This window comes from Phodopus roborovskii, unplaced genomic scaffold (genome assembly GCF_943737965.1).
Source record: "Phodopus roborovskii unplaced genomic scaffold, PHOROB, whole genome shotgun sequence".
Taxonomy (NCBI): domain Eukaryota; kingdom Metazoa; phylum Chordata; class Mammalia; order Rodentia; family Cricetidae; genus Phodopus; species Phodopus roborovskii.
Genome location: NW_026126511.1, coordinates 46,912,922 through 46,983,683, shown reverse-complemented (window position 1 = coordinate 46,983,683; position 70,762 = coordinate 46,912,922). Strand labels below are relative to the sequence as shown.

Genomic DNA, 70,762 nt, shown 5'->3' with positions numbered 1-70,762 from the left:
AAAGCCTCTTGTCAAGGGTCTGCCTGTCCCTTCAGGATAGCGGCTTCCCTTGTAGGCATACATGAAGAAAAGTTCACAGAGAGAACCACACTGTACATCGAGCCTGCTTCCTTCAAGGTTGCTTGGCTGGTAGAACTTCAGGGACTGTGGAGGGGTTAGGATGCATGCACTCAAAGAAACATTAGCTCCCACCACACAAAAGGCCAAGCGTGTTATGAGCTAGCACATGAGGCTGACAGCTGAGAGTTCCAAGCAGTGTTTTAACCCCTCTACCTGATGCTCCCACCAACATATTTGAAAAGTGCTACGACTTATGACTATTGTTGTTTTGTTTTTCTGCTAGTACAAAAAATTGCACAAAACTGTTTCTATGGTAAATTTGGACCAATCCGTATCTGTGTTCCTGGGCTGTGGTCACTGGTATTTGGCTCCAAAAGGAACTAACTCTTCTTCTTTTTGAGGTGAGAGTTATATGTTTGCATAGATACATATGAGAAGCTGTTCCCGGACATGCTGAGTTTTGTGGATTTGGCAAGTTCCCATTTGTTCCAGAGTCCCCAGTTTGTATTTCCCTGAGGTGGCTGACAGACAATCCAGGAAGTCTCCTGCAGCTGGCTGGAGAGTGGAGGAAGCACACAGCACCAAGACTTGCACTGGGAGTCCAGGGTCAGCACTTCCTGAACAGGATCTGCAACAAACTCACAGGAGCAAAAAGGAGCAGAACCCAGGTGTTCTGTGGACCAGTGCAAACCACCAGGCAACTTTGGAGTCTGAGCTACTCACTGACCATAACACAACTGTCTGTCTCCATCACTGTCTTCAGGTAACCAGCATCTCACTACAGAGCCACTAGCCACCATGCCCTTCACAGCTGGCGGTCACCTGCCACCTGGACTTCTCAGTCCTCTCAGTCCATGTCAGACTCTCCCCCTCTTCCCCATTCACAACTGTTTCACACAGTCACTGGTCACTCAGAGACGGGTGGCCCCAGGCTCCACGGCTTGTGACTGTTTCTTATTTTCACATGTGCAGAGTTGCTTGGTCTTCAACAAAAGACTCCTTTCAAAATGGCACTGGCTTTGCTCTCAGAAATAGGGAGTGTGGCCAAACGGATTCCCTGTCTAATGCTAGCCTGTCCTGAGTGTCATCCTCCAGACAAATCCCCCATGTATTGAAAGCTGTGAGACTGTGGGATGGTTCTGTCGCTGGGATTGCCAACCTCTGGTCACCGATGCTGCCAGCTTAGGTGGCTCCCATGCTGGGGACCTGGGACGGTTTTTCTCTGCACCTCTTTGCTTCTCTGTGCTTTTTTAGCTGTGTCCTCGCCTCTCTTGAGATTTCGGGATGCCCTTCCTCTTTTCAGAGCAGAGCTTCTCCTTTGGTATTCTGATTAGTGTCCTTCAAGGCTGTCACAGAGGTAGCTTCTCACCCACAGATGTCCTCTGAAGTCTCTAAGCAGTCTCTGTGGCCTTCAACACAGAGCAGCTGGTGTAGGCTAAGCACCCCCAGCTGGAAGCAGGTGGTGGTGTTCCCACTAAATAGCTCCTACGTCCTCTGCTTACCCTCACTCATGCTTCTCCCGCATCCCTGTCTCCCCTTTTAAGTAGTGGGTCCTACAAGAGCCCTACGTCTTCCTGGTATCTTTCTTAGTTGCCTTTTTTTCCGATTCTATCATCTCCACCCCTGCCCTAACATGCTGGGACTGGATGTTATGGAAAAAGTCCAGCAGGTGATAAACTTTGGTGTGGTATTTGAAACCATGGGGATGGCTGAGGTGGTGTGGTTCTCAGCTTCTTAAGCTGTGGGTTATGACTCTACGTAATGCTATTTAATGAACTATGGGGTCATGAAAAAATTTGGTAGTAATAACCAGTGACCAAGAACCTCAGCTTCCACATGCAAGGAATCAGGCATGTTTCTAGTGGCACTTGACGGTTTTCCATCCCATGACTTCACTGCAACCTTGGTTCTGAACCCACAAAATGTGCACTTTGCACCAGGCATGCTGTCTGTCTATACAGCACCTCAGCTCAAGGTCAAATTTATTGGAGGTCATTGTCTCTAGGGTTTCTATTGCTGGGGAGAGACACCATGACAGCATGGTGGCCACTCGGAAATATAAGAGGCAATGTATATGAGCTAGCAATTCCACTCCAGGGCATGTCCTCAAAGGAGTGCAAAACAGTGTCTGGGAGACGTCTCTGTGCATTCATTTTCACAGTAGCATTAATAGGAGCAGCCAGGAAGCAGGGAACAAAAACACAGTTTCCAGTGATGGACAAGAGGATAAACAGAGTGTGGTTCATACATGCAAGAGACTTTATATTTAAAAAGGGGGATTATGAAATGGACCACAGTAGGGATAAACCTTGGGGCTGCTCTTCCTGGTGCCCTGCTTTGTTATCACCATCTCTGTGTGTGAGATGGTTCATGCTAGCTGAAAAAGGGCCAGTCACAAATAGGCAAACACAGTGTGCATCCGCCTACTTGCAAAAGGTATCTGTAGTGGTCAAGTACATAGAGACAAAAGTACAGTGGTGGTTTCCAGGGAGCCCCCCCCCAGGGAATGAGGGACTTGGTTAATGTGTAGAGGAAAAGCTTTACAGGTAATGGACTCTGCACAGTGCTTGCACAGCAACGAAAAATACTAAACACTGCCCAGCTGGACCCTCAAGAATCATTAATGCATTTTTCCATTATGTATATTACACTACAATTACAAATTTTTAATGCAAAAGGCAGAGATAGGAATGTAAATTTTTGTGTGAAATCTCTAAGTTTGCAAGTGGTGACAGTTGTCCAGAGTCCATACTTAACTGTCCAGTGGTGTGATTTCACCTCTTTTGTAGGAAAAGCAGAGGTTGAAATGTACCTGGGTGACAACTCACCACTATGTGACTCAGGTCGGTTTTGATTGGCTCAATTCCAATAAGGGTTTTGTTTTGTTTTTTGAGATCAGGTCTCATTATATAGTCCTGGCTGGCCTCAAACTCACAGAGATCTGCCTATCTTTGCCTTCTGAGTGTTGGGATTAAAGGCCTAGGCTACTACCATGCCCCACAGATCAATATGCTTTGAGGGAGTCTGCTGGAGGGTTTTAAGAAAGGGCTTTTAAGCTCGTGCTTGGACCCTTTCTACCTTGCAAGAAGAGAGGTTCTGGTACAGCTATGGGAAAGACTAAAAAGATAGTATGAGGTCAACTTCATTAGTAATCTTAGGGTCTTATCTGTGTTTATAGTTTAAAAGATCACAGTGATATACATATCAGGTTGAATCAAAGATGTTTGGGGCCCAGTTGATCCAAAGGCAGGTGGCTTACTACCCTAGGCACACCCCTAATCACTTGTTAGGGACAATTTCCCTGCATTACCCAGAACAAGTAAACACCCTTCTTCTTCCCACCCCACCCCCAGGCTTCTAGGCTTTAGAGAAGGTCTAAGCAATAGTGTCTTTGCTGAGAGCATCAGACCACTGTGCCTTCCTTACAGGTTGCCCTGGCAACTAATGAACAAGCTCTTCTGGGTCTGCAGCTCTGGCTGCTTGTCTCTAAAGATGCTATCAGTGACTCCTGCTGAATTGACCTCTTTCTGCTGTAATACTTTCTATCCTCTGATAGGGATAGAATCACACCAGCGATTAACATTAGCCCTTTCTCTTTGTTTACTTGAGCTACTTAAACAGTTGTATGTAAAGAGGATTACTTGCAGACAGCACATAGTTAAGTCTTGCTTTTTTTTTTTTTTTTCCAATAAAGTAATCCTTGCCTTTATTTCTTGCTCACAGCAAGGGTTTCAGCAGATACCCAGAAGTTCATGCCTTGGAAACTCAGACCCTAAATTCATGCTGCTATTTTGAAATGAGGCTTTCAGGGGGTTCTTAGGATGAGGTCATGAGGGTGGAGCCCTGTCCTTGTTTACTTTCTATTCCTGTGATAAAGACATGAGCAAAAGCAACCTGGTGAGGAAAGTATTTATTTGGCTTACATATCCCGGGTCACTGTTGAGGGAAGCCAGACAGGAAAACTCCGGACAGGAACTGAAGCAAACTCCATGGAGGAGTGCTGCTTACGAGTTTTTCCCTCACAGCTTGCTCAGATTGCTTCCTTATACAATCCAGGTGACACAGCCACAGTGAACAAGGCCCTCCCACATCAGCCACTAATCAATAAGGTGCCCCCACAGACTTGCCCACAGAACAATCACATGGAGACCTTTTCTCCACTCAGGTCCCCTCTTTCCCAATGACTCCAGCTTGTGTCAAGTTGACGAATATTAACCAGCACAAGCTCCCATAACAGCATCAGTGGCTTTAGAAGAGGAGGCGATACCTGAGTTGGCACACTTGCCTGTCTGGCTCCGTGATGTTACGTCCGTGATGTTCTGTCTCATGGTGATGCAGCAAGAAGGCTGCCACTCCTCTCTTGACTCCCCTGTCTCTGTTCTTTATAAACCATCTCGTCTGGGGGTCTAGCAGTAGGAATAGGAGAGAGACCCAAACACTTGTCTCAGCTCCTACTAATTGTTTATCTAGTGTAACATTTTAAAAAGTATATACTTTACATGATGCCAAGAAGTTTGAAAAGCCACAGGGCCTGGCTTGATGTGTGTACTGGGAGAAGACAGAAGACAGGGGGGACTATGTTGGTAGCTTAGCTGGAATGAGGGACATGAAACTCAGTAAACGTCTCTGAATAATACCCTCTCTAACAAAAGCAATGGGCAAAATGGGTGCCAGATTGGTTTATGGTTAGCAAGACTTATTTTTCTTGATCTCAGGATTACTATGAACCAGTCTGTTCCTGAAATTATGCAAAGAATAAGACAATTCCAGAGTGTCTGACCTGGTAGGAACTTGAAGCAATCAGTTCCATCTCTCCTAATACAGTGGAGAAAAAGGAAGGCAGGAAAGTAAACCAGTATGCTCCAGATCACACCCCATCTCATCCATAGCTTGGACCAGGTCCCTTTATAGTTCCCAAAAGCCTACACTGTTCACTTTTGTGTTGCAGCCGAGTCACCTCCGTTAGCTTGATGTGGCGGTGCATGCTTTTAACCCCAGCTCTTGGCGGGTAGAGACAGGTGGGTATCTGTTAGTTCCAGGCCAGCCTGGTCTACAGTGAATTCAGGCCTGTATCACAAGACACAATTTTTACTCTCTAGTCTATGTTTTGATTTGTGGAACTCCTGAGAGATCTAGAAAACTAGATAAGGGCAAATGGAAGTCATAGAGAGTAATACAAATGGTCCACATGTTGGCACTCATAGAGAGGATAACTTTATGGATGACAATGAGGTTCTTCCCCAGTGGCCTAATGGTTAAAGCACTAGCTTCCTAAGCCAGGGGTTGTGGATTTAAGTCTCACCTAGGGTAATGAGAGGTCACTACTTTTGGTTCCAGGTAATGTTTTGGGGGCTGAGAAGATTGCTTACTGGCTGAGAACACTAAGTGCTCTTCCAGATGACCTGAGTTTGATTCTCAGCACCCACGTGACACCTCACAATCATCTGTAACTCTAGTTCCAGGGGATCTGATGCTGTCTTCTGGGCACGAGGCACGCGTGCAGTGCGCAGATATACAGGAAGCAAAACACCAATACGCACGAAGTAAAATAATGAAGAAACTTTTTTAATTGTTTGATGTTATTAAGATTTAAAAAAAACTTCCCATTACATTATTCCACAAATCATCATGAGCCATAAGAAAATAAATGAATAAATGAAAATCTGTATCTTTAGGGACATAAATTGAAAAAGAAAACGAGGGCTGGTGAGTTTGATTCTTGAAGCCTTTGTAGTGGAAGGAGAGAACCATCTCCCATAAGTTGTCCTCTGAACTACACAAATGCTTGGCACATGTGTGACCCCTGGCCCCAAAATAATAAAATAATTGAAAGAAAATGAGACAAGATTTCCCAGGGAGTTGCTTGTTGAGCAGGGCTTTCTATCAGCTGCATTTCTGGTGTTCTCAAGTATTGCTTCTACAGTTAATTTTGAACCTCTGACAACTTGGTAGGTGAGTGGCTATCGAACAGTGGCTCTCAAACTTCGGTGTGCTTGAGAACCACCCCATTCTGTGAATATAAAAGTGTAGGTCCCTGTCACCCCCCCCCCAAGCAGGGGTGGGTGGTGGTGGGTGGTGGAGGAGGAGGTTGAGATGGACTACCTGGGAAACAAAAGTCATATATAATCTTAGCACTCAGAGGCTAAGGTGGAAGGATGACAAATTCCATAGGAAGTGATAACTTGTTTAGCATTGAGACAGAACAGGCCTGGAACAAACTGAAACTAGCTCGTAGGTGAGTGGCTGACTACAGAACATTATGGGTTCACATCAGATACCCTCTGAAGACAATACAGATTAATGGTGTCAACCCCGGCAGGTAAGGACTATTGCAGTGTGTGAAAAGATATGAGTAAGGGCTGTAAAGGACCTGACACTTTACCCTACTTGTATGTGAGTCTAGGGCCCCAGCAAGGACCATAATCACTAGCAGAGATAATTAACGCTATCGACATTTCTCACTTGGTCTGTTTCCTGTGTGAAACGCGCTACAGGAGAGAAACCGTTGAGAGAACAGGAAAGAATAAGTCAGCCAGACCTTGGTCTGGGACGACATGTTTCTCCCTCTCACAGCTACTCAAGGATGTTTAGAAACGCCCTCGAAAAGACTGTCAGAAAAAGGCAGTGGGTCTCTCTTCTCAAAACAAGCGGCGGGACACTACTACACACAGGAGTCATCTTTCAACAGAGGCCGGGAATGGCAGCTCATCCCGCGAAAAGATAGTCCATAGCGGAAGGCTACTAAAGAATCACGCTGAAACAGGAACGGCGTTAGGCCGTTCAGCTGCCATTCTTGGCAAGAATCCAGCATGGATTAAAAAAAAAAAAAAAAAAAAAATGTCCCTTTGTAACCCAGACTGGCCTCGAGCTCCTTGTCCTGCTCCAGCCTCCCAAGTGCTGAGATTCCAAGCATGTTCAGCACGACTTTCTCATCCTGGCTTTAATGGAGATCTGCCTAGTGCCAGGAGCGAGCAAGCTTCCATGTTTATCCCTCTCACTCGCTCTTTTCACCGAGATCACCATTTTGCTTACGCAACTCATTTATCCAACTACAAGCCTGGGATCGCAATTTGTCAGGTCTTAGCGCCACCTTGAGACTGCAGTAAGCCCGACCAAAGTCAGTGAACGACCTATGTGAGGGTTTTGAGAAACCATCCCCAGTACTCCAGGACCCAGCCAGGAGGTAAAACACGAACGTCCACTTCCATTTATACTGGGAGTCTGAGACTCTGGGAATTATTTAAGGATGGCTGCCCTCGGCTTCATTTTCCATTCCACAACGAAAGCGTCGCAGTGCGGTTAGGAACAAGATCCTTCCGCGCAGCACCTACGTGGATTGCCCGGGAGCGAGCCCAGACCGCGGGCCACACCTCTTCCGGGAGACCCGCACAGACAGGAAGTGGGTGGGTCCGTTCCCTCAAAACGCATTCGCTATAGGTTGGAGCTGCAGTTGTTGTCTGCTTTGTGGCTCAGGGACAACGCCCGCGGCTAAGCATGAAGGCGGCTTCGGTGGTGACCACAACGGCGGCTGCTGCTGCTGCGGCGGCGGCTGCTGCTGCTGCGATGGAGCCGGGCCCTTCTGTGTCTCCGGGGCCTTCGCGCTCCTTCAAAGAGGAGCTGCTGTGCGCTGTATGCTACGATCCGTTCCATGACGCGGTGACGCTGCGCTGCGGCCACAACTTCTGCCGCCGGTGTGTGAGCAGCTGCTGGGAGGTGCAGACGACGCCCTCATGCCCGGTGTGCAAGGAACGAGCGGCTCCCGGGGAGCTGCGCACCAACCACACGCTCAACAACCTGGTGGAGACCCTGCTGCGGGAGGAGGCCGAGGGCGCGCGCTGGACCGGTCGCCGATCCCCGCGCCCCTGCCGAGCGCACCGCGCCCCTCTTACGCTCTTCTGCCTGGAGGACAAAGAGCTGCTGTGCTGCGCCTGCCAGGCCGACCCCCGACACCAGGAGCACCGCGTGCAGCCCATTAAGGACACTGCTCAGGACTTCCGGGTGAGCATCTCGCCACCCCCATCCAGGGCCTCCCCCTCCCCCGGGCCCAGCCACCTTCTTGTCCTCGGTCCAGGCCCCTCCGGACAATGCCGGAATGCTTCCACCCTCAGACATTCGGGCTTGGTATGACCAGTTTAGAAGTGGAGGCCAGGCCCTAGCTCGCTCGAGTTCTGAGGCCTTGAGATTTCCCCAGGCAAGTGGGCCCCCACGGGTTTCAGAGCCATAGGACAGGCCTGTGGCGCTGGCCCGCTCGCTGCCTTACTCCGATTACTCTTTTAGCGTCCAAATATCTGGAGTTCCAGGTGGCTATAATTAGACCAAGAGCAGTTGACATAGCAAAACTAGCATGGGGAAGGGTGGGTGTCGGTGCTGCGGGAGATCAAGCTCGGGCCTCATACATTCCAGGCAAGTACTTTCCTCCACGCAGCTGCACCCCCAGCCTAGTTTTGGTTTTGAGCCAAGCTCTTAAATTAGCCAGGCTGGCCTTGAACTTGCTCTCTGCTTGCCTCAGCCTTGTGAGTGGCTGAGATTACAGGCCTGTGACTGGGCTTTGTTCTAAAACAGAAAAGAAAAAAACAAATAAGGTCAGCCATTTTCGAAAACATTTGACCTAATCGCTGAGAAATGCATGCTCCATTGCTTGCCAAAGCATTTATACTGACTTAACAACTTTTTAGAGGAGTTTCTGAGATGTCCATATTACTCTAGCAGTGTCTTGTAACTTCTATGTTTTATAGCTACTAATGGACTGAAACCAGTAAATTTGTTTCCCCAGCTACTAGTACATGGGTCAGACCTGCAGTTGGGAGGGCCCAGGTTAGCTGCCAGGAAGCCTAACTAGTGAAGGGGAGGCATTGCAAGAGCCCAGGGTGCTTGATCTTCAGACACCCTTGCCACCCTTGTGAGATATCTTTATTGAGAATCAGCACGGCTGGTTGCAGTTCCTTACTGACCCCTACTGGAGGGGGTCAGACAGACTCCAGCTACATGTGTGTTGCTCCAGGCATTTGTTCAGCTGAGGCCCATACCACTCCTGTTCCCACTTCCACCAGTAGAAATACTCGCTCTCTATTTGGCATAGCTGAAGTGGGCAGTCTGGAGACTTGGGTCCTGATTTGCATTCCCTGGGGCTGGCAGAGTTACAGTTTCCAATGGGTGGTGTCCCCAGAACGAGTGGGGGTGAAGCCTCAACCAAAGCCAGGGGACAGGGAATGAGGGCCTGGAGGCAGCCTTTTGTTCTTGTACAGGGAGGTCTCAGGGACACTGAGGAGACAAGATCAGTGTAAATATTCCCACTCTCGGAGCTTATCGCAAATATCTGAAGGATGTAGAGGCATTAACCAGGTGAAGGGGTCTAGGGGAAATATTTGTAAGCAGATGTTATAGCATGTAGAAGGTCCTAAGAGAGAGCATTAGACGCCAGGTGAAGCCAGGAGGCCCAAGTCTTGTCCTTCGTGTTAGAATGTGATGAGGGGCCAGTGAGTTCAGCCTGAGTCTAAGGGCAGGAGTGGGCTAGTCTGAAAGATCCCGGAGGAGAGTACAAGCTGTGTGCTACACAGCCCTTTCATGTATTCATTTGTGAAGTAAACACCGTGAACCCTGTATATGCCACACTCTGTTCCAGGTGTTATGGCTGCTTAGGTCTGTAAGACAGCTTCTCTGTCCTAGTTAATTTCATGATATAGCATAGGGTTGTTCGAGGGAATTTCAGTTGAGGGATTGTCCAGAAGGGATTGATGATTAGTGTGGGAGAGCCTAGGTGGAGTGACTTGGAAAGCAACATACCTCCATGACTTCCACAATTTCTGCGTTAGTTCTTGATTTCCTGTCCTGACATCTCTGGGTGATGGAGTGTGATCTGAAGTATAAACCGGAATAAACTCTTCCCTGTTACTTTTGGTCGTCATGGTAACAGAAAGCAAACTAGAACACTCTGTTTCTGGAAGTTGACATTTCAGAGGAGTGGGTGAGGCAGTTGGTAGATGAGCATGGTTCTGTGTGGTTGGGTATGGGTGTGGGGTGAGGGAGCAAGTAGCATGGGAAGACCTACCACAAGGTAAGAGTGGAGAGATTGCCAGACTAAGCATGGCCCGTGGCCTTAGGGACCCCCAGAGGTGGGTGTTTAGAAAGATCCCTTTGGCTACCATGTGCTAATCCAGCAGCAATAATCTTTGAGGACTTACTTTACTCTGTGTTAGATCCTCTTAAGTATTAACAGAACTTAATGTCCACAGAAACCCTGAAGCTGTGTGATGGTTAATCCGCCTGTGACAGTAAAGTACAACTCCTTGAGTATCTGAATGTGTTCCAAGAACGAGACCCTGGCCCTATCAGTGAGGGAGTTCTTTCACAGTTTGATGGCCTCATTAGTAGGTGGTAAGTTAGGAGGTGGGGCCCAGTTGGAGGAAGGCAGTTTGTGGAGTGTGTCCTTGGGGGCTGTATCTTGTACCCACTTTTTCTGTTTGTTGGCCACCTCTGCTCTGCCACCCCCAACACCTGTGATGGACCTAACTGACACTCCTGAAACTGAGCAAAATGAAGGGTTCTTCTCTTTTGTTGTTCTGTTAGTTTTGTGGGCCATAGCCCTAGAGAAGTAATAAAGGCCCTGTGTGATGGTGTTTTTTATTACTGCTGCTGAGCAGATCAATTCATAAGACACCGAGGGGGATGTTAACAAGCCTGGACTCTGTCCTATACACAGTGGGACCTGATGGAAGGGCTAACAAGATTTAGAACATGTCATAGCTGATCAACCAGGGCTCAAGAAAGAACCTGAGTGCTCAAGGGACCTTAGAAAGTCCTCAGGTTTGGATAGAGTACACTTCTCTTTTGTGTGTAAATGGGGGGTGGAGGGTAGGTGACAACCTTTCCTAGATCTCTCTCTACCTTTACATTTTAAGACCAGGCCTCTCATGGTTCTGTAACTCCTTGATTCAGCTACATTTATAGGCCCTTGAACTCCAGGGATCTAGTGCTGGCCTTACAAGTGTGAGCCACAGCCCTGTGGAAGTAATGAAGGCCATGTGTGTTAGCTTTTTTATTACTGCTGCCGGGCAGATCCAGTCTTTAAATCCCAGTTCCTCTGCTCTTGCAGAGGGCCTGAATTCTGGTTTCCAGTACCTACATGGTATCTCACAGCAGTCTGTAACTGGTTCCAAGGGATCTGACCTTCTCTCTGATCTATGGGTACCAGGCATACATGCAGGCAAAGCACTCACACATGTAAAATAAAAATCTTTAAAAAGAAAGCATTGGCACTAGACAGGTGTTTAAGTGCCTTCCTTAAATGTGTGTGTGTGTAAAGTGGTTTTATTTTTAAATATTAAACAGGATGCTAGAGAGATGGGTTAGTGGGTACTTGTTGAGTGCTTGTTGAGTAATGCGATTATTCCCAGAATAATCACATTACCTGGACTTTAGCCTGGAGGGGGGGGGTTGTGGATGGATGGGAACACTGGGCATTGAGGAAGAGCCAGATGGTCAGGGAGTTTCATGTGTCTCCTGGTAATAAAATCTCACCAACATGACTGCCTAAACATGGGCCGAACAGGCACATGTGTTCACACCAATGGATGCTCCAAAATGGATAGGGGAAGGACCACTAAGCCTCAACCCTACACAGAGAACTACAGGCAACATAGTCTTCTCCAGGGAAGAGCACACTGTACCCAATGTTCTGCAATGAAAAACACATACACAAGTAACACTACAGACTGAGCAGTTAGTATTTAGGAATATGTGTATATAAATATATTCATGTGATGAAAATTTTTAAAAAGCTATGAAATTGAAAGCAAATGAAGGTTTAGAGAGAGGAAAAGGTAGGAAAATGTTAATTTTACTATCTCAAAAATAAAGAAAAATGACAGATAATAGTGGGGAGTGATTGAGTGAGATACCTACCTAGCATACCTCTCCAGGCTTCAAGTGCATGTGGACACACATGTACCATTTTTTTTTTTTTAAGATTTTTTTTAAAAAAAATTTATGCGTACAGTGTTCTGCCTGCATGTAAGCCTGTACACCAGGAAGGGGCACGGGATCTCATTATAGATGGTTGTGAGCCACCATGTGGTTGCTGGGAATTGAACTCAGGACTTTGGAAGATCAGCCAGTGTTCTTAACCTCTGAGCCATTTCTCCATCCCTAAAATGTTTTAAGTACAAAGAACTTGTTGGGTGTGATTGCTTATGCCTGTGACCCCACCACTTGGCAGAAGGATCACCATGAGTTTAAGAAAGAACAGTTTGGCTGCCTAGTGAGCCAACCTGGCCTCTGGAGTAAGACCTTGTGTCGGATAATGAAAAAAAATAGAAACATACATGAGTTTGCTGATGAAAGTATTTCCTGTGGTCCCAGCAGCATTAAAGGAAAAGGTGGTGTATGGAGGCATGTTCAGGTAAGATCTCACTTGAATATTTTTGCCTCTGGAGAAATGACTGGAACCATTTATTTTGTCAACCCTGTTCAGACTTGCTGTAGATAAGTCCAGTGTGGGGAATTCCTGAAAGAACCAGTGGCCAAGCCATCTTGATGGTATCCCCACAGCTCTGTGGTTCTAGGAGCAGCCATAGGCTGCAGCTGGCTGACTGGAATCCCTGAACCTTGCTTTCCAGCTGCACCATTGTTCTTCGGTGCTGGGTTAGAGGACTGAGACTGAGGCAGGACACGTGCGGTTCAGGGTTGGAGCTGTATCCAGCTTCCACATGTGCCTACAGCTTTTGGAGCACATTGACTTTTCTGGCTTGAGGTTGGACTCCACAGCGGAACTCCATCTGTGAACAGGTATGCCTGGCCTCTAGTGCTAACGTGTCTCTGTATTCCCACATCAGGCCAAGTGTAAGAACATGGAGCATGTGCTTCGAGAGAAAGCCAAGGCCTTTTGGGCCCTGCGGCGTACCTATGAGGCCATCGCCAAGCACAATGAGGTGAGTGAGTGCTGGCGCAGGAGGGAGCATCCAGGCTATTGAGAGGTGAGGAAAGAGGAGCCCCTGGCTTGGCTGCCTCAGAATGGGTCCCCACTGAGGCTTCATTCCGTGTCCTTGGATACCAGTGGGGCCACTCTGACACTCTGACTAAGGACATGGTCAGGCCAGCAGCCATAGGAGTGCATCAAGAAGCCATCTTCATCATCTTCGCTATGAGTTAATGATAACCTCTGTAGGTGTCACATATTACCAGTGCTGACCTGGGCTCATTAGATCATGTGATACCTTCCAGTCCCGTATGTACGTCCCGGCTATCCTGTCCCATCTTCAAAATGCGCTATGCCTGTCCAGCTTCCCACCTACCTCAACTCTCCAAGGACTGGAGCTTGCTTTGGTAAACCATATCAGCTGTGCCATTCTTGTACCTAAACTGCCCAGTGGTGGCCCTTCCCCCTGAATCTGAAGATTGTCTTGCCCTAAAACCAAGAAGCACAGCAGGAACTGTGGAGGATGCTGTTGGCTTGCTTGCTAACAGGCCAGCTTAGAGCTAGCTTTCTTACAGACTTCAGGACCACCTGCTTAGAGCATGTCCTCTCATAGTAGGCTGGGTTTTCCTACATTATTAACAACCTAGAGTCCCCCACAGATGTGCCCATAAGCCCATCTCATCTAGGCAGTTCTTCAGATGAGATGTTTAATCCCAGCACTGAGGAGGCAGAGGCAGGTGGATGTTTGTAAGTTTGAGGATAACCTGCTCTATGTAGTGAGCCTCAAAAACAAAAAGTTATGTTTTACACACTCAGTTATATTCTTTCTGTGAGCCTTTGAAGCTCGATGTACTAAATACTTGCCACAATTATACCAAATAGCTATTCGAGCCCTCCTTTAACTCTGGACCTATAGAGGTTCCCTGATCTTTATCTCTAGGGGTTCCTCATGTCACACCTAGAACCTTGAGTTGCTTTGCTGAAAATAGTCACCAGCCAGGGGCAGCCCAAACCTTGGCTCCTAAACTTGAGGGCTTCTTCCTGCTCTGCTGCAGGTGCAGACGACTTGGCTGGAAGGCCGCATTCGGGATGAGTTTGACAAGCTCCGAGATTTCCTGAGGGTGGAGGAACAGGCCACCTTGGATGCCATGAAGGAAGAGAGCAGAAAGAAGCACCTGCTGGCTGAGGAGAAGATGAAACAGCTGGCAGAACAGACTGAAGCCCTGGCTCGAGAGATTGAGCGTCTGCAGATGGAGATGAAGGAAGATGACATGACCTTCCTCATGGTAAGAGGCTCTGGATCTGAACCGAGGGTAGGAACAGGTCAGGGACCAGCAGCTCAGACTGCCATCCTGTTCAACAGGCTTCCTGTGGTGCTGCGAGAACCTCCTTGTGCCAAAGCAGTGGCTCGGCACCTCTGAAAGGATTCCCGCCACCACCACCACTCTACTAAATAAATCTTGTTTCTTTTTTTGTTGGTTGGTGGTTTCTCTCTCCCCACCCTCAATAAGTGGTCTTTTAAATTGTGTAATAATTTAAACTTTAAAAAATGTATTACATTTTTATTTATTGTAGACAGGTGTCTTAGGGTTTCTATGGCTGTGAAGAGGCACCATGACCACATCAGTTCTTATAAAGGGAAACATTTAATTGGGGCTGGCTTACAGTTCAGGGGATTAGTTCATTGCCAGGATGGGCAGTAGACATGGTACTGGAGAAGGAGTCACATCAGAAATTTCCTGCATTTTCTTACTCTGTGACTGTGCTTTTTTCTTTCTTTCCAGAAACACAAGAGCCGAAAACGCCGGTAAGTTGTCAAGCCTGATGGAGGGTGGGGGTGGGCAGACAGAAAGCCAGGGCTGCCTGTCCAGTGCCTGACGGGCCAGGCAGCTATTGTATCCAGTTGGGTAGGATCCAGAGGGAATGGTAGAGGCCAGCCAAGGGGAGCTCTTTAAAGGCATTCCAGTTCTGGTTGGCATGGAGGCAGAGAGTTGTTTCGGAACATAGAGGGTCGCTGATCTCCACAGGGATTTACAGAAACAAGCATATGACTTGTGTTTCTCAGTTTTCAGCAGGCCTGGATTTTGGCTGGCTGGCTTCTTCTGAGAGCCTTGGCATACATTGTTGTGGGTGGATGCTGGTTGGGCTCTCCAGAGTGGATAAGGAAGTGTTGTGTCCTGTCTGAAGATGGGAATGAGCACTCTGGGCTGTGATGATTTCCCATCTCTTTGCAAGCTCTCAGGTGAAGGCCAGTCAACACTGGCTCTTTTGGATTCAAGTACTGTCAAGATCTCTCAGGAGTGGGCAGATGGCTTAAGTGTGATTTCTATCCATGAGGATGGCAGCTAGATAGGAGAACCTCCCATTGTGTCTCCCAGTTGTTCAGGATTGAGCCTTCCTGCTGAGGGGTTATGGCTGCCTAGTGGGCTCCTTGCTCAATCCAGGTTTGCCTTGGGACAGATGACCACAAAGCTTAGATGTGAGGCATGGGAAGCAGTCTTGTTTTGTTTGTAGTAGACTTGGCCAGGCATGCCTGCCTGGCTCCAGCTCCAGCTGATGCCCAGCCTTTCTTTTCCAGGCTCTTTTGCACTGTGGAGCCAGCTCCTCTCCAGCCTGGCTTGCTTATGGATGCATGCAAGTATCTGGACTCCCTGCAGTACCGTGTCTGGAAGAAGATGCTTGGATCTGTGGAATCTGGTAAGGACATGCAGCAAGGTGCTCCAGGCAAATGGAGACCATCCTGTGCTGCAGAGAACCGGCCAAGCTTTTCAGCTCTTCTCCCTGCAGCCTTTTCCAGGCATGCCCAAGGCCCCTGATCTGCCCTCTTCTGCCACTCTTGAGAGATGCTAACACTCCTTTCTATATTCGTAACTTTAACATTCATGTTGGAAAACTCCAAGGTCATTCTGACTCTTTCCTGCCAGCGAGCCCTGGTTTCATGCCTACAAATGGCAGTGGCCCAGGGGAGTGTTACTTGATCCTCTTAGGTGTCCTGGGAGTGTGTGAACCTTCCTACTTCTAGTCACTTGCCTGTGTTGGTCTTTTAGCCAATTTGTGGTCCTCTGTCATGTCTATTATGACAGTTTTGGAGGCTAAAAAGCTCATTGCCAAGAAATTGGCAAAACCATGCCCCTCAGATCTGTGGTATTTGCTGGCATTGCTTAGGTGTCCTTGGCTTGTGACTGACTTCTGCCTTGGTTGGTCACAACATTTCTTTCCCTAGTGTGTGTATCTCTAATCCATTTCTAAATAAGGTTACATCCTGAGATACTGGGGCTTGGGACCTAACATACCTTGGTGGGGGTGGGAGGAGTCAAGTTTGACCTATACTACCCCAGCAGCCCAGGGCAGTTCCCTGCATGTGTTGGGGCAGTCTGGTAGAAGAAAGGTGTTCAATTTGCTGACTTTTCCCTTCTCCCTCTCTCTGTCTCCAGTGCCCTTCAGCTTGGATCCCAATACAGCTGCTGGTTGGCTCAAAGTGGCTGATGACCTCACAAGTGTCATCAACCATGGCTACCGAGTGCAGGTGGAGAATCCAGAGCGTTTCTCCTCGGCACCCTGCCTGCTGGGTTCTCAGGTTTTCTCGAAGGGCTCCCATTCTTGGGAGGTAGATGTGGGTGGCCTGCCGAGCTGGCGAGTAGGTGTGGTGAGGGTGCAGGCTCATGCACAGGCACAGGCTCAGGCAGATGTAGGTGGTGAAGGCCACTCACATAGCTGCTATCACGACACACGTTCGGGCTTCTGGTACCTATGCCGTACACAGGGTGTGGACGGAGACCACTGCATGACTTCAGACACAGCCACCGCCCCTCTGGTCCAGGCCATGCCACGCCGCCTGCGTGTGGAGCTGGAGTGTGAGGAGGGTGAGCTGTCCTTCTATGACTCTGAGCGCCACTGCCACCTGTATACCTTCCATGCCCACTTTGGGGAAGTAAGGCCCTACTTCTATCTGGGGACCTCTCGGGGTGATGGTCCCCCAGAGCCTCTGCGCATCTGCCATCTGCGAGTCTCCATCAAGGAAGAACTGGACATCTGAGCTGCCAGAGTCTGCTGAACACTGGGCTGTTTTGTTCCAACATCTTCTGGTAGCCCACTATTGACACCATTCAGCATCCTGTATCCTGTCTTTTCTGTAACTTCACATCCTCTTGTGCCTCTGTCTTTATTTTTGGTTGCTTTTCTGCCCCCAAAGTCAAGAGCCATCCAAGAGATGCTTGGTGAGCCTGGGCACCATTTAGAGTCATGGCACTTTCGGGATGTGGGTTTTCTGATTTCCTTTGTCCTTCTAGAATTGCTGATGAAGATGTTTTCTTGTAGAATGTACATCTATAAATGTAGGTGTGACTGTTTTTAGAGATGATCAGGCCAGCCTATCAGAGATGCTTCTTGTTGAGTCAGTTTGTCATTTCTATTTCCCTATCAGGCCACACAGGGGAGCCCCAGGGGTAGTTTTGTAAGACAGTAAGACAAGCTAGGCATTGGCCGGCCTAACTGGGTGGTGTGACTTTTGGCAGTTGGTCTAAGGCCCAGGAGTTCCTCTGTTTGTGTGATGGTTAGGACAGGAAGGCCCTGGCCTGCTCTGTGGGAACTGTGTAGGGTGTGGGGTACTCTGGCATACAGCTCAGAGTTAGTGGATGTCACAGGAAAGGCCGCTCTAAGGCTTTTGGCAGTGGCTAAGGATTGACCAGTTTCAAGTCAGTGACAGGCAGAAGCAACAGAACGCAGGGAGAAGAGAAGATAGCTGATGCTGCCTGGGCACGGACCCAAGCCCTGCTCCTCATTCTGAGTCAGAGCTTCTAGGTGGCATGCAATTGACCCTGGTTGACCAATCAGGGTCCGTTCATCCTTTGAAATTGTCCAAAGTTTCTAGAACACTTTAAAAACATTGACCTGTTTTTGCTCCTCCTCTCTGTCTCTCTCTGGGCCTTAGTTTCCGTGTCTGTGAGTTACTAGTGGTCTTGGAAATCATGGGAGAAGTTCTGAGAAGGGGCTGTTTCAGTTAGGAACTGAAAGGCTCCAGATTGCAGTCTGACAACCATGGGGATGGGAGAGTCCTGTCCCTCTGCCCTCTCGTCATTGGCTTCAGTCCACTTGTTCTTGCTCTGTTCTCTACCAGGTTTCACCCCAATTTGTCCTTTGTGTTTACCTCCACATTTTCTTTCTCAGTCATGCTTGTAGATGGAGTCTAATTGCTAGCTACCAAGCCCCGAGGAATATTGTAAGGAGAAATATCTTCCCAGGTGCACTGTTGTAATCAGGGACACATTACTGACCTAGGACTTGGCATCCCATTTTCAGCCTGCACCCCTTATTACATAAGCCTGAAGTTTTAAACCATGCCACTCGCCCACTAATTGGCTATAAATGGGTCATTTGCATTGCTTCTCTGACAAGTGGGGCCTCAGAAGAAACACTACAATGCAGGCCAAACTGGGAACAGGGATAGCGTTGGCAGATGCTTGGGCACTTTGGGATCCAAGTAGGTTTGAAAGGAAATGCCCTTGGTGTGGTGCTTTCTGTTTCTACACAAGGAACTTTCTCTGAAGTTACTGTTACAATGAGCTTTTTATTTTCACTTTAATTCTTTTGAAATAGAGTAATTTCAGTGATCTAGACTCCTTTAGAAAAATTTTATTGAACCCACAACTAACAATGTTTTCTTTCAGTGCTTTTGTAAACACAGATTCCTATTGTAATTTGTACCTGACCTGATGCTTTCCATTGTAAGATTTCATGGTGTGCAGTGAATGTACTGTTTAGTTTGTAAGTTGGTGGACATTTGACTTGTTGCAGCTTTTTTTAAGCTATTATGAGTACAGCTGCTATGAAATTTGTGTGCAAGTTTTGTGTGGACGTGTCTTTTTTTTTTTCCCCCCCTTCTCTGTTGTATACCTTGGAGTTTGTTTTCCAGGTCATATGATAATTATATTAAACCCTTTGAGGACTTGCCAAACTGTTTCTAATAGAGCCGTACCATTTTCTACTCTCACCAGCAGCAGATGAGGGCTGGGTTGTAACACATTCTTGCCAGCACTGTCTGCCCTCTAGCTTAGCTATCCTGGTGAGAAAGCAGCTTGTCTCATTTGACCTGTAGCTGCCACCCCTGACGGCTGGAAACGGAACATCTTTTCTCATGTCTGCTGTGTATCTACTTTTAAGAGACTTCCAAACCTTTGCCCCTTGGGTTGTCTGTCCTCTCATTATGAAGTTTTATGAGTTTGTTATGCATTCTAAATAAAAGTTCCTCTGTCAGATAAATTACTTATAAAAACTTTCCTCCTATTCATTGAGTTTTTTTTTTTTTTTTTTTTTTTTTTTTTTTAAGGGCCTGGAGAGATGTTTCTGATTAAGAGCCCATGATCTCTCCGAGGGTCTGAATTCAGTTCCCAGCACCCATATTGAGGGGCTCACAACCACTTGTAATTCTAGCTTCAGGGATTTGACACCTAGTACCTGCATGTATGTGTGCACATACCCCCATAAAGACACATGAATAAGTAATCTTAATACTTATGTGTTTATATGCATGTGTCTATGTACAAGTGCCTCTAGAGGCCAGCAGAGGGCATCAGGTCCCCTGGGAAATGAACTTTGTTCTTTAGAAGGGCAGCGAGTACTCCTAACTGCTGAGCCATCTCTCCTGCCTCTTTGTACTTTTTAATGATGCCCTTGGAATTCAGGTGTCTAAAACCGTGGTGATGTCCAGCACATTTTCTCTTTGCCTTTCTTGCATCTCCTCAAGATCTTGGCCATTGCCCTGTAGCACATGCAACACAAGAGCTGTATTTTGGCTCAGACGTGGAGCTGTGCTGTTTCAGGCCCTTGTCCTCATTTCATACCTTCATTACTGCTAAAGGTGGCCCCTGTTCAGTCTCCCCTTTTGCACTCCTGTATGGTTTCTAGAAGAGCCATCCTTGCATGTCCTCTTGGTCACCCTAAGTGGCTCCATACCCAAACCTGGGTGAATTTCTCAAGCACAGTATTCAGAGGGCCTATTGCCTGGCCCTGCCTTCATAAACAGGGTTTCCTGACTTACAAGATTCCAGCTGGGTGAAACTTGGTACCCTTCAGGCATGCCACCTGCTATGTACAGGGCCATTGTCATGACAGAAACCTGACAAGACTGGGTCCTTGGAGGCATTGCCTGCCTGCCCACACTGTCCTCAGTGCAGTGTCACTTGGAGTCTTTGGGACCCAGTCACACCAGGGGACATCCTTGAGTGTGCAGTGGCTGTTTTTTACCTTGCTCCCTCTTGCTTCTGGAGGGTGGAATTTCAACAGAATATGATCTTTGGTTCAATATCAGAACAATAGACGTCTCTGTGACTGGCTAGCAATAAGACTGTCACTGGGGTCTCATGTTTAGCCCTGGCTGGCCTGGAACATGCTTTGTGGGCCAGGGTAACCTTACAAGAGGTGTCCCTGCATCTGCTTCCCAAGTGCTGGGATTAGTGTGCAGCCACACCCAGCATAAGATTTATTTTTATTTTTTATTTATCTTTTTAGATTTATTATCTATACAGCATTCTGTTTGTATGTTTGCCTGCAGGCCAGAAGAGGACACAAGATCTCATTATACATGGTTGTGAGCTACCATGTGGTTTCTGGGAATTGAACTCAGGACCTCTGAAGGAGCAGCTGGAACCCTTAACCTCTGAGCTGTCTCTCAGCTCCTCAAGATTTTTTTTAAAGATTTATTTGTATTGTTTATGTATGTGTGTGCCTGCAGGGGCCAGAAGAAGATGTTAGGTCTTGAGGCTGGAGTTGCAGGTATGCAGCAGCTGCCTAACATGGGTGCTGGATCTGAACTCCATCTTAGTCACAGAGTGATCTCCAACCCTCAAGCTTTCTTAACACCTTAGGAACATATCAAGCGCTCCCAGCATTCTCTTAGCCCTTAGCCTACATCATCTCCATGACCTGGAGCTCCCCTACCTGCCACTGTGACTTGCCCATATTAGTTTCCTTGATGAATGTAGGAGCCACATGTTCACCTGTCCTATCCTAGATCCAGGGATGTCACTGGACCCACTGGACGGCTATTGGGTGGGTTATACTGTTGGGTGGCCCGAGGAGACCAGCAATTCATCCCAGACAAGGTACAGTCTAAAGGGACACCTGCTGGACAGTGACTTCATGGGGTTACTTCCAGATACATGAGTAGCTTCAAGACAGCTGTACCACCTTAAATCCTGCCCAAGTGTGGCGTGTGGCTAAAAGGCTCAAAATCTTCATTGCTGGAACTTTAGAACAGCTTGTTGGCAGCTCCAGCAAAGAATGCCCTCCCCAGCCGTCGTTTACTGCTTATGCCACCTTGCAGAGAGGGACTATGATTCTTGGTTCTTGAACTTAACTGGGTCTTGAAATAATCTTTTAGTTTAAAAAAAAAAAAAAAACTTTTAAAAGTTACATGTACTTACTTTGGGTGGGTGCCACAGAAACTATATGGAGGCCAGAGGACAACTTGGGCTTCTAATCACCATGTGGATCCTGGGGACAAAACTCAGGTTTGGCAGCAAGTGCCTTTACCCACTGAGCTGTCTCACCGCCCCCTCCTGTGAGGGGGCATTTCATCTTGTGGGAAATGGCCATTCAACAACCACATAAGGTTGTTCTGTCCAAGATGGACCACATCTGAAGGTTATAACTGGACTAAAAATGTGTGTCTGTCCAGATGTCTGTACTGGGTGCCATTCCTCGGGAACATACTTCTTTGAGGCCTTTCTCACTGGCCTGGAACTCACCAAGTTGGTGGCTAGTGAGTCCCTTAGGTCTACCCATTTCTCCCTACCCAGCTCTGAGCTTCCAAATACTTTTTAGGTGAGTTCTGGAGATCAAGCTTGCATTCCTGTGCTTACACAGACAGCAGGCTCCTTACTGGTGGAGCACCTCCCCAGCCCAGCACTGAGAAGTTCTCACACTGTCTAGTGTTTTCCCTCTGCCTTTTCAATGCTTAGCCACATGACTGCCATGTCAGCAGTTGCCTGCAGGATTAGCACAGTGACAGGTGTGTAGAGAGGCCCAGCAGTCTGTTGTCACATCTAGGGGTGTAGTAGATGGCATCTGCTTTTGTGTATGGTGTACAAAAACATCTCTTGAGGATCCATCTCAGGTTATTACCCCATTACTAAGCAATGTGTGGCTTGTCTAGATGTGGTCATGCCCCATAAGACAGGCCATCAAGTCTGTGGTGGTATACACCTTTAACCCAGCACTCAAGAGGCAGAGGCAGGCAGGTCTGTGAGTTCAAAGCCAGGCAGAACTACACAGTGAGTCCCTGTCTTAGAACAAAAGAGAGAAAGAGAAAGAAAATACTGTCTTCATTTGGGGAATGAGAACAGCATACTAAATGTGAAGTTCAGGAGCCTGGGTCCAGGTGCCATCCTTGTGATAGACAGGCTCTGGTCTTTGCAGCATTTCTCATGAGGGCCAGAGGATAAGAATATCTGCCCTCAGCTGTTAGGGGACTCACTGGGGCGGTTTAGAGTAAAAATGCCAGGTTTCTTATGTCAGTTAATTCTTCACAAAGTGGTAGATGCTGTATTTTGAAATTGTGATTTCTCAATAACAAATCCCAGAGACAAGGAAGAAGTTGAGAAATGTACATTGTTGGAAGAAGCACATTCAAAACAAAACAAAAAAAAACAAACAACAAAAACACTTCCCCGTTTAAATTTAACAAGGATACATTCAGGGCCTGGAGGCGTAGACCTGTAATCCCAGTTCCTTCAGAAGCCGAGGCAGGAGGAGCGGAATTCCAGGGCCAGTTCAGGCCTCTTAGTGAGACTGTTGTAAGAGAGCGTAGCATTGTGGATGTAGTGTAGTGGGAGAATCATTGCCTAGTGAATATGGAGCCCCACCTGTAATCCCTACTGCCACAAGAGAGTTCACTTTTCAGGAACTGGGGAGGCTGTTAGGTTGTAATAAAATAGGGTCCAAAGTTAAAGAGGCATGCAACATATGAAACCACAAGCACTGAGCAGTGGTGGCACAGGCCTTTCATCCCAGCACTTGAGAGACAGGTAGGAGAATCTGGGTTCGAAGCCAGCCTGGTCCACAGAGTGAGTTCCAGGACAGCAGGGGCTATATGGAGAAACCTGGTCTCAAAACCAAAAGAACACCACCCCTAAAAAACAAACAAAACCCCACAAGTTTCTCAAGTTTTGTGTATTTGATTAGATTATGTTCATGTGGCTGTAACTCCAAAGATACAGTCTCTCATTGCCATTATCCTAGGCAATCCATAGCATCTGTTTTCTCTGTAGTCTACCCAGAAATTTTGCATGTGGCACATACTCTATTAATGAGTGTGTTCTGCAAACACACAACACACACCATAATTTAAGAGCACATTGTCCTGCCCTGTCTAAGCAACCAAACTAGGAGCAGGAAACATAAAATGAATACTATGTAGGTGGAAATATTCCTTCTCTGTAGGAAAGGCTGCTCCTGTCTGGTGTCATACAAAGTTCAATTGGTAGATTTCATGCTTTTTTGCTTAAGTAACATATCTTAGATTTTAAAACAAAAGAAAAGACTAAATCCCTTTAAACCGGAGACTTTAAGAAATGTGTTTCAATCCCAGTCCCCACAAAGGAGTCTAGTAGTCCAGAGGCGAGGTTATGAAATTGGGATGAACAACCTGGGTTCAGGTTCTACCTCCACAGCTGTCACACCTTGGGAGAATAACTTCTTGCCTTAGTTTCAAGTGAAAAAGAAGTAGCATTCCTCTACCCTTAGTGCTTATGGGGGTTATGAGGTGGTGTGTATGTGTGTGTGTGTGTGCGCGCGCGTGTGTGTGTGTGTGTGTGTGTGTGTGTGTGTGCATAGTGTGTGTGTGTGTGTGTGCCCACAAATGCACGCATGCTGCTACATACAGCCTCCTGGGATGTCCGTCTTGATTTTGGAGACAAAGTCTCTTTGGGATTGAGGATTACTGATTAGGCTGGCTGGTCAGTAAATCCCAGGAATCTGCCTATCTCTCCCTTCCGGGCACTGGGATTAGGAGCTTGTCACCAAGCCTTGATTTTTAATGTGTGCTGGAGATTGAATTCAGGTCCTCATGCTTGTGTGGCAAGTGTTTGATCAACTGAGCAATCTTCCCAGACCCAGGATATGAGATTTAAGGTGAGTATGTGTGTACAGTACTAAAGAGTTTGGTACACATTTAGCATCAAACTTACTATTATTTCACTTGGCTGCAGCCATGATATCAGATAAGCTTAGGCATTTGTAATAATTTTTTTGCCCAGGTAATTTCCAGTGCCAGTGCCTTGTGATCCATAGTTGTTACTAGCACAAACCTGTGTCTTTGCTGTATGTGGAAGGGGCTGCTGATTCAAGAACCTGGGTGTGGTACTCCCCAGAGGGTTTGATTTTTGTTCTAGCCCAAAAGGAAAAGACTACAGCGTTTCAGGCAGAGCTAAAAAACAGAGGGGAGCAGAGCTTGAGATTCTGCATATGTCGTTTCTACAATGGCTCACGAGTTCATGGTGAACAATAATACCAGATGCTGCCTCCTGCTCACTGATGGGAGATGCTTTATGGTAGTGGGTCTATTTGGATCTGATGAAGACCATTGTTAGTGATGAGAGATGCTGGGACCACAGTCTCCCCTCTAGGTTTCAAGAGAAAGCTTTTGTGCTTCCCCCAAACCACACAGAAGGGCTGAGGAGATGGTTCAGTACTGACAGAGATGGATGGCCCAGGGCACAGGGAAGCTTTCCTGCCATTTGCCCTTGTTTGTGGTTGTCACTTGGGTGGGTCTCTTCTGCCAGAGAACAGGCTGAGGAATTTGGGAGATGAGGTTTCCATGGAAACTGGGCTGGCTGGTATTTGCATAATTCAGTTTGGAGAACAGACAGTCTGGGAACAATGGGGACCCAGAGGAACATGAGGATACATCGGAAAGAGTCAGGGCGGGGAGCTGGGCTCCACCTCACTGATTTACAGGGGTGTATTTGAATCTGTACCCTCCCAGCTCAGAGCCCGTGGCTGCATGGAGCCCCGCCCCCAAAGGCAGGTGGAGCATGAACAATATCCCCGCAAGAAACCAAGGCATGGCACAAACTGGGGCTGAGTCAATACTGCCTGCCTCCCCCCCCCCCCCCAGAGTTCAGTCACTGGCACAGTCTACCCTCCCTTAAACACTAAAAAGCGAGGATAATTAAAATAAGCTGATGTTCTAGTCCCACCTCAGACAAGGGAGACCTTGGGTGCCTCTTCAGAAGGCCCAGAGGCAACCTAATGCAGCTTTGTGTCCTCAGTAAGTGGGAGCAGAGGAAGCCAGTGACATCGGGCATGATGTCAGCCTGATACCCTCAGAAGAGACCTCCAGAAGATCAGGGGAAACTGAGAAAGAGATGTGAAGGCAATTTCAGTAACATGGTCAGAGGGAGGGAGAGGAGCCAAATACAGGAGAGAGCAGGTGACCAAAGTGCTTGGATTATATACTGAATTGCAGCCCGGCCCCTGGGCTGGAGAAGTTTAGGGTAGTGGGTGAGGCCCAGTAACAGGTCAGGACTGAGTAATGGTGGCCTGGTGGCCAGACCTAATTTGTTGTATTAAATAGGCACCTCGGCCATTTGTCCCATGCTTAAAACCTAACAAACATGTTTTTAGTTCCAAGTTCTTTATTTGTGGATTTTAATTAAATTTCCATTTTCAAGCATTTTGGTTATCTGTTCCCTTTGCATGCTTTGGGCCTCCTGGCTACTGCACGTGATTCCCCTCTGTCCTCTCCCCCTCCCGCCTCTCCTCACAGGGCTCTCCCAGATGTCCCTGCCTCTGGCTATACTCTCCCTCTATCTACAATAAACCTCCTCCTTCCCCAATAACACACCTAGGAGCAGTCATCTTTCATTTCCTTCCCTTTCCTTTTCCTTTTTATGTACTTAATTTTCACTCATTATTGAAGTTGCTTATCACATTCCAACAGACCAGGGCATGTGTTTTGAATTTTAGGTCACAAAACAAATTCTGCCATGTAGAACAGCATTGCAGAAGAATAATAACAATAAAAACTATTTACAAAAGAGTTACAGGAATGAAAAAGAGTACAAACTAGCCCTGCAAATGGCAGGAAAATAAGTGTGAATGGCAAGGTTCTGAATCACCTGGAATTGTTTAAATCATTATGTTTATTTCCTGATCTTGTGTATGTATGTGCCTGTCACATTTGTGGAGGTCAGAGGACAACTCCCAGGAGCCAGTTCTCTGCTACCCTTTTTGTTTTGTTTGTTTTTTCAGGACAAGCCTTCTCCATGCAACAGCTCTGGCTGTTCTAGAACTTGCTTTGTAGATGAGGCTGGCCTTGAACTCACTGCTGACTCTCTAGTACTGGGATTAGAAGTGTGTACCACTACGCCCCGCCTCTCCTCCTACCTTTTGGAACCTGCAGATCAAACAGTTCATCAGTCCTGAGTGCAAGTGCATCCACCTACTGAGCCATTTCCCTGACCCTGAAGGTTATTTTAAGGCAGTGGTTCTCAACTTTCCTGACTCTGTGACCTTTTTATTCAGTTCCTCATGTGGTGACCCCTCACCACCCCAAAATTAGTTCTTGGTTTTTTTTCTTTAAAAACTCAGGAAGTTTCCAAAATATGGACATAACAGGAAAAGTTCAACAAAACTTTTTAGGGAAATGACCACTTCATTATGATTGTATCAAAGGAAACAGCTATGTACAAAAAGATTCTTTCTTGTTCAGCTTTAAAACAAGGAAGATTCAAAAATAATAAATACCAAAGAGTAGGGGGATAGTTAGATTATCAGGCTACTTAATAAAAACTAAGAATATTTCAAGGCAGGAGAAACTAATAATTTGGCTGAAGCAAATATACAGTAATACACTGCCAAATAAATTCAGATTCAAGGGAATAGACAAAGTAACCATAATCTTTTTTTTAAAATTCATACACACACATTTCGATTTAATTAGTTGATTATATAGCATACCCAGAGATGAGGTTGACACCCGACAAGCGTGTCCTAGATCTGTTGTTGTTGGAAGAGTTGTTTACTCCTAGCTTTTGCTCCCTCTCCTTCTCCTCTACTGCACTTGGCCCCTGTGTTCTAAGTTGAGAAATCATTACACTTAGGGCCAGAAAGAAGATAACCGGAACCGAAAACAAGGGTGTAAGAGTAGGAGACTGAATGGTGGCGAGAGGCCTTGAGACAACTTGGCTTTAAGACTGTGGGGTGTTAACGGGCTGGACACCCACTACAGGGGCGGACCCTCTGCAGAGTCCCAGAGAGACAAGCTAGGAGGGAAAACATAAGAAGCAACCCGAAATGGAGTCATCTGAAAAAAACTGCGACAGAAGCCCCTTCCTTGATCCGAGGTCCTAGAACCCGAAGCCAGGAGAGGGGTGGGACTAGGGGCGGGGCTGCTGCTAGTCACCGTGAAATCTCCAGCGGACAACCAGATCTGCAGGGCGGGTGTCCATCCCTGCAGAGCCAGCCACGCCACGTTTACAGCCACTGAAGGGGCCCAGAGGCCTCACCCAGGGATCATGGCTTAGTGAGTAGGGACGCCATTATTGGCCACAGCTACCGGCATGATGTCATTATCACCCAATCTGAAGTCAGTGTCCCTCCCAGACTGGATAATTAATTAGGACTTAATTAACTCTTCTGGCAAAAGAGTCCAACAGAGTGCCAAGGTTTTGTAGGGTGTGTGTGTGTGTGTGTGTGTGTGTGTGTGTGTGTGTGTGTGTGTGTGTGTGTGTGTGTGTGTGTGTGTGTGTGTGTGTGTAGGCATAAATGTATGTTTATTCAGAAGATTATTGGAAGGATAATACAGAGTAATATTATTACACGTTTTCTACTTTGTGGCTTTTGTTATTTGTTTTTGAGACAAGGCCTTGCTATGTAACCCACACTGGCCTAGAACTCACAATCTTCACCTTTCTAAGAGCCAGAATTTCAAGGTACACAGCTACACCCAGTCTACAGTGAAAGGTATTAAGCCTGTCTTTCCCTCAGGATGTGAGATGATTTACAGGATTTTGCCCACATACTTGTGACAGCGTCTTCATCCACTGTGAAAAATTCCCTTTGCACCTATTCTTTAGATCCCTAGTAGTGAGTGGATGCCAAATGGACACTCCACAGGGTCACACCCCACTTTCCAGTATATAAACGTATGCCATCCATGTTACTTGCTGTAAAGACTTGAACCATGTATGTGGTGTTTTATTTTTTAAATAACAGGCTGAATGTTATTAAGTAGGTTGAAATGAACACAGCTGCATATACACTGCATTCCTGTCCAGTTACTCCTTTAGGATAAATCCCTAGAAGACAAACCTGTCAAAGAAAAAAATTCATGTTGCCATGAGCTGGGAGCCCAGTATGTGCCCAGCATAGGTCCTAAGTTAGATCCCAGGAATTAAAAAAAAAAGAAAGAAAGAAAGAAATGAGAACACACATTAACAGAATGCTTTGCAAAATACTATAACTTATGAGAGCCTCTGGTTCTTCACATTCTAATCAAATAAGGTTATCCTTGATAGTTTCATGTATGATGATGGCCCATGAGTAAGTTTTAGCTCTTCGTTCTTTCTTACCCAGATTTCGACTGTTTCTGAGGCTCTATGGGCCTCTTACCAACTCCCTGGATTGTTTTTGCTCTTTGCCCACTTTAATACCAGTCAGGGTGTCTATTGCTTAGTAATCTGTTTTCCAGGGTTAATTTCAGTCTGACCATGTTTTCTTGAATCTATTCAAGTGTACCTAAGTGGCTAGAATTATTTCTGTTAGGCTATCTTTATCCTCAGGCTCATGTTTCCATGTCCTGTATTGACACAGCAACTAGACAGTGTCTCCTATTTTCTTTGTACCACACAGTGTGTATAGTGTGTTCCTGGGACTTTTTTAAAAGGATCACAGCCATCCTTGCTGTTAATTCTGTGACCACTTTTAAAATGTCTTACATAATTATTAGTCAATCCAATTAGTTTCTTACTACAATTTTAAATTTTAATTATTTTTTGTTAAAATAATTAAGGTTTTAGTTAAGGATTTATTAAGATTTCCTTATCAAAAATTTCAAGTTACTCACTTGGGCACAAAGAGACAAATCAAGGGGAGGGTGGTGGGAAGTTTTCTGGCCCCTGTGTTGTTAGCTACTTATTCTAACAATAACAACCATTACTACTGATTAATTGTGGATTACTTTCCAGAGATATTGTACTGAAAATTTTTATGTCAACTTGACACAAGCTAGAGTCATTTCAGAAGAGGGAACCTCAATTTAGAAAATACTCCCATAAAATTGGCCAGTGGGCAAACCGTTGATGCAATTTCCTGATAGGTGATTGATGTGGGAGTGCCCAACTCCCTACAGGCCGTGCCACCACTGGACTGGTGTTCTGGATGCTATAAGAAAGCAGGCTGAACAAGCCTGGACAGCAAGCCAGTAAGCACCACCCCTCCCCTCCATGGCCTCTGTCTCCAGGTGTCTGTGTGATGTGGAAATGTAAGCAAAATAAACCCTTCCCTCTTCTGAGTTTATTATGGCCATGTGCTTTATCACAGCAATATTAACCTTAGTAAGACAGACATTCTGAAAATAAGCACATCATTTTTTGCTGGTGTTGGCACAGGCCCTTAATCCCAGCACTCGGGAGGCAGAGGCAGGCGAACTCTGTGAGTTTTAAGCCAGCCTGGCCTAAGGAGTGAGCTCCAGGACAAGCCAGTACTTTTTCACAAAGAAACCTTGTCTCAAAATAAAACCCAAAATAAATAAATAAATAAATATTTTTCTTTGCTTAAAAACAAAAAAGAATCATCTTGTAGAGATCATGTCTTACTTAGTACATATATAGCTAATTCATTCTTTTAAAAAGCTATTTGCTATCCCAGTATATGGAATTTATCCTTTCCTTGGTTATGTAGTCACTTTGTTATTAGGGAAAATTATTTCTACTATTGACTACTATTAGGAATAAAGCCACAGTATCTGTCCTGTGTGTGTATCAATCAAATCTGTGAGCTGTATCTTTTTATTAAGTTTAGCCTATCTGTAGTAAATGTCATAGCAGATAAGCTTGGTGACATCACACTGTGTCAGACTTCTATTACAGCTCTGCTTGTATTGCTTCTTATGGTCTTTCCCCTTTTTTCTGTGGCTATTTTATTCCAGGCTGCTGTTTCTTCTAAGAAAGGGACTATTTTTTGGTTCATGGGTTTTTTGTTTGTTTGGTTGGTTGGTTGGTTTGGTTCTTTTGTTTGTTTTTATGACTGTAGTCTTAAACAGTTTTTGTTCTCATTGAAGTCAAAGAACGCGGTCTTATATAATTTCTGTTTGTTGCAATTGCTTGTGTTTCTTTGGGGCATTGCATATAACCTACTTTGTTTTCCTTGTTTGGAAGTGGAAGGTAATCCAGAGAAGGGAAGGGAGTGCAGGGCAAATGCTGTACCACTGAGCTACACTGCCAGTCCTTTTTCATGTAATTTTGAGATTGTATCTAAGTTGCCCAGGCTGACCTTGAACTCGTGATTATAGATATGTGCCACCTTGGCTAGCTGAAAAGTTTAAAAGATTCATGTTTATGTAGATGAGTGTTTTTTCTGAATGCATGTCTGTATATCACATATATGTCTGGTGTCTGTAGAGGCCAGAAGAGGACATCAGATCCCCCGGAACTGTAGTGAGAGACAGTTGTGAGCTGCCATGTGGGTGCTGTGAACTGAACCCAGGTCCTCTGCAAGAGTGAAGAGTGCTCTGAGCCTCTGAGCTGTGGATCCAGCCCCACACAGATGAAGTAGGAAAGTGCTGTCACTCTCATGTGTCCTTGTCTCTCCACACCCCTCATCTTTACTGCGTCTTTTCCTTTTGCTTCTTTTCCTCTCTAGAATTTGAACAGTGTGCATGTTCCTTGTGGCTTTAGGACTGTTGTCTTTACTTTTATTGGGAAACACAAACCATGCTCTCCGGCCCCATGAAACTTGCACTGTCGCACAATGTCTGTGAGGGTCATCACAAGAAGAGACAGTTACGAGCTAATTTCATTTGTGGCTCAAAGTCCCAAATGGAAGCAGTAAATAGTGAAGCAAATTCTGCACTGGTATGTGCGACAGAAAGTGGGTGGGGCAGATTTGGAGGGCGCCAGAGCTAGTAGTTTTGTTTCTACACCAGGATGTCATTTCTCTGTGTAGCACTGTCCTATCAGGAACAAGCTGGGGCTGGTGGCACCTCAGAAGCTTTCTCTTTGCTGGTCCCTGCTTTCTGCTTGTGGGCAGGTCACTGAACAACAGAATTTGAATACTTTAATCTTCTGATTTTATAAAGCCATTTCTCAGCCAAACCACTGTGACAAATTTCTATGTCACTTACAAATCAGAAGGCAAAATTAACAGTCTTTTGTGCGCTTGGTATTGAGCCAGTGCTGGACTTGAATTCATGGAAACTTACCTGCCTTAATCTCCCAAGCACTGTACCACCACCCCAAGATAATTAAGAATGATTTATAACTTTTTCTGAAATTGTGCAAAGCTGCACAATTGTGCAAAGTGGGTACAATAGTGGCACTTCCTCCTCCAAACTCTTTGTCCTATACTCAGACATCACCACCACTTTAACAGTCCCGATTTCCCTGCAGCTCCCGTTGTAAAAGCTGCCATCTCTGCATGTTGTTTATCAGTGTCGCCCTCATGTGCTTTGGGAAATGGATGAGATGACTGTTTACTTCAGGAGAGAGGGTGTCTCAGAGGAGATGACATTGTGCACTGGGAATTCAAAGAGGAGCTGGAGCTGGCTAGAGAGGCCGAAGAGGTCAACCTGGGCCTGAGGGATGGAGATATGCTTGAGTGTGGGCAGCAGGGGTTACTGCGGCATCTTAGGAGAGGCTGCTGGATTACTGTGGAGACTGGATGTAGGTTCAATAGGTAGGGTGGGTGGGACATGTCATGGAGACCAAGTGAAGAAGGCCTGTCCTTGGGTCAGTGTGTATTGAGAGCCCAAGGAGGACAGAAAGGTAAGGAAGGGTGGACTCTCTTTCTCTCTGTGTGTGTCTGTCTGTCTGTCTCTTTCTCTCCCTGTCTCTCTCTCCTTGAGCTGGGACATCCATGTTCTCCTGTCCATGGGCATTGGAACCTTTCTTCCTCAGGCCTAGGATTCACAGCAACAACTCCCCAGTTCTACCTACTGACTCAGTGCAACTACCTCTCCCTTTTTGCTGGCTCTCAGGTCTTCCTACAGAGAGATCTTCTAGCTTGCAGATTGGATCACAGGGGTCCTCGGCTGTCAGAACCATGTGATCTATTTTCTTTTTTATTCTTTCATACACTACACCCCAACTGCCGTTCCCCACCCTCCACTCCTCCTGGCTCTACCCCTACTCTTCCCCAGATCCTCTATCCCTCCGTTCCCTTTCTAAAAGGAGCAGGCCTCCTAGGGATATCAACTGAACACGACATGACAAGATGCAATAAGACCAGGCACATACACTTATATCAAGGCTGGGTGAAACAACCCAGTAGGAGGAAAAGGGTCTCAAGAGCAGGGAAAAGAGTCAGAGACAAGCTCCACTCCCACTGTTAGGAGCCCCACAAGAACACCAAGCTACGTAACCATAACATATGGAGGACCTAGCTCAGACCCATACAGGCTCCGTGATTACCACTTCAGGTTCTGTGAGCCACTAAGAGTCCTGGTTCATTGATTCTGTTGGCCATGTTCTCCTAAGTGTCTTCCACCCCTCTGGCCCTACAATCCTTCCCCTCCCCTCTTCCAAATGGTTCCCTAATATTTGGCTGTGAGTCTCTGCATATGTTCCTGTCAGTTGCTTGATGAAATCTCCAATGATAATTGGGCTAGGCATTGTTCTTTTGGCTGGCATGGCCTGCCATGATCTAATTTTTAGAGTGAGTTTTAGTTCTATCCATATCCACATCCATATCTATAACCACAACCTAGTCTGTAACGTCTTTTTCTGTTTCTCTGAAACATCCACTATGTCTGATTGTATGTGGCAGTAGTTGGGGACAGAGGGGAGAGTAGTGCCCATGAATGGCCCTGGGGTTTGAATTTTTCCCTGTAAGTTACTGGAAGTCTATTGAAGGCTTTAAAAGACAGTTACAGTGGCTTTGAGAACACATTTCCCTCTTTCTCTTTCCTCAGGCTGTACCCTAGTGAAGTCATCCTCTGTGTGAGGGCAGGCCGTGGTAACAGAACACTCCACAGACCTGAAGCTGTTGGCTCCTGGAGCACCTGCCCACAGTATCCCTTGGGGTCCGAGAGCATCTCTGGAGTCCTTAACACCTTAGCCATCCAGAATGAAGTCATACCCAATGTCACCTGCATTCTCTTGCCCCAGGGACAATGTCCCCTGTCTCTCCTCAGACAAAGGTCAGGCTGACAGGTTGGGAAAGCAGGGGGTGAGACTTTGGTGTGCTCCACTTCCCAGATTAACCTGGAGAGGAAATGGTGAAGCATCATAATGGCAACAGGCCTACTGGTTCAAGCTTCTCTACTGAGACACTATCAATACCATCAAACATGACAGTAAAGTAACAAACCAACATCAGTAGAGTACAGTTGTCCTCTGATCCCACATCCACAGATTCAAGCATCTGTGGATCCAAAATATGTTTTAGATTTCCAGAATGTTCCAAAGAATGAAACTTGAACTTGCCAAGAGCCAAATACTATAATGAAAGAAACAATTGAATTATTCAATCAGGTAGGTATCACAGATAATTTAAAAATAATTAAAATTACATGGGCAGATGGACTCAGATTCTGTGCACACATTGTACCATTTGTAGACTTGGATGTTGTGGATTTTGGTGTCTCTGGGGGTTCTGAAGTCAATACCCTATGGAAACTGAGGGGTGACTGTAGATGGTACCAGATGGGGAAGACAACCTGTATCTTTTCCTGATTTTTGCTGGACACAGAGAGCACTGGTCCACCACCCACCCCTACCATAGAGCAAGGTGACTCAGGCCAATTGGTTAACATCCTTGAGACTTGGTTTCCTCATCTGTAGAAGATCAATAGTCATTCTCCTGCCAGATAAGCTTGTTGTGAAAAGGAAGGATGCAGCAAGCTCACAGTAGAGAACTGAACTCATGGAGGGGTCCAGACATGCTTGTCTCAGGCTGAGATTCAAAGGCAATGGGACCAACCCTTTAATTTGACAAAGTGGGGAGTGAGTCTCTGAAGCATGGGATTTAAAGAGTGTTTATCAATTAGTTTTTGCATTACTGTACCCAAAATATGTGATGGAAACAATTAAATGAGAGAAGAATATATTTTGGCTCATGATTTTAGGGGATTTTGGTCCATTATGGAAGGAAAGACATACCAATATTCATGATGGTGTCCATGGAAATGGAGATTTGCAGCAGAGGCCTTTCCTATGGACCAGAAAGTATACAAGGAACTAGAGATTGGCTATCACCATCAAAGGCCCTCCTTATATATTATTTTGTAAAAACACATATTATATGTATTATATATAACATATATATGGGATTTACTGGATAACTTACAGGCTTCAGTCAAGCTAATCCAACAATGACTGGTTGTAGCCTGATTTTTCTTGGATAGCCAGCCCCAGATCATAACACAGAGACGTATTATTAATTATGAATACTCAGCCTTAGCTTAGACTTGTTTCTAGCTAGTTTTTTTTTTAACTTAAATCAACCCATTTCTGTTAATCTGTGCTGCCCTGAGGCTTGTTCACCTCATCTACACACTGTCCATCCTGCTTCCCTGCTTCCTCTGTGTCTGGCTGGCTGGCTCTTAGCTGGCTGGCTGGCTCCTCCTTTCTGTCTGCCAGCCCCACCTATTCCTCCTCTTCCCTGGCTATTGGCTGTTCAGCCTTTTATTAGACCAATCAAGTGCCTTAGGCAGACAAGGTAAAACAGTAATACATCTTTACATAAACAGATGTGGCATAAACAAAAGCAACACATCTATTCATAGTTAAACAAATATTCTGTTCCATAACAGCTGGCTGTGAACAGAAAGTCCAACAATCCAGTAGTGCTTGGCCATAAGGCTGGACGTTTCAGCGGGTCTTCAGTGTATGCTGGGATCCTGAAGAAGCAGGCTCCAATGCCAGTGAAGGAATGGATGTGCTAGCAAGACGCAGTAGGCAAAGAGCAAAGGCTTCTCTTCCAGGTCCCTATATAGGCTTCTAGCAGAAGGTGTGGCCAAGATTAAAGGTATGTCTTCCCACCTCAATATCAGGATCAAAAGTGTGTGTCTTCCTACATCAAAAGTCCAGGCTAGAAGTGGATTCACCCACTTCATACCAAGCAAAATATTCTCTCACAGGTGTGTCCTCCATTTCTGGATTGTAGTCCATTCCAGATGGAGGCAAGCTGACCGCCAGGAATAGCCATCACAGATAAGCACCCTTTTTTGAAGTTCCATGATCATCTATGGTCTCACCACCAGGTAGTGAGCCTGTGGGGGGAGTTTCAGACATGAATAGCAGGGGCTGACATCCTTGTCTTGCATTTCCCAGCTGAACCCCTCCCTTCTATGAGAACTTGGAGATCAAAGACAATGGGATCAGAAGGAAGGTTTCTCTGAGGAGTGATGTAGGCAAGGCGTTCTGTGAATTCCACCTTTCCTTCCAAGACCTCAAACTCCTACTACTTGCCACCGGAAGCATGCATAAACATGGCAATGAAGGATATGTCCCTCTGCCACCATGACTAATGAGCCACCTGGAGTAGCTTCTATATGTGACTTTGGGAGCTGGGAGGTCACTGTAGACTGGCCTGACAAATGTTGTACTTGACTGACAACTCTGTTTCAGAAGAGATAGAATCCTCTAAGAATCAAACAGGGCCTGTGGGATACATCCTGGAGTTGTCTTAGACACTGCCCAAGGGGTAGGCGTTCCTAAGAGGAGAGGACTTGCGCCATGAAGGAGCTGGCATATACCACCATCATGCACAGGTGCTACTAGAGGACTCTGATCAACAAGACTAAATGCTCTCCCCCCTCAGCTCCCACAGTGAAACTGCAGGGAAGAAGGGCTAGGAAGTGGAGGAGAGGATGGGGAAGGTTAAAGACATCCAGGTCAGCTTTAGATACCCAAATGCACCTGACCCGGAAAGGGTGAAAGTGTTTACTTCCAACCCAGACGGACACTTGGGTGGACACACTGATTATTGAACTGTGGATGTTGAGACCACCTGTTATTTGAATGCCAGAAAGGCTATGAGGTGTGCCAGAGCTTTCCTTCAGGGACAAGGTGATCTTACCAACATGTCATCCTGTCAATACTATGGTCTCACATAGCAGCTCTAGGCTGGGACAGCTTCCTATCTCTAGCTACCTGGTGAATCCAGGCTCCTTCCTCCACCCAGAAGACAGTCAATGGTCTCTTCTATCATCCTCCCCTTTGTTGTGGTATGATTGGCAAATAAATTTGTGTAAGCTTAAAGCATTCAGTCTGGTGAATAGGTACCTATACATCATCGAGTGACAGCTACAACCAGATTAATTAGCAAACCCATCATTTCAGGTACCATATTCATTTTGTTGGTGTGAACCCTTAAGGTGAACTCTCACCTTAAACTCTACAAATATCACTATCTGTAATCACCTTGCAGATCATTCCATTCTCAGCACTTTCTTTCCATTAACCCCCAGAGCCTCACTCTTACCCCACAAGCCCCTGAGCCACATGGTGTGTTCCCTTTTGACCCGGGCTCTGCTGCTTACCTTTGATAAGGAAAGAAGCATACACATATCATTCCAGGATGATATGCTAGTACTTGCCAACACGTCTGTTGCTTTGGGACAGCACTGTTCCTTTAATCTTAGACATAGTGTATATAATGATATAGGCACATACATATAAACATATTACACTACCACCTAGAGTTTGGTTATTTCAAAATCACAGAGCAGGCTGAAGAGATGCCTCAGAGGTTAAGAGCACTGACTGCTCTTCCGGAGGTGCTGAGGTCAATTCCCAGCAACCACATGGTGGCTCACAACCATCTATAATGAGATCTGATGCCTTCTTCTAGTGTGCACGAATTCATGCAGGCAGAACACTGTATACATAATAAATAAATCCTTAAAAATTTCTTTAAAAACCATAGAGCTTATCAATAATGAAGGCTACTTGTGAGTTTTGACAACTATGTCAACACAATACCACCTACCACAATCAAGATTTGCCCCCACATCCCATCACTCCTAATGTAGCCCTCTGATGTCCCTCCTTCCTTTTCTGATCCTTCTGCCCCTCTCAGGCCACAATTCAGCCTTTTCCCAAGTCTGGTGGCCCCTGATGACCTACTCACTACTATCTCTGTAATTGCGTCTCCTAGACCGGTGGTCCTCAACCTTCCTAATGCTGTGACCATTTAATACATGGTTCCCATGTTGTGGTGACACCCATAAAATTACTTTCATTGCTACTTCATAACTGTAATTTAGCTACTATTATGAATCTGTGTTTTCTAATGGTGTCAAAGGGGTCATGGCCTCAGGTGGAGAACCACTGTGCTAGACGTTCACAGACATGGAATTACACTGAAGACAATCCGGACACACTGCTGCATGGCTTTTCTGGTTGTAGTCCCATTGGCTCAGAATCATATGCCTCCTCTCTCATCACATCTCTGACACACCTGTCTCTGCTTTTCTGCCAATGCCTGATTTATTTTCTGATATATGAAAATGACATTGACTTTCTTCATGTGGATGTTTCTGATTTCCTTTGGGTTTTGGATGCAAATTGTTTCTAAACTGCACAGGAAGATGGATGCAGACTGAAGGGGCTCTTCAGCAACCTTTTTGAGGGGTTGTCTGTATCTTTTCCTGTACCCTTATTTACAGTCGACTTTCATGGTCTTCTGGGACCTTGATGTCTATAAGCCTTTTTAGTCTAGCAGGGGAGCTCAACCTTTTGACACTGCAATGTGATGTTGTCATCTGTGAATGTACTGGGCCACATTCATAGCTACCTTGCTATGTAGTAGCGTGTAGTTCATGCATGGCCCTGAGTTGTACACACCTGCCAGGGATGAGGTCAAGTCAGCCTCAAATCAGCCTCTCACCTGCTGGTCTCCCTGAGATTCTGAGCAAGCCAAGGAAGGAATGTATCAAGACTATCCCAAAAATGACTCCAGCTCATGAGTTCTAGAATGTTCCCCTCAAAGAGAATCATACAGTACATAGACATGGATTTGGGGGGCTCTCTCTTCCCACCTCCAACCATGTGTAAGTTGCCAGCTCTGGCCTTTCTCAAGTGTCAGCCTTTGGGGACTCTGCAGTGGGTCAGAGCAGCTGGTCCTTTAGTCAGTAGACACATGAAAGCCACTACTACACTGTGCACCTGTCTTACTCTGTTTGGTTCAGCTAAATCTAAGTGCTGTGCCACCAGCAATGGCCTTTTGCTCAATGACATTTTGGTAATTGAGCACAGGACTGTTTTATCCTAAGTTTCTAACCCTGATGAGATACACACATGGGAATTCAGTAGTCTTCATTACCATTACACACACACACACACACACACACACACACGCACGCACGCACGCACGCACGCACGCGAACACACACACACCCTGTGGCTAAGATCCTAGGCATTGTACAAACACTTGTCCTAACTGAGCTGTGCAGGTTCTCTTACCTGGAAAATTTGAAATTGGGATAGAGAGGGGCTAGTTTGTGATTCTGTCATCAAGAAACAGGGCATGGGGGTGCTAAGAGACAGAGGTGGGGATGGCCTTTTAAATACAATTATAGAATGGTGGTAAACACAGAATGGGGGAGGGGTTACACAAACAAGAGATTGAGAAGGGAGGGGTAGAGTAATTTCCAGTTTTGTTCTGTGACACCCCTCTAATCTCAGTGAATGTCTAGTTCTCTTTAGTTTCCAGGCTTTGGAGAAGCTTCTGGTTGATCTATAGCAAAATGAACACTGATAAGATACAGCCTGCCACCAGGAGATCAAGCTGCAAATGACTTCACATCTGGCCAGGCAGGGCTGTGGGGCCAACAGGATTCCACCAATCGGGGACAGAAGATGTCCACCAGTGACATGCAGCTGGGGGTAGCTGGTGCAATGGGTGTCAGCTGAGTTTTAGAACTTAGTCTATTCTGCTTCTGAGACAGAGAAGTCAGAATTTGCTGGAGGACCCCTGGGTCTCCAGCAAGGTGTGCAAGAGATATCCCCAGTCTGAGGCTGACAGGCTAAAGTGGATGAGAAAATCAGGCCAGTTATGCAAGCCTGCTCCCGATGTCCCTCCTGCTGGAGGTATAGGATGAGGGGACCACTCGGAGACTGCTCTGGAAGTTAATCACAGGACTGGCTGAGCTGCGGCAGTGACGCCCTGCAGCAACCTACATCGAGAACTAAATTTGGCACACCACTTATGAAACAGTGAGGTTTTGGCAATTGGAACAAGGACGTAGGGGCAGGGCCAGCGAAGCTGGGGAACCCTGTGCCTTCCCAGGTGCTCTCCATTGCATCTTTGGTGCTGGATGAGGGTAGCATACCTCCTGCCACCCAGCCAAGAAGCAAACTTCAAGACTCTGCTTGGGATGTCCCGCATCATTAACAAGACTGGCATGGGATTCCTGCACTGCTGTCCCAGGGCAAAATGCATTATGCAGACATGGATCCAGCCCTCCAGCTTCTGTCAAAAAAAACAGACCAGCAAACACAGCTTAAATAACTGTGGGGAGAGGAACCTTTCAGCTAAGATGGCCTCCTTAAGTTAAATTGATGGACTGTCAGTTAAGATTTTTCTATACATTGTGTTTTGAGAAAGAAGCCTGAAGAACAGGCTTTTTTTTTTTTTTTTTTTTTTTGGTGACTCATATCTTATATCAAAGGTAGACTGAGACCCATGGACAAAATGCATACCCAAGCCAAAATGTGAACACATCCAGTTACTCCCCAGTGTCCTCCCAGGATGGCCCAGAGAACCCTGGACAAGGAGATACCCTTGCATCAACCCTGAATCGTGCTGTTGGCTAACCAAGGAAATAGGTCCAGGTAGAGCAGGATTCATCATCGTTCACTTGGCTCTGTCAAGGGTTGGGCCTGACAGAGTTTGCACTTCCAGTGCAACAACTCAGGTGATGCTGGCTTGAGGTTCTTGTGTGTCATCCCTGTAGCTATGCCCAGACCTCTCCCCAGCTAGACCCCAGGTGGGGGGCCAGACTGGAGGAAGAGGGGTCTTACTTGTGATCCCCTGCCCTGGTGGCATGAATGAGAAACACCCAGTTCCCATAGCCTTGGGTGCTTGACCACTTGGCCCTGTCTTGGGAGATTTAGGAGTTGTTTGTAAGAAACATGTCCCTGAGAGTTTCAAATTTGCCTTCTCTGCTTTATGGTTGTGGTTCAAGATGTATTCCCTCAGCTTCTTGCTCTTGCTACCATGCCTGGTGCTTGCTGCCAAGATTCCCCAACATGATGGATCCCTTCTGGATTCCTGAGTGTAATGAAACTCATTCTTCTGTAAGTTGTGGTTTTGGTTGTGGTGTTTTATCACAGCCACAGAAAAGCAGCCGACACTCCTCTGCAGTGGGAGTTGGTGAAGGGATTGTGCAGGCTTGTCTGTACAGGTGGCTGGACATACCCCCACGGTAAGATGTGGGTTCCTGGCATGGGCAGGGCTGGGGGATCCAGAGAGAATGGATTTCACTCTGGACACTGAGGACATACATCTGTGCCACAGCAGCCGAGGATGGTTGCTCTCTCTCAGGCAGCAAAGAGGATGACCTGCAGAAAGGAAAGAGAGTGGCAGCAACTTGGAGGGGTGGAGGGAGAGAGCAAGCGGAGAGAGGCCAGCCCATTTCTCTCCTTCCCTTGCTTCCTCCCTCACTCCTCCCCTCCCCCTCTCCTTGAGATAGGCTCTCATACAGCCCAAGCTGGCTTTAAACACCCAATGTAGATGTGGATGACCTTGAACTTCTTTTTTTCAAATGCATTTATTTGTATTTTATGTACATTGGTGTCTTGCCTGCATCTATGTCTGTGTGAGGGTGTTGGATCCCTTGGAGCAGGAGTTACAGACAGTTGTGAGCTGCTGTGTGGGTGCTGGGAATTGAACCGGGATCCTCTGGAAGAGCAGCCAGTGCTCTTAACCACTGAGCTATCTCTCCAGCCCTGGACCTTGAACTTCTGATTCTCCTGCCCCCACCTCCTATGTTCTGGGTGGGATTCCAGGCCTATACCACCAACATGCCTGATGTATGCAGTGCTCAGAATGGCACCCAGGGCCTCTTTCAACCCACTGAGCTATGTCCCAGCTCCTGCCTGATTAATGGAAAGGATCCCTCTGTTGGCCCTATGGAACAGCCCTGATCCCTTTCCTTCCTTCCCCCTCCCCTCCCCTCCCTTCCCTTTCTGCCCCTTTCCTCTTTTCCCTTTCCTTTTTCCCTTTTCTTTGTTTAGTAACTTTTAACTCTGAAATACAGATTCGGAAGAATTTGCAGAGAGTGTCCAGAAAGACCCACACCCTTTGCACCCATTCCCAACAACCTCACCTTAGGCTTCTGCAGCACAGTATCAGCACCAGGAAACTGACATTGGTCTGAAGGGTTTGTGCAGCTCTTACCATTTTATCATCTGTGTTGGCTTTCACAACGATTGCTACCATTAAGATGCAATGTTTCTGGATTCCATGAAGATTTATTTTCCCACCAATGCTATTCCTAATCCCTGCTAACTTCCAACCTCTTTTCACTTTGACAATCTTGTCATCTTGTGACTAGCTTATAAATGGAATCACAGTCTCTGACCTGCTGAGATTGCTTCTTTTCTCTCACTTGGAATCATTCCCTAAAGATCCATTTAAGTTGTACCAATACCGACAGTCCAGTTTTATTGCTGGGTGGTGTTCCCTGGGATGACTATCCCATAATTTGTTAGTCATTCACCTGTTGGAAGGCATTTTATTTCCACTTTGGGGCTATTACAAAGAAAAATTCCAATCATATTGTCATATTTTTACAAGATATAAAAACATTCCAAGTCATACTTTTACAAGAATGTGACTTTCCATCCTGTGGGAATAATGTCCAAAAGTGCAATTGCTTGGACCTCTGGCTAATGTATGTCTATTTAAAAAACAACTAAACAGTTTTTTGAAGTAGTTTTTACCATTTTACTTTTCTACCTGTAGTGTATGAGAGATCTATGCTCTCTGTGTTCTTACCAGAATTTAGTATGCATATGTATGTAGTATGTATGTATTACTTGTAGCTGTTTTTGGTTTGATATTTTTTGTTTTGAGACAGAGCCTTTCTACTTAGCCCAGGTCAGCCTCAAACTCAACACCTTTCTGCCTTAGCCTCCTGCATGCTGGGATTTCAGGCATGTACCATAATGTCCATCAGGTGTTTTAATAAGTTTAGATGAGGAGCTGTAGTGACTGCACCACAGTTAAGAACATTTGCTGTTATTACAGAGGACCCTAGTTTTCACAACCATCTCTAACGCCAGCCCCAGGGATCCAACAGCTCCTTCCAGGCCCCATGGACGCCTGTGTGCACACTTGTGTGCACACACAAGTGACACGCACGCACGCGCGCACACACACACACACACAGAGACACAGAGAGAGAGAGATAAATAAATCTGTTTGGGAAAACCTAGGAGATGTGTCCTTGATGGCGGAAGTGTGTCTCTGAGGGAGGGAGACCCTGAGGTTCAAAGCCTCATTCCCCCTTCACTCTCTGCTTCCTGTTTGTGATTCAAGACGATGCTCTCACTGTTCCTGCTGCCACAATTCCCTGCCATGATGGACTCTGATTCTGTAAGACCCTCAGAATGAGGAGTCTTCCAGGTTCGGTCGATACCCCAAGAACTCAATGTCCAGTCCAGTTGCTGCAACACGCAAGAGGCTTTAATGAACAGGAAACGTTTGCGCAACCGGGCTCCTCCAGCAGGCAGGTTAGAGAGACGCCCCCTCCCCCGGGCCCAGGTGTTTTTAAAGGCAAACCCACAAGCTTAGGGAGGGGGTGGGACCCTCTGTCCATTGAGTACTGACCCTTGGAGGCCGGATGGTCTGCTGTTAGGGTCAGCAGGCCTTAGGGCCTCAGGGTGTGCTAATTAATTTTGTCTGGGCAAACCAGAGTTGCAGCTATCTCTTTGTTTCCTAACAACCCTATTCACCACCTGCTGACTCACAGGAAAGGAGGGGCAGTGTGAATTCTTCTTATCTCAGAGCCTTGTGAGAGGAAGCTAGCAAATTCCAAGGAACAGATATTGGTTTCCAGGTTAGTCCATCATTAACATTACTTTTTTTGTCTTTCAATTCTTCTGGAACCATAAACCCAAATAAAACCTACCTTCTCTAAATTGGTCATGGTGTCTTTGTTTATTTAAAGTTTCTTTTTTTTTTAATTTTTATTTTACATGTCGATTCCAGTTCCCTCTCCCTCCCTCCCTCTTTCCCTCTCTCCCACCCTCTCATGCCCCCGACCACCCTCCCCTCCCATTCCCCCCCCATATTCTAACCTTAGTTAGAATATAGTTCTTCCCACCCCTCCTCCCACCCCTCCCCTCCCCTCTAGCCCACCCCCACCACCCTCCTCACAGGTAAGGGCTCCCATGAGGAGTCAACAAAGTCTGGCACATTAACTTGGGGCAGTACTAAACCCCTCTCCCCTGGTCATGGTATCTTATATACCAACAGAAAGGTAACTAATACACCGGTGGTCTATATATTTTCACTAAAAAAAAAAAAAAATCTATCTTTGAGTTTCTGTCCATTTTGTAGTTGGATTGTGTGTTTAACAATAAACTATTTTACTGGCAATTTTTCACAAACATGTTCTTATGTGTTTTTCACAAGTTTGAAGTGAGTTTCTGTTTCTCTTAAGCCTAATATTCATGGTTCATCTGCTCTGCATGCAAGGACAATCCTAAGAGCTGACATTGACTGAGGCCATGCTTTGTGCCAAGTGCTGCTCTCAGTGACACACAGGTGGTAGCCCCCTTGAAAAGAGCAGTCTTTATAAACACAGTCTTCTTTTGTTCTAAACACAAACAGTTCTGACTTAGTTTGCAAATCGAACAGTCTGCATAAATCAGTGACTCCCGCCACCCAGCAAGGCTAAAAGGCGAAAGAGCTGAGTTTATTTGTGTTTTTGCTGGCTGAAAGGATTTAAAAGTGTCACCAGGGCACATGAGTCAGAGAAGATACTCTTCCAGTGAGACAAGCATTCACATTTAACAATGACATCATACCTACATGTTGTTATTCACACCGAGACACTCACTGACAACATTCAGTTCCACAAAGTCTGCACAAAGAAACCTTGAGCAAAGGAGGACAGGCACCACCCACTTACAATGTAGACTTCTAGCTATTGCATGGGTGCAAGCCAAGTGAACACAAGGTTATCTATCAGGTTAATTGAATTCTCATGTCAGACCAAGATCCTATTTCCTGAGCATTGAAAGAGGTCCAACTTTCCATGAGGATCCAGAGGTTGACTGTCCCATGGGTCTTCAGCAGAACTACCCCAGATGCACGCAGAAATAGCTGGCAACTTTTCTTCCAAAACAAGGGTTGTGAGTCAGTTCATGGAGAGGCACCTGCTATAGGATCCCTGATTAGAAAGAAATAAATGACCATGGTCTCCATGATGCAGCCTGGAAGCATGTGGAGCTCTGAGGGCTGAGTGTCCTTGTCATGTACACTCTGAGCTATGACAGGTGACACTGCAGAGACCAGGGTGCAGAGCTGTGCATATCTTGGGCCCCACAACCTTTGCCTGAGGTCCAGCTGCTACAGCTAGAGCATTGGTCGCTAGCTCTTTGGCTCACACTGAAGCTGGCTTGGCAGGTACAGTGGCAGCCTCCTGTGACCTGCTTTTCTCAGCTGAGTAGTATGAGAAGCAGTCTCCATCCAGCCTTCACCGGTCCCCAGCCCCAGTCTCACTCTGCTAACCTCCTAGCTCTAATTACTTCTTTTGTGACCTTGGCTTTCTTTGGATGCTTGTTGTATTTTCCTATAAGAACCGAGACTTTCTCCTTGCTTATCATTCTATATCAGCTTGGAGGACCCATGCACTGAGACTCCTGACAGCGGCTCTACCTGGTGTGCGTTTCTCTTCTTTCTAACACCGTTTTCCTATTCTGTGTACCTCAAAATTCAGATTGAGGCCTTGCCCCTTAACAGATGCACTGTTTGAAGTGTCTTGGTTATAAATGGTGTGGGCAATACCCTACAGAGTGACTGTGTGAGTGAGAGTGTGTGTGTGTGTGTGGTCATCATTGCCTGTCACTGGAGTTATAGTTAGATAATTCTAGAAAGGAAGCAACCCTCCTCTCATTTCCCTTCTTTGCCTTGGGTAGTGATGACCGTCTCTTTTCATCTTACCCTTTCCCCCCACTCCACCCTCCTTCACTGGCAGGGTGACACAGACCACCTTTCCCTCTTTTAGTAGCAGCAGATCAGCAGATATCTGATTGGCTGCCATTGTCATGGCAACTCACTCTCTTTGCTCCCCCCTCCCTTTCCAGAGCTAGTCAATCTGTGTATGGAGGTCCAGACTCCTCAGGCTGGGAAGGGCAGACTGGGATAGAGGGGAGACGGGCGAGGAGAGGGCAGACTGTAGCCACAAGGCCATATTTGGGAGTCTGCTTAAATTTGGACCCCAGTCTAGTATGCTAAGGGACACCTCTGAATCTGAGCTGGAAACTGAGGGGGGGAGCGGCCCATGTGACCTGTGGTGATGCTTATTGAATTTCTGTCAGGATGGCATTCTTCCCCTGCTGCACTGCTGAGGATGATGCCTGAAAGAACAGTCAGATGTGTTCTGAAACCCAAAGGCAGGTACACCCCTATCTCAGCCACTCCCAAGCAGCATAAAGTTGGCCTCTTCTCCTGTTGTAAAACCAAGGATTTGAAGATGTGTGTCCACAAGGGACCCTTGTACAACAACACAGGGTGCTGAGCACAGAGAAATCAACCTGTGTATGTTGGCTGGGGGGGGGGGGGTTGGGCAGGTGAGGGGTGAATGCCAGGATCAGAGTCTCTGCATAGTCTCCAGGACAGTCTATGCCGTGAACACAGGCCAGGCCATGTGTGCGGCATGCTGCAGCCACCATTTAATTCACCAATTCTACTGCTGTTTAAACTCATCTCAAAACTGGGCGTGGCAGCACATTCCTTTAATTCCAACATTCACAGACAGGAGGGAGAGGCAGGTGTATCTCTATGAGTTCGAGGCCAGTCAAGGCTACATAGCAAGACTGTGTCTCAAACAACAAGTAAAAATGACAACAATAACAAAAACATTCTCCAAGTCCAAGCTGAATTAAAGTTAATTTGTTCTCAGTCTATGGGGTAGCAGAGGAGGAGGAGGGGGATCCCCAATGCCAACTGACATTGGACAAACCTTCCCTAAAAAGGATGAGGCTCAAAGACATTAAAACACGTGAATGAAGGAAGCCTACCAGGGAGACAGATGTCATATGATTCGACCACACTAGGCACACAGGACAGGCAGCTTTATTGAGATGTGCAGGAGACTGAGGTTGGGGATGGTGGATTTATGGATGAAGGTTCTGAATGAAGTTAGAAGGGATGAAAGGGCTCTGAAGATGGGTGGTGGCTGTCTTCACACAACATGGTGGCTGTATAATGGCACCGAACTATCTCCTTGTTAAGTAGTTAAAAGAGTACATTTTACAACAAAATATTGCACACTCCTAAGAAAGGGGACTGAAGTGAGGCTATGTGATAGTGTGTGAGGACACGAATGCATGGCAAGGGACTTCAGAGGCAGAGGCACTCGGAGGGAGGGTCTTGTTCCACAGGGCTCTCGCCCTCCCTCTGCACCTGCTGTCTGCAGCTGACAGGCAACGTGTAAACAGCTGACGAGTCTGTACAGAGGACCCCCCTAGTCCCCGAGGAAAGTCACCACCAGTGATCCATCGCTGCCCTCCAGGAATCCACCACATTCAGGAAAGACCCATGTGTAATGATGTCCAGTCTAATTTCCTACCTGTGGCTCCCTCTGGTTGGCTTGGGCTGGCTGAGTGGGCTGTGAGGACACACTAGTGCTAGGTAGATTCTGCAGGAGAGACAGAACAACATGCTTTTGAGGGAGGCCAGAGGGAAACCCTGTTCCCCGGGACACCTGTGAGGCTGGAGCCCTCAGCAGCTTCTGGACCGGGAATTTTTACAGCCTTTTCCTGCCATCTAAACAATCCTTCATAGGTGTTGGCTCTGATGGAACTGGGAACAGTCACCAAGTTCTCAAGGGGCTATTTTTAGGGTTCATCTGTTCTTCCTATTGCGCCCCTAGATTCCATATTCCCCCTCCTCCAGACTTGAAGAGCTGAAGATTCTTCAAGTCATTCATCCTTCCCCTAGCTCGCAAGCTGTGCTGGCACCCCCACCTCTCGGTACCACACCCTCTCTCTTGCCTCCTGGCCACGCTTACCCCTCTCTGCTTCCCCAGCCCCACTTCCCCAGCCCCACAGGCAACGGGGAAAGCAGGCTCTTTGTCTGACATCATCTTCCACTCCCCAGCCTGCTAAGAGTTACTCACTCAGGCAATCCCTGCTCCACCGGAGGAGACTGTCCAATTGCCAAGCAACCCACTGTTAGCCAATCAGAGAGCTCGGAGGTGATGTCATGGCGAGAGCCCAGCAGTGGTGCTGATGTTGAGAGAAGCCCAGGGTACCACTAATTGAGGGAGTGAGAAGAGAACAGCTCTCTGGAAATCGGACTGCAGGTAAGTAGAACTCAGATACGGATAATCGGAGGGTTTTTTTTTTCAAACAAAAGAAAGAAACAAAACAGCAGCCAGGGTTGGGGAGAAACGAAGGATTTGATGCCTATTGTGTTGCCTTTGGTTTCACTCAGTCCATTAAACTTTGTCAAATGCTGGTGTGGGGAGCAGGGTGAGGTAAAACGATGGCTCTTGTAGAGGGGCGAGGGTGGGCTCTGGGTATCACTTTTTGTTCAGGATGAGTGGGACATGTTGGAGGGTCATGTTGAGTTATTTCTGCATGAAAGATGTTCTGCTATTAAGAGAGGAAGGTGTGTTGGAGCTCAGCTTCATCGGGGGCTGTTCTAACTGAGACCCCATTCTATCTGAAGAATCTCTGCTCTTGACAGTTTCATCTGTCCTTTTTGTTGTTGTTCTTGTTTCTGGGCATTGTCTTTTCTTTCTCCTCTAGCTCTGTGTAGTCTTACTTTTTCTCTCTCCGCCTTACCGATACAGTGAGATCATCCCCTCTTGCTTGCCCCGCCCCACCCTGAGGTCAACCCAATTCTAACTGGCTCGGCAACTGGCTCTAAGGCAGAGGATGCAAGCTTGCAGGACTGCCACACCCAGGTTCCCTGATCCTTGGCCAGTCACAGCTAGCCCCCTTTGTGCTCAGCCCACCGCCCCAGCCAGGAGTGTTGGCATCTTTTTTAATCCTCTGTTTCCTCGTCCAGGGAACCAGAGCTCCTGTGTCCAGCAGATAGCTGTGTCCCCACGTGGCGGGGCTGTTCTTGTTTTATTTCTCCCAGAAACACAGTTAGGTGTCTAGGAGCCGCATTGTCTTCAAACTGGACAGTTTTGGGGAATACCTTAGAGGATAAAGTCAGACAGCCTTTGGTCACCCTGTATGAAGACCCCAGGTGGGGTTGCCCTATATCCCAATGCCAAGAGGATAGCAGATGGGATGACCTGGCAATGACCTGCTGGAGTTCTGAGGGGTGAAGGGTAGAGATGGAATGTGGTGGAATCTGTCTCCCCTATGGCTGAGGCCCCTTGGGGAGGAGAGTTCTCCCTCAGATGGGGGCTTGGAAGATGAGATCATGCACCAGATGTGGAAATAACGACAGCTGTGGAGGGAAGCAAAGGCAGAGGGGGCGGGTCAATGCACAGTCAGAAGGCAGCCACCACCTCCTAGTCCCTTGCTCTTGCCTCCAGCCCTCCTTGCCTTGTGGATAGAATTAGTTCTTGGTCCTTTTCCGAGCTGCCCAGATCCCTCTACCTAGTCCCAGACTTTTACTTTTCCCCAGCTCCACCCAGTCACACCTGGAACAACTGGGAAGTGACTTGGGAGCTTCACCTGCTAAAAAGGTCTGTCACAGAGCCTGGCTGCCTTGTGGAAAGTGAGATCCCCATCACAAATGGCATTTGGTGGAAGCTGGATGACCACCCAGCAGAGAGACACTGGACATCTCAGTGCTACTGTGGAGGTTAATCCAGACCAGGGCTGTGGAGCTGCAGGCTCAAACCTAACTAGTGGATAATGAGATTAATTTTGCAGAATGGAGTTGATATTTAAAGATAAAATTGTTCAGGACAGCATAGGAAAAAAAGACAGAACACACCCCACATAATGGCCAGGGCTTCCTGTGCCTTTTTAATTCTATATTCTTTAGCTAGGTATATATTTGTGTGTATATGTGTGTATGTTATATTCAAGTACACATGCATGTTCCTGTCTTAGCATTTGTACGCCGGACCATGACATAAAATCTAGCTTTTGTTGTGAATTCCAGTCAACAAATAGTTGAGAATCATTGGGTTAAGTGGCTTTTGATTGTCTCTTCTAGCCCCAAGCCTGAACATTTATGGAAAATTCACCAGGCTGGACAGTTTTTTTTTTTTCAGTTTAAAATTTTTAATTGTAGTAACATGTAACCATCATGAAAATGACTATCTTCACTATTTCAAGACAATGTTGTCCATGTGATGCTCAGGAATCTTTTCATCCTGCAGATTTGAGACAGCACACCTGTTAAATATCCACTCCTCATCACCATTGCCCCTTATTAGCAACCCTTGCTTGCTTTCCACCTCATATGTGGCTCTGCCAGGTGCTTCCTAGCAATGGAACACACATTATTTTCTGGCTCATTTTACTTGGTATGCTGTTCTCCTGTTTCATCCATGTTGTGGACTGTGTGCCCTTGCTTCCAGGTATCACTTAAGTCATCCAAAGTTACAAAGAAGTCTCAGTCTTGTTTAACCAGAGAGGATGTTTATTCAGGGACATACTGTGCTCTGAAGGATTCCTAAAACTAAAAAAGTTTGACTGCAAAGCATGCACACGCACACTGTTGAACAGACATACCACAATTCCGTCTTTATTCACAGTTTTGCCTTCCTTTGTCTCAGCTACCCAAGATCCATTATATCCAAAAATATTGCATGGGGATTTCCAAGAAAAAAAAAAAAAGCAATTCAGGAGCTTAAAGTAACTTTTACCAATATAACATTATTATTTGCATTTTATAATTGCTGTTGTTGATTTTTAATTGTGCCTTCTGTATAGACTCTACTTTATTTTACATATACATCTATAGACTCAGCATTGTCTGTGGTTCTAGACATCCAAAGAACTTCTTGGGTTGTGTCTTCAGCAGATAAGGAGGAAAGGAACTGGCAAGTGGGAGTGGTTTGGATGTGCAATGAATATTTAGATTTCATTTTGGCAATAAAGAAAGGAAGGAAGGAAGAGAAAGAAAAAGAAAGAAAGAAAAGGAAGGAAGGAGGAAGGCAGTATCTGAGGTCTGAGAGGTGCACTGCCTGTCCTCTCTTGACTATCCCTGCCAACCCCATTTGCTTTGTAGGAGAGAACTGGGTTGGTTGATGCTTAAGAAAGAGGGATGGAGATGCAGGGATGTGGCTCATTGGTAGAGTGCTGTCAACCATGCACAAGGTCCTAGGTTTAGTTGCCAGTGTTTAAGACAAAACAAAACTCAGCATCAAAGACTGAGACAGCTATCAGAGAATAAGATGTTGAACAGCAAAGGCAGACATACGGGACAAGGAAAACAGAGCAACTGGGAGGAGGTAAGGAGAAAGGATGGTCTCTGCACCAAGCCAACCACATAGAGAGAAGGGAAAACCCAAATCTACCTGTGTTCATGAGTTTAAACACCTGGATACTGAATGGTCAAGATCATCACCAAAGAAAATCTTATTTTACTTTCTTGTTGAAACACAAAGATTCTGTCTTTGTGTCCCACGTGGCCAAGACTTCAAGACCAATCCCCAGACAGATAACCCACAGAGACTCAGCTCCTGAACCCTTCTGTGCCAGGTCCTTCTTCGTGGAATCTGTCACAAATCAGGCCAGCCATGTTCAGGCTTCTGCCCCTTCATGCCTGTCCATTTCCTCTGCCCCCCCCCATCCCTTACTGTGCATAGGGTTAGTGGGACACTGTGGGAGGGGACTTACAGCTGTAATGAATGGAAGAGATGACTGGATTTGACTCTATTTGATGAGGAGGCTAAAGAGGCAATATGCGTGTGTAGGGGTAGGGTGAGAGGGATGTAGGGTAGAGTGGGAGGGACATATGTGTATGGGTGCATGCATATATCTCTATGGCTTCCTCCTTCCTGTTGGGATTAGAATGTAATAATCTAAATGCTAAAACAAACACCAAAACAAAACAACAACAACAACAAAAAAAAAAACAAAAACAAAAACAAGTGCTTTAAAAAAAATGGCAGGGAATGGTATTTTCTTGTTTGTTTGATTTTCACTCAGTCCCCCAGATGATTAACTTGTCTGGTATCTGTATTGCATGATTCAGGGAGGATTAAATGATTACAACGATGTAATAAACTTAGGGTGGGGGAGGGAACCCTGGAGGGAAATGCTAATAGGATTAAGTGGTAGATAACAAGGAATGATTGATTCTCTGTTCCTGGCATGTCCTGTTAATACCGTGTGGCACTGTGTATAAAGGGTGTGTATAGATACACACTGGGAAACGTGTGGTACACCATGCACACTATCAAACATCTACATTGCTGCCATTAGGAACAAGGTCATGGGTGTTTCTCCATGCACAGATGCCTGCAAGTGCCCTTGACTCCTGGGTCTTATCTTGTGTCTGGGTCATACACCCAGGATTCCAGGTAGCCTGCCTCAATGGAAGGTCCTGCCCTGAACTTGACTTCTGGCAGTGATTCCTCTGCATGTATTGAACTGGGAATAAAAATAGCCCAAGCTGTCCCTTCACAGTGCATTATTTGGGGCTGTAGGTTTTCCGGCTGTGGTTCCCCATCTCCATCTTGTCTCTCAGCATGGCTGTTAGTGCTCCAAGGCCTTTGCAGACTCGGGTTTCCAGGGTTCTGCTGCTAGCAGGGCAAATGTCCTAGAAATGCACATGAAGCTTCCTTCTGACATCTGCTGTGCACTCTAGGAGTTCTTGACCATGAGCCCTGGCATCACCTCCTCCTGCTGGAGCCCTTGGAAGCATTCAATGGGTGATTCAACAGTGACATTCTCCAAAGCCACTCATACCAAGTTTTGTCTATCAGGTCCCCTCTGCATGTCCTACTTGTCCATGCTTAGTGGTGTCCTCACCCCTTTCCCCCAAGGATACAGTGGCTGCATGGCTGGGCCAGAGGCTGGCAGAGCCTCAGCAGAACTCCCAAAGGCCCTACCACTCAGTTTCCCTGCAGCAGCTAACTATCTGCGGCTATTCCAGTGCCTAACAAAGGGCTTGGCACAGCATTCAATATTCAATAAATAGTGTGGAAAGAATGAAAACCACATTCATAAAAAAGTAAATTATCTCCTTTTGAGTTTTAAATACAAATAAAGCATACAATGCCAATCAGAACCTTGAGACAGCAGGAAACGAGCAAGGCTAGTCCTCTGTGGGAACATGATTTCAGCCAAAAGTGAAGATATGTGGCACTTGGGTCTCTAGGGCAGCACATGGCATCAGGATATAGAAAAGTGTCAGTCTGGAACTGCCTCTTTCTGCACTCTTGTGGTTAGAGGAGCTAGGCTGGAATTCATTACACCCACGCCCACGAAGTTCCCATCTTGAATCTGTGCCAGAATCCCTATATTTGTCTTCTGGAACCCTTGCCAGAGACAGCTCTATTTAAACCACTTGGACATGCATTAACTGCTGATCCCTCGGAAATAGTCCACGTGGGTTTCTAAACAGCCCAGCAGCAATAGCTGGGCATTTCTCAAAGCAACTAAGTACTTGTCCACTCTGCCCATTGTGTGGGCAGTTCAAGACTCTCCAGGGTTGGGCATATAAAGGGTAAGTGGCCACATCTCTCTGGAGCACTTAGCATTCTGTTGATCTCAGAAAGCCTAGGGCCTTGATCCTGACACAATATCCTGCAACAGCATCCCTTCTAGGAACCCATTTCTATACAGAGGGAGGCTCTGCAGACCCTGATGTGGGCTGTTGTCCTATTCGAGAAGGTAAAAGGGACCCAGGACAAGGCAGAAAGGCTCATACACTGGAACCCAGGGCTTTGCATTTTGGTTCTTCCTCTACCAACAGCTCACTGTGTAACCTCAGGATCCCTTGTCCCCAGTGAGCACAGGACTGACATCTTGGGTGGAGCAGTATCTTGCACTGACCTGGCTTCTTCTCACCAAACACAACAGTACTGGTCTAGCTGTCACTGGCAGGTTTCACATGCTCCTTATAGGGAGACATTATCCCTATGCTTGCCTGTCTACCTGGTTTCTGATATCATGTGAAGGGCTCCATCTTTCCAGTTTAGCTATCTTTTCTCTCCCTTCTAGCTGGAAGTTCTCCAGTCCACAGCCTCCACTCTGTCCCTTCACCATCAACCTCACCCACCTAATTTGCATCATTTGCTGTGTCTGATTGTGTTCTTGGTTGCCTGGTTCCTTGGGTGTGTGTGATATCACTCACAGATGTGTTCTATTATATATGCTGGTGTTTTAATCCAGCAACAGAAAAGTGCGATTATTTGCATTTCCATACACAGCCACTTAGATACTGGCATTGTATGAAGATCAGTTTATAGTTGGGAGAGCAGTGGTGGGTGTAACTCCAGAGTGTGATTCAGTATAATCAGGTCCCTAATACTTTGAACCTGGCCATGACATCCAGTTGCTCCTCCTTGACTACTCCCTAACCTGGTACCACTAGACACACCTTTTAGCCACAAATGCTAGATCATGAAGACCTAAACAGATTTCCCATGAAATACACATAGATCAACTTTCAGCTCAGTTCTAACTTATATGACTTGGTGCAATCTACTCAACATTGCTGAGCTTCGAAGTCCTTATTATCTTACATTAAGTTGAGATTTATCTGCCACTCTTCTGGAACAAAGCAGACAGTCAAGACTGGTAGCTATTATTACTGCTATAACCTTAGCATCCGTATCCATCTTGGTTCTCATAGAAAAAATGGCAACGGCTTGAACATGGAATAGTTACAAACTCCTTCAGTGGCATGGAGGTGTCTGTCTACTATCTTTTTGTTCCTACTCTGATGCTCAAGACAGTCTGTATGCAACCCACTAGGTCCCCTCTGTTCCTGAATATGCATAATTCACACTTCAGCATAGCCAAGTTCCAAAACCTCTGCATGGTTCTAGGCTCAAGGAGCCTACATTGCATAATGTCCTTTCCAACCTGGGCTAAACTGTCTTCTTGATTTTGACAGCAGACATTGGAGTCCTCTCACCACCTGCTACTCTGGCTCAGTCCCCAAAGCATGGGTGCTGGGTGATTAAGAGACTCTTACATTTGACCAACCAGTTTGTGTCATGCTCTATGCGGGAGCCTGGAAATCGCCATCCTGAACCCTTGTTATTTCTGTAGCGACTATTGAGTGACTGTGTCACATTGGCCTTTAGAGCTTGGTGTGCAGTCAGCTTCCTGTTACTTTCCTTAGGGGCTACTAAAGCACTAAGATGGGCCTTTGTTTTACCAGCAAACATGGGAAGAGGCTTTGGTTTACCAGCAAACATGGGAAGAGGCTTTGGTTTACCAGCAAACATGGGAAGAGGCTTGGGATGGGCCTGGGGTGTATGTAGCATGGGAGCTGCCTTCTGATGCTCAGATGCTTGATGTCATAGGTAACATATCTTCCTGATAGGCAAGCTCTGCTTCACCTCTCTGCTGGCCACCATTGCCTCCTCCTGCCTCCGTGAGTTTTAGCATTCTGTGCTGTGCTGTGACACTCCCTACTTCTCTCCCTGGCAGCTGAGGGCACACCCAGTAGTCCCTGCCTCTAGGCTGTATGTTGTTATGACAAGATGGCATGCTCATAGTTACAGAGCAGGAGCCACACCACAGGCAGAGGGCTGGGGGAGGTGGGTTTTACTGGCTGCCACTAAGCACTGATGCTACAAGCTAATAACGGGAAAGTGAGACTCCCTACTGCGAGTTCCATCCCCAGGGGCTTAAAGTTGCCTTGCATTGCTGCACTTTCCAGAAAGCATTGGCCGTGGCCTTTCTCAGAGTGCCTCATGCATATTGGCTACAATAGAAATGATGTATCAGCATGAGAGTTTTGAAGGGTCCCATGAATCTCTGGATCCAAGGGTTATACTCAGTAACAAATTAGGTCATGTTAAAAATAAATAAATAAACTAGCCACTCGGAGCAGTGAAAAAACCATGGGTTTATCATGTACTGTGACTATTGGGGCTGGCATATACCCCACCACATAGCAGGAGTTTACAAGTTCAAAGTTAGCTTATTAAAAGCTCCAAAGAAGATCCTTACTTGTGTCTTCCAGCTCGGTGTCTCAAGGCATTCTTTGGCTTGTGGCTGCATCATTCTGGCCTCTGCTTTCTGACCTTACATGTGTTACTCATGAGCCCCACCTGGGTAGTCAGGGATGCTCTCATCTTGACATTATCAGTCATATCCGCAATGGTCCTTTCTCCACATACAAGCACATTCACAATGTTGGGGCATGTGTGCACTGCTTTTTTAATCCAGGGCTTGGAAATGTCACCTCATTTTTCTGAGCCTCGCCACCTTCATTTACGAGAGAGGATTGGGGTGAGTGTGTAGTAAAGCGAATGCTCTGTGACTGTGAGTTTTAACTGTGCAAGCTCGAACCTCACAGTGCTGAGATCTGTGACAATTTCCTTGTCAGTCTGTCACCTCCCCTGACCCCTGCCCTGGCCTTTCTTCTTTGGCTCTCCAACATTCTTTGTGCTCTCGTGACTCATAGACCAGATTTTCCCATATGGAAAGTACATGTTTGAAAAAAAATTAATTCCCTTCTTCCTCCAAGCTAGGCTGCTTTTTCTGTGTCCTTGGGACCACGATGGACAAGTAGCATATGTCTTGCTCTTCCATTTGCCACTAGAGAAGAGCTTATAATTCAGATGCTCTGGGTCTGGACCCAGGCTGGACTCCCTTAGAGCTTTGTGACCCTAGGCAGGTATCTTAAAGTCATCTGAATGCAAAAGCAATGGCACCTGCTTTGTTGGCACAACTTAGGCTCATGTGAAGGTCAACTGGGAGAAAGTTTAAAGTGTTTTATGTGTGTAGGGTCTTGTCATTCTAGCCCAGGCTGAGGACATGCCCCCACATGGCTGTACCTGCGCATCTCTCTTCTTCCTCGGATGTGTGTTTTCTTCCCTTCTCCCTGTCCCCACATTCCCTTTTGACCCATCAACCAAGGTCCTAGGTCTCTGCCTCCCCTGGCCAACATGTCTCATTTAGTCACTCTACTTTGCAATCCTCCTGGACCTCAATGAATGCTGGCCCCATGATCAAGGACTTTGTCCTCAGGCACCAGGCTGATCTCCATATTCAGGGACTCACTGGTACCATCAGGACCAGCCTGACACCATGGAGAAAAGGCCTATTGTATTGGCAAGAGAAGGCTCTGGCAGAGTTTTTGGCTTGAAAATGAGGAACAGCCCTCTAAGGACAGCTGGGTTTGCTTCAAATCTGTGCTCGGTTGGTTACTCTATTAGTCTTGACAACTGGGGGCATCATCCTTACTTGCAGGGCTGGTAAGGGCTGCCCTGATGAAGGGGGTGGAGGAAGGATGTTTTCTGGGTGATGGATACAGGGCAGAGCTTTTCTTATTTTACAAGAGCAAATCTGTGCAGAATGAACACTGGAAGCACAAGGTTTAGGTGTGCAAAGTGACAGGGTGATATAACACCTGCCATCAACTTTGCACTAACATAGTTTTGAGGCTGGAACTGGACTCACTGCTCCCCCAGGATCTCCCCTCTATGTAGGCCTTGGCCTCATAGGGGAGACACACTCACTATCTAAAAAAGGGAATTTCAAGTCCCTGAGTTTCCCAAGGCTGAAGGAACGTAGTAGTAGTCTCTTGGCTCATGTCACTCTACACTGGCACAGTGACCATCAAAGGTGGCAAAATACCAAGCAGTCTTTATGCCAAGCACTTACCACTGGTCCTCAGTGGAGTCCTGTTTCCTCTCATCTCCCAGGTGTTTATAAGTGCTCCTTCCTCAACCTTCCTATCTCCTTTCTTGTCTTCTCCTTTCTTCTTTATTGTCTTTAATCCCAAGATAGTCTCACATGCCCATGCATGTCTCTGTGCTAACATATTTATCATGATGATATGTCTTTGTGTGTGTCTCCCCTCATGGACCAGGGTCATTTTTCAGTGGACTCAAGGGACCAAGCTGGTAGTTATTGGAGGACAGAGAAGTGAGAAGGTATTTCAAGGCAGGTTTCACATCTTCCGCCCTCCTACTCAACTTGTTTTGGTAGAGGAGTTCAGACAGCTATCTAATTAACAGACATTTCCAGGCAATTCCTATGGAGGGCTTGCCTCTGGCCTTCACCCTGACCTTGGGCCAGTTTATTAAACCAGACAGGGAAAGATAAAGTTGGGGGAACCCATCTTTACATGCTATAAGGCCTGAGTCATTTGTGAAGGGATCCTTGGTGTGTGAACTGAATCTTCCTGAGCAGATGTGGAGGACGGTGATGGGGTAGTGAAAGGTAGAGAGGGGAGGGCCTGGAGATCATAGCAGATGCAGTATGCCCAAGATTCCTTCAGTGCTTAAAAAGATGTCCTTATGGTGACAGTCTGTCAATGTGAACTCTTCTCTCTTTCCTAGGATTGTAATTGTGTTCTGAGCTGGTAATCCATCTGCTGTGATTGTCAGTCAATCCAACCACCAGATTCCAGCCAACATGACCCTCGCAGGTAAGTACACGCATCATCACTCAGAGATGGATGATATAGCACAAGCCATTTCTCTCTCTTTATATGTTTTTGTGTGCTGAGATTGCATGTGTATGTGTGACACATGTTTGTCCATGGTATATATGCATGCTACATGTGTGTAGACATCAGAGAACAACTTCAGGTATCATTTCTCTGGATCCATTCATCTTGCTGTTTTTGGAAAGGGTCTTTGTGTATTATTTTAAAACAATACCCTTATAATAGAGTTGAAATTATGCTTTCAGGTTCTTAAGAGAAAATGTGCACTGGCAAGTGGTGGGGTTTGGACTGAGGAAGTCTCTTATGTTGTACGTAGAACAGGGTGCAGTGGGAAAGGGCTGGCAGAGGCCACCATGATGACCTGTGACCTCCAGAGAGACTGCTGTCAGGGGTGCATTTTTTTCTCTGTGGACAGCCACTCCCCTGCTTTGATTCCTGTGCTGGGAAGTTATGAGAAAAGTCTTAGCCCAACTCCCTCTAGAGTGGGCCTGGGCCACAAGGAGAGTAGTAATTTTGCCCTCTGTATTAACCCCTTGACCCTTTAGGCAGCTGTGTCAAGTACTTTCAGCAGAATGAAGAGTCAAGGACCTGGCCTCTCCCTGGGTAGAAGTATGAAATGGAGATTGGGGACCAGGGTGGGGACACTGGCCCCTGGGTCTTTACTTGAGGGTACTTAGCATTTGGTATTGACAGAAGAATAGGGTCAGCTGTGTGAGTTGGAAGGTCAGATTTCAAGTCTGAGGTGGTCCAGGCTTGGGTCCTTTGGAACCAGAAAGCCTGGACTGACTCTTGGAAGTGCTGGTTTCTGGGACTGGTGGGCCCATCTTCACTGGCTCACTCTCTCGTAGCCTACAAGGAGAAGATGAAGGAGCTCCCATTGGTGTCTCTGTTCTGCTCCTGCTTCCTGTCTGATCCCCTGAATAAATCATCCTACAAATATGAAGGTGAGTGGGGGCTCGGCTGGGAAAGGAAAGGGTGGAGGTTTCTGTGTCCTGTGTTTGTGGGTGCCCCCCATTAGCCCTCATCTTGTAAAACTATCCTGGTCATAGTGTGTCTTCTTTCCCAGAGCTGGAGGGGTCTGAGCCCAGGGGATCTGGCCTGGAGTGCCAGGTGGCAGTCAGGGGTCTGGATTAGGCCCTCCTGTAGCACTTGCTCTTAGAGTCCCTTTTGCACATTCCTTGAATAAACGGATGCCACAGAAGATGCAAGGACAAGCCAGACATAGGTTCTGATACTCTGGTATGTTCATCAGGGCATCCAGGGATAGACAGAGATGTTTCCCAACAGCCCCGAGATGAAAAGGATGCTATCAGAGTCCCCAGACACTGTCACAGAGTACTGAATGGCCATGCTGATGAGGAGTGGTCAGGGGACAGACAGGTCATCTCTTCATTTCTGGTTGCAAGGAAGGGATGGGTTTGGTCTGTCAATGAGAGAGGTGGGTGATTGGATGACCTGAGACTGTTTTTTCCGTTTAGGCTGGTGTGGGAGACAGTGTAGGAGGAAAGGTCAAAGCCAGCGGAAAGGCAGTGCTGACTGGAGAGAAAGAAGAGAACAGGGTAGGTGGGAGGCAGGGGAGAGGTTCACAGGCCATCAGAGGGACAGGGCAAGGAGGGGTTGGGGGTGGGTGGTGGGTGAAATGAATTGATGCCTGTCACTAGCGAGGAACAACAGTAGCTGGCGTTCCTGCAGCTGCTATTGCAAATCACCCCCTGGGATCCTTGCCCAAGGATCCCAAACCTTACTCCATTAAAGCCCCTGGACTTAGGGTCCAGTGTTTAGGATCCACCAGGCCCTCATTATTGGTATGCCTTGGGACCCTAGCTTCCCTGTGTCTACGTGCATGTGTGCATGCTCGTTGGGACCCCAGCTGCTCCTTGGCAGGTGAGCAGCCTCCACTCTGCCCTCTGCAGCAGATACTGTGGACCTGAACTGGTGTGTCATCTCTGACATGGAAGTCATTGAGCTGAACAAGTGCACCTCGGGCCAGTCCTTTGAAGTCATCTTGAAGCCACCCTCCTTCGATGGGGTGCCTGAGTTTAACGCCTCCCTTCCTCGACGGCGGGACCCATCATTAGAAGAGATTCAGAAGAAACTAGAAGCTGCGGAGGAGCGAAGGAAGGTTAGCACAGCCCCTCTTTCTTATCCTTCCTTCCTTTCATCCCAGTGTGAGCAGGAAGGAGAGAAGTGGTGTTCCTGAGGAGGTAAGAGGGCACAGTGAACCTCCTGAGCACAGAGCATAGACCAAGCCACTGCCTGAAGAAGATAAGATCATGAATGTGCACTGGGTGAGCTTACAGTTTGCTTCGTGTGGCTGAGGTATCACATTCCTCTCAGAGCTGGCCTTGTATTCACTTCCTTGTTTCTCATTGATTCTCGTGGTTCAACCCAGATGCCATTTGAAGAGCATTTGTAGAAATGCTCTTCAGTTTCCGGGGAGGGGGGACTTTCTCCGTTGAATTCTGTGGTCCCTCCCTTCACCTGCAAGACATTTATCACTTGCAGGTCTGGGTTTCAGTTATTTATTAATATGCATGTTTATTTCTATTAGGCTATTTGCTCCCTTCCAGGGTGTCTGGAGTTGTGAGTGCCTTGACGTTAATATAAGATTATACAGGATTTGTGAATGAATGAGTTGAAGAGTGAACGATGAAAACAAAGACTCAGAGGCTATATAGAAAAGAGTTAATAAAGACAATGATGGAAAAAAGCCTTGCAGGTGGTCCCGTGTCACTGCTTCCTGTTTCTGGGCTAGGGGACCAAGTTCAGGGATGGTCCTCATCTGGGCGTGGCACTGTTAAGCCTCAGATGGTAGAAATCATCCTAAATCGGCTCTCTTTCTTATGCTCCCCTAGTACCAGGAAGCAGAGCTCCTGAAGCACCTAGCAGAGAAACGAGAGCACGAGCGGGAGGTGATCCAGAAAGCTATTGAGGAAAACAACAACTTCATCAAGACGGCAAAAGAGAAGCTAGCCCAGAAGATGGAGTCCAATAAGGAGAACCGGGAGGCCCACCTGGCTGCCATGTTGGAGCGGCTGCAAGAGAAGGTAAGCGATCCTGGATTGGCAGGAGGCTCCGTCCGCTCGTGTAAGTACACGTGACTTCTGCATCACTCTGGAGGAAGCAGCCTCTGCAGGAATGGGAATGTTTCCATCAGGCAGGGCCTTCGTCGTTCTAAGGGTAGGATTTGGGAAGTCGCAGACAAGAAGCACACACCATACCTTGGGTGGCCTCGGGGAGGATTTTCTAAAGTTTTACAACTGGTATTTCTTAGTCTCAGGAGCTTGCTTACACCCATCTTTTCTAGAGAAAGCCTGTCCAAAACATGTATCTGAGGAGAGACATCTGTCTGCACATTTTTGGCTTCATCCTTGAACGGACAGTTTTGGCTTAATGAAAGATGCTACCCTGAGCATGGCTCTTAGCTAGGGGCACAGCAAGCTTGCTTGCCAGTAAAACAGGAAAGAGGATTCTCCCCAGAGCTCTTGATAAGGGTCACAGAGTAGTCGGTTTTGTTTTGTTTTGTTTTGTTTTTTCAGTAGTCTGCCTTTGTCAGTAACCAAAATGTCACCTACATATGAGAGGTGTGAGAGACTGGGGTTGGTCCTCCGTGTCTTCCTTTGGAAGACATGTTGGCCTCATTCTCCGAGTCCCGGGCTGCCTCAGTTTCTCCTGCAGCTCCTGGGAAGCTTTAGCTCTGTGTTTTATTTCCAGGAGCCGCCTGCTGCGCGGTGACTCCCGGGACCGATCGGTGGCCTCGTCCCATGGTGAGCAGCGTGGTCCTTATTCCTTCCTGCCTACCCACCTAGAACCTCAGGCCCTTGACAATAGTTCCTAGAAAGATCTGCCTTCATTCAGGGATGAGAGCTGCACAGGCTCTGGAGATGGCCAGTAGGTGGCAGCCCCATGCTCTGCCATTCATTTCTAGGGACAGCAAGGCTTTTCTCTCTTTTCTGCTTTAGGGGAGGGACACAATCTGGGTCTGACTTTGGGCTTCTCCAGTTAATGAGAAATACTGTAGAAAAACCTAACGTAGCCTTTTCTTTTTAATACTGAGTCTCCTGCATACAAGCGGCTGCTTTCTTGCCTGTCTCAGAGAGACTATCTCAGTCTTGTCTCACAAGATTTTTTTTTATCAGAAGGGCTTCTTTAAAGACCAAGCAAGCAGAGGCCAGAAATCTGCATACCAATCCCCTAGAAAACAGAGGTGGAGGTGGAGGTAGAGGCAAGGTTGTATTTAAAAAGACAGCTGTGCATTTCAAGTGGATGCTAAGAAACAAGATGCCAGATCAGACACTTGAGAGGACATCTTCTCTTGGAGATCTTGATTCCCACTCATAACTATTTACTGGAGGAGGCAGGAGGCAAAGTGTGTGGTTTTCCACCACATCTCTGTCCAACGATTAGAGATACCTTCAACATCAACAGTGCTGTCCATGTTAGCTCTTGTGTGGGTAATGACCAGAATTCTTAGTCATTCAAAACCCAGCCCTTACTTACTGCCTGGGTTTCTAGAGGCAAGGTCTGAGGGACATGTGGGTTCCAGGTCATGTGATACACATCACAGTTTGAGAATCAGGCATGCTGCTCCTTGCTTTCAGCCTGTGGAAATTTACATGGCCTCTGGAAAGATAAACTTGTAGGTGAAGATGTAGTTTTAGGAACCTTGGTGGCTTCAGGGGTCTATTCCTGGTTAATCTGCCATCCAGATGTGGGAACATCAGGATCTGGTAGGGGATCATTGAACAACTGTCAAGGACCATGTACCACAGTAGGGGCTGGGAAATACAAATAAGAAAAACAAAAGTTTCTGGCCTACAAGGACCCAGACATTTGTCTAGTGCTGGACTGATATGGAGGACAAGTGTGACATCGTCCCACAAGTAGACACTTCTCAGAGTCTTGGAGGCGAGCCAGCTGCCCATTCTAGTCCCACTGGAAAGATCTAAGAACTTGAGGCCTGGTTAGATAGGACAGTCAGTACACAGCTGGCTGGGGGCCAGGAAGGCAAATCTTGTCTTTAGGTTAGATTATGATATAAAGCAAATGAAGCCCGTTTCCCAACACATGTGAGCCAGGCCATTGTCTGGAATCAAGAATGCATTCCCAACAGTTCTCTGTCAGTACATAACTTGAGAGTCCTCCTTCAGTTAGCAGTTTACCACAACGCCAAAGTTGTCGGCATCTGTGCTGTGTCAAGGATGCCGGCAATGGGATGATTCTTTTCCCATCCCCCAAACTGGCTGTTCAAGTGGCTCCTTATATTTAGTCAAGTGACCACCATCCCAAGTGCCAGAATGACCAGTGGAGGTAGAGAGAGCCTACTGTGTCTTGGAGTCTCTGTGAGGTGGGTCCACTATAGGATGTGGGGACTCAATGGTTCATGGGCTATGTGTACCTGTAGGCTTACACGTCTGTATCCTGCATCTTACTCGCCTCCTTCCACCCCTCTCAGGATGCCTTCGCCGACAACTCTGCTCTGCCTGTGGTTACCAACTTTTGCTTTCCATTCTCTTGCCCTCTGATCTCCCTTGGCATCCTTGTGTGACCTGCCCTTGTCCCTCCCTTCCTTCCCAGGACAAGCACGCAGAGGAGGTGCGGAAGAACAAGGAGCTGAAGGAAGAGGCCTCCAGGTAAAGCCCAGAGGCCAAGGAAGCTTCCAGGACAGCCGGATGGCTCCCACAGCAACCTGGCTCCAGCAGCCTCGGCTGCTGGCTGCTCTCCCAGCACTGGGGTTTGGGGGGAGGGGGGTGGCCAAGGGGCGTTTCCTCTGCTTTTGGTGTTTGTATATGTAAAGATTGACCGGTGAAGCCATCCTATTTGTTTCTGGGGAACAATGATGGGGTGGGAGAGGGGACAGAAGGCGAGGAGTGTGGAAAGGGAGGTAGAGATGAACCCATGGACATTGTGACACTGTCCACTGACTGAAGACTTGGGCCAACGCCCCCGCTTTTCACGGCTCTGCCTGGACATCCGGCCTCCAGGTTCTGATGGAGAGAAGATGGGAACCGAGGCAGAAGTTCAGAGTGAAGGGCAGAGTCCTGGTGGGGTGATGGCTGCAGGGCCAGCAGAACAAGCCCATCTGGATGGAGTGAGACCCGCCCTTCAGTGGGTGGTTTTAGGTCTGTGTGTGTGTGTTAATTGTCATCTTTTGATCATCATGACCAATGAAGCATTTACTTCAAGTCTCCAGCTTTTTATTTCCTGAGTTTTTTCCTTTGCAAATGGGTTGAATGTTCTGGAAATTTGGCTTCGCACGTATCTGATGGCAGATGTTTCTAATTTTCCCATTTAAGCAGCCGATGTGCTGAGTGAGGTGGGTAAGTTCATATTGGAATTATTAGAGGTTTTCTTTTCTCTTTCCTTTTAGACCCATTCTGTGGGTTGACCCTTAGTGCTGGAGTGCATTGAAATGATGAGAAAGACCATGGCACCTTTCCTATCTGCAGGCTGACATCCCATTATAGTCCCAAGGATTCACTGTAAGAAGAAAAATGTTAGGCCACGTAAGCTGCTATAACAAAATACCTTAGGCGGAATAACCTATAAATCTATAACAGAAACTTACTGCTTACGGTTCTTGAGGTGGGAAGGCTGAGATCAATGTGGCTGGTGAAAAGCTACTTTCTGCCAAGAAAATGCATGGTGCCTTCTTGCTGTGTCCTCTTGTAGCAAAAAGTGGAAAGGCTTCATACAGCTTCTTTTATACGGGCATGCATTTGATTCATGAGGGCAAGAGACCTCCGACCCAATCCTTTCCTAAAGTCCCACCACTTCATATTATTGATTGGGGGATGGAGCTTTAATATAGGGCTTTTAGGGGGACAGCAGCATTCAGACATAGCAGAAACTGTCACCCAAGGTCTTGGGATTCTAGACAGATCACAGAATACCAGTGAGGAGAAGTACTGCTTACTAGAAGAAAGCAGAAGGGCCACGTTCTCTAGGACACTGGACCAGGGCTGCAGGAGCCCCTCTGACAACAGGAATGGGGTGGAGTCTGTATGAACCAGATCCCAGGGTTTCTCCACACCCCATGTCGTTTTGCTCAGCTTTGCAAATAAACTCTTTAGTGCTGCTGTAAGTGAGCTTCATTATAGGATAGAATAACTGGAGAGTCAAAGGTGGTGGTGACGATGGCAGTTGTTGTGGTGATGAAGGTGGTGGCGATGACAGTAGTGGTAATAGTCGTACTAAAAGTGATAGTGATGATGGTGATGATAGTGATGATAGTGATGATAGTGGTGATAGTGGTGATGGTGCTTGCAGATCATACTTTTAGGCAGCACCTATTAGATGCCTATTTTCTAGACTGCCACACATTTATTACCTCATTCAATTTTGTACCAACTGTAGGAGAGTTGCTGCTGTCATCCCATTATGCAGACAAAGAAAGTAAGGCTTAGAAAGGATAAGTCGCTTGCCCAAATTCCCACACATAGTAAGTGGGAGAAGAGGGCTTGAATTTGCAGCATGTTCCCAAAGTCTGCAATTTTAGCCACCCACAGTACTGCTTTCTGGCGCATCTAAAGTGGGCTGTGAGTCCGAAGTCAGGGCTTCTTAGAGTGAGTTCTGACTCACTGGATGGTGAGGCCAACTTTTTGGTCCCACTCAGTCTTCTTTTTCTCTCTTTTCCCTTCTGTCATGCTGGGAATTAAGAGTCATGGGCATGGGGGGAAAGTATTTTCTGCGCAGAATTGACATGGAAGTTTTTTTTTTTTTTTTAAATAAAGAACAAATGCTGTGGACAGATGCACAGAGAGAAAATTCTCAAAGGGGGAAAATCATTCCTTATAGAAACGGATCTTACAGGGAAGGGATCCTTGTAGGGAAAGGATCTCATAGGAAGGGGTCCTTGTAGGGAAGGGATCTTATAGGAAGGGATCCTTGTAGGGAAGGGATCTTATAGGAAGGGAACCTTGTAGGGAAGGGATCTTATAGGAAGGGATCCTTGTAGGGAAAGGATCTTATAGGAAGGGATCCTTGTAGGGAAGGGATCTTATAGGAAGGGGTCCTTGTAGGGAAGAGATCTTATAGGAAGGGAACCTTGTAGGGAAGGGATCTTATAGGAAGGGATCCTTGTAGGGAAGGGATCTTATAAGAAGGGATCTTTTTAGGAAGGGATTCTCACTTTGTTATTTTAGTTATTATTATAACTTCATTTGTCTTTCCCAAGGCTGGCCATTTAGGTGAGGTGCTAGGGGTCTTGGGAGTTAAGTAAAAGCTGGGCATGGTGCAGTGCTGGGGAGTTGGAGTCAGGAGGATGCCTGAGGCTTGCTGGCTGGCCAGTCTAGCCAAATTGGTGAACTTAAAGTTCAGTTTTAGATTCTGTCTCAAAAAGGAAGGTGGGAGTGGGGCAGTGGTGGCACACGCCTTTACTCCCAGCACTCTGTGAGTTCAAGGCCAGCCTGCTCTGCAGAGTGAGTTCCAGTACAACCAAAGATCAAGATAAACCCTGTCTTAAAAAAAAAAAAAAAAAAAAAAAAGGTAAGGTGAGAAGCAACTAAGGAAGATACCTAAAGATACCTGATGTTACCCTCCGGCCTTCAACATGTACACACTTGCACCAACATGAACACATACACAAAAGACTGATCAGGATTTGCAGGAGGCTGAAGTCCATCTCCAGGACAGTCTGTGTCCTCCCTAGTCCCCAGCCCTTGACAGGAAAAATCTAATACACTATGATGTGTGTAGCTCGGGACACCTTCCAAGTCCAGGACCCTAGTATACAATTTTTGCAATTAAAGTGACCACCAGCAAATGTGGCAGGAGGAGCTGGAACCAATGCAGGATGAGTTTACGAGAGACATGTGGCTCTGAGGTCCTCAGTTGGTGGCTTTCCATTGGAAGTGCCCCATCATTCTGAAGCAGAGATTTGAGTTAAAGCCAGGAGAGAGTACAGTGCTTTCCTTAAATGAATGGAGGCTAAGAATGGCAGATAAACACCAACGGGCACCCAGCTCAACTCACAAATATGAATTAGAAATCTGTTGAGGATCATTTAGGGCCAAGCCTAAATTATTTCACCTAGAAACAGCTTCCCCACAGATTGGCTAAGAATCAGTATATCTTGCTCAATATACAACTCTTCCATGATCAAACTTCAGTGAATACTGAAACCCAGAGATACTGGAGATAAAAACACTTAGACAGTACTCAGGTTTCAACTAGGCATGAGTAGGAGTGCGGTTGGTATGGCTGGAAGCTTTTCTCTGTCCCGCTCGGTGCCACTGGACCAGTTTCTCTCCTGCCCACTGGTCCCCACAGCCGCTTATAAAACAATCGTTCACAGGCTTACCATTAATTATAATTGTTTGATCAATGGCTCAGGCTAGCTCTTACATATAAATTAACCCATTTGTAATAATCTGTGTATTGCCACGTGGTTACATAGAGTTACCTGTTCTCCAGTATAGCTTGCTGTTTAGGCAACTCATTTGCTTGACTCTGTCTTCCTTCTCCCTGTATCTCTGCTTAGATTTCCCACTTAGCTATATTCTGCCCTGCCATAGGCCAAAGCAGCTTTAATCATCAACCAATAATAGCAACACATATTTGTAGCATATAGAAGGACATCCCATATCAGGGTGGAGACATACTCTGGGACATTCACTCCTAGAGTAATAGCAGACAGAAGCATGGAAAGGTAGATAGATACCCTATGTTCAAGGGACCATATCCCTTCTCGTGGTACACAATTGATAAGACTAGAAGACTAAGGACAGAGACTAGCCCACACCTATACCACATCTTCCTAATCTAGGAGGAATGAATGCCTCTGCCCTTGTGAGATCTACAGGGAGAGCAGGAAACTCAAGCACCAATACAATGCACAGAACCAAAATATAGCGACCACCAATGAAGACACCAAAGGGACAGAACACATTGGGTTCTAAGTGTATTTGACATACTCAGTATCTCAGCATATCTCAGGAGAAGGCTGGCATCTAAAACGGCTCTTGTTTAGAAGTGGAAGAGATACCAGCCCACTAGGAATCTAGTGTATGTATTTCCCAACATGCACATACAAGATACATGAAACATGGGACATGATTCCTCCCAAAGTTCAGATTTCTTCCTTCAGTATTGGACTCCAAAGGCATTGAAGTGGGTTAATAGTTGTAGAAAGAATTCAAGACTGATGTTTTTATTTTGTTTTATTTGTAGAGCTTTGGGTGGAACACAGGTTCCAATGCTTGCTATGCAAGGGCTTTATCACTGAGCTAATGGGTTCTCACTGTGTAGCCCATGCTGACCTCAAATTCATAATTCGGTAAGAAGCAGTAGTAGCCTCTCTCTGAGTGTTAGGATTACTGTTATATCTCACCATGCCCACCTCAAAACAATGATATTATTTAAAAATAATGAATTCAAGTAAAATACCAAAAAAAAAAAAATTAGCTAAAAAGAGTTAAGGAAGACAGTACAGGGTATGAATGAGAAGTTTGATAAAATGAGATATTTGGAAAATGAATCAAATCTTCAAAATGGAAAGCTCAATAAGTCAAGAAAACAAAACAAAAAACCAACCAACCAACCAACCAAACTAACAACCAAACAAAAAACCAAATCAATGGGAAGCCACACTCATCAGTCTAGATAGATCAAGTGACAGAGAGGTCAGAGCTCAAAGGCAAGGTTGATAAATAAGAGTATTCAAACAGATATAAGAACAAAATGAAGTGAACAGGGAAGCCCTCTGGGAAATGACTAAAAGACAATTTTGGTGTGGTGGAAGGCGCTAAAGTATATGCTAAAGGTGTAGAAAATGTATTCAGTGAAATAAAAGGAGAACATTTCCAACATCTAAGGAAAGGTGTGGATATAGGGGACATTTATAATCCTAAGCAGGCGTGGCCATGTAGGTATTTTGTTTTTAAAAAGGCAACAGCAAATAATGAAGATTTTTTGAAAGCTATGAGAAATTCCAACTCTCTTCTAAATGTGACCTCAGCAGAATAACAGCAGACTTCTTTACAGAAACTCTAAGGTCATGAGAGGTTGGGGTGCGTTTATTGTAGACCCTGAAAGAAAACTGCCAGTCTGGATTTCTGGGTCCAGCAATATTGTTCTTGAGTTGAACTGAAGAATAGGCATCTTCCAATATGACCAAACATCACATTAATTCGCTCACTCCATCTCTGGGAAGATGTTAAATGAATCCTAAGCAGAGGAGGAAGAGAAACATGAGCACAAAAACATAGGGAGATGAATTTCAGCATGAGCCCATTAAATATGCAAGTCAAAGGACAGAATTGAACATTATAGAAATAACAAAACGAGAGGAATTAATACAGAACTCTTGATTGCATCTTTCCATGTAAATGGTCTCAATTCTCCAGTTAGAAGCCACGGTGTCACTCGCTATATGAAGCATACGACCTGACGATCTGCTCTCTACAAGAAGCACACCTCATTAACAGGGGCCCTTGCAGATGGAAAAGGAAAGGGTGGAAACTCGATATTGCAAGCAAATGGAACTCCCAAACATGCAGGAACAGCTAATCAGAAGCAACCAAGAAGAGCTCTACACACAGCCAAAGGGAATGATACACCAAGAAGATATTACAATCATGAATACATGCAACGAACGTTAATGTAGCCACACTCAGGGAGTAAATTTGGCAGTGGTCCCTGCCTTTAATCCTAGCACTCAGGAGGCAGCAGAGGCAGAGGCAGAGGCAGAGGCAGAGGCAGAGGCAGAGGCAGAGGCAGAGGCAGAGGCAGAGGCAGAGGCAGAGGCCAGAGGGCAGAGGCCAGAGGCCAGAGGGCAGAGGCAGAGAGGCAGAGGCAGGCAGATCTCTGAGTTCCAGAATAGCCAGGGCTACATAGAGAAACCCTGTCTTGGAAAACCTGGGGCAGAGAGGCCTGTTTACAATAATAGTGGGTGACTTTAATAGCTCTCTGTCATGCATATGTAGGTCATACAGATAAAACCTATAAACTTCAGGGTTAATTTACACTGTAGAGTCAATGGGAGTCAGAACTATCTAATAATATTCCACCCAACAACTACATTCTTGTAGCTCCCATGACTTTCTCCACAATAGAAACATTCTAGAACACAAAGCCAGTCTTCACAGATACAAAACCAAAGTCAGTTCTGGAATTGTATAAAACTGTTATGAAATTAACAGCAAGAGAAGCTAGAGAAATATGCATCACATGGCGATTGAACATACATTTTTGAATGAAAAGTGGATTATTGAAGGAATCAGAGGGTATTTAAAGAGTTCTGTATAAGGACTTACCACATCACCCAGTGCACAAGTGCTCCACAGATACTCAAGCTGGGGATGGTTTCTATTGCTCTCAAGAATGACCCCAAAGTCTGCTTTCTCTTCCTCATGATGGAGCCCCAGCTGCAGAAGTATTCCTAATTGTCTTTAGGTGAACTGTCCAGGTGCCTCCAATAATGGCTTTCAGCTCTAGTCATTGCATATGAATGCCCTCTGTATCCTTAGCAATATGAGATACAGTTCAGCCTGTCCCTCTCCCAATATGAGATGCCCATTTCCACCCAGTGTGAATCCAAGTGGGACTAGCTTTTTTGGCGAGACATTTGGCAGCACAGATTATGAACTTAAAGTCCCATACTCATTGCTGAGTTTTTCCTCTCTCTATGAATTCAGCTCTAGGAATAAATCTAAAGCAGTGCTTTGATAGCCAGGAGGTGGTGGTACATGCCTTTAATCCCAGCACTGGGGAGGCAGAGACAGGCAGATCTCTGAGTTCAAGGCTAGCCTGATCTATAGCTAGGGCTACACAGAGAAACCCTGTCATGAAAAATAAATAAACAAAAAAGTGCTCTGCCTCACAAAGAGTGGAAAATCATTTATCAAAGCGCTAAGTATGTTACAAATACACAACTCACACAAATGTATAGCA

The 70,762-nt window shown here is 46.4% G+C and overlaps 2 protein-coding genes across 5 annotated transcripts; both read left to right on the top strand.

The window, feature by feature from the left end:
• The first annotated feature begins 7,539 nt into the window (after window positions 1-7,539).
• On the top strand, window positions 7,540-19,259 carry Trim35 (tripartite motif containing 35). Its single transcript, XM_051195481.1, has 6 exons — window positions 7,540-8,058; window positions 12,891-12,986; window positions 14,029-14,259; window positions 14,758-14,780; window positions 15,552-15,670; window positions 16,408-19,259. Exons 1-6 carry the CDS (start codon window positions 7,555-7,557, stop codon window positions 17,007-17,009), a joined length of 1,575 nt encoding a protein of 524 aa, XP_051051438.1. The 5' UTR covers window positions 7,540-7,554; the 3' UTR covers window positions 17,010-19,259.
• A 28,280-nt stretch (window positions 19,260-47,539) lies between these two features.
• On the top strand, window positions 47,540-64,056 carry Stmn4 (stathmin 4). Of its 4 annotated transcripts, XM_051195477.1 has the most exons (8): window positions 47,540-47,672; window positions 57,762-57,850; window positions 58,720-58,815; window positions 59,350-59,430; window positions 59,785-59,993; window positions 60,727-60,918; window positions 61,586-61,638; window positions 63,449-64,056. In XM_051195477.1, the coding sequence occupies exons 2-7, from the start codon at window positions 57,838-57,840 to the stop codon at window positions 61,604-61,606; spliced, it is 612 nt and encodes a 203-aa protein (XP_051051434.1). In that variant the 5' UTR covers window positions 47,540-47,672; window positions 57,762-57,837; the 3' UTR covers window positions 61,607-61,638; window positions 63,449-64,056. The 4 variants fall into 4 exon arrangements, with proteins under 4 accessions (XP_051051434.1, XP_051051436.1, XP_051051433.1 ...); XM_051195479.1 differs by lacking the exons at window positions 47,540-47,672; window positions 59,350-59,430 and having other exon boundaries at window positions 57,769-57,850; XM_051195476.1 differs by lacking the exons at window positions 47,540-47,672; window positions 61,586-61,638 and having other exon boundaries at window positions 57,769-57,850.
• Window positions 64,057-70,762: the final 6,706 nt, after the last annotated feature.

What these genes read in the sequence shown, in the direction of transcription:
- Trim35 (XM_051195481.1), top strand. Translation starts at nt 7,555, where the DNA reads ATGAAGGCGGCTTCGGTGGTGACCACAACGGCGGCTGCTGCTGCTGCG. An exon ending in CCATCGCCAAGCACAATGAG is followed by an intron (nt 12,987 to 14,028) that starts GTGAGTGAGTGC and finishes GCTCTGCTGCAG; the next exon opens with GTGCAGACGACTTGGCTGGA. An exon ending in GCTTGGATCTGTGGAATCTG is followed by an intron (nt 15,671 to 16,407) that starts GTAAGGACATGC and finishes CTCTGTCTCCAG; the next exon opens with TGCCCTTCAGCTTGGATCCC.
- Stmn4 (XM_051195476.1), top strand. An exon ending in ATCATCCTACAAATATGAAG is followed by an intron (nt 58,816 to 59,349) that starts GTGAGTGGGGGC and finishes TTTTCCGTTTAG; the next exon opens with GCTGGTGTGGGAGACAGTGT. An exon ending in GAGAGAAAGAAGAGAACAGG is followed by an intron (nt 59,431 to 59,784) that starts GTAGGTGGGAGG and finishes TGCCCTCTGCAG; the next exon opens with CAGATACTGTGGACCTGAAC.